The 71,349-nt window shown below is 38.5% G+C and overlaps 3 protein-coding genes across 5 annotated transcripts; 2 read left to right on the top strand and 1 right to left on the bottom strand.

The window, feature by feature from the left end:
- Nucleotides 1–2,003: 2,003 nt before the first annotated feature.
- On the top strand, nucleotides 2,004–15,008 carry LOC122669900 (ABC transporter G family member 42-like). Its single transcript, XM_043866798.1, has 21 exons — nucleotides 2,004–2,362; nucleotides 2,657–2,951; nucleotides 3,029–3,188; nucleotides 3,279–3,355; nucleotides 3,459–3,509; nucleotides 5,137–5,227; nucleotides 7,942–8,243; nucleotides 8,326–8,924; nucleotides 9,023–9,183; nucleotides 10,808–10,917; nucleotides 11,270–11,423; nucleotides 11,640–11,795; nucleotides 11,918–12,093; nucleotides 12,288–12,620; nucleotides 12,710–13,000; nucleotides 13,107–13,190; nucleotides 13,351–13,484; nucleotides 13,597–13,824; nucleotides 13,956–14,127; nucleotides 14,277–14,531; nucleotides 14,705–15,008. The coding sequence occupies exons 1-21, from the start codon at nucleotides 2,004–2,006 to the stop codon at nucleotides 14,894–14,896; spliced, it is 4,380 nt and encodes a 1,459-aa protein (XP_043722733.1). The 3' UTR covers nucleotides 14,897–15,008.
- Nucleotides 15,009–23,486: 8,478 nt separating this feature from the next.
- Nucleotides 23,487–30,993, top strand: LOC122669901 (NADP-dependent malic enzyme). Of its 2 annotated transcripts, XM_043866799.1 has the most exons (20): nucleotides 23,487–23,518; nucleotides 23,802–24,079; nucleotides 26,007–26,127; nucleotides 26,258–26,332; nucleotides 26,443–26,594; nucleotides 26,685–26,790; nucleotides 26,932–26,997; nucleotides 27,272–27,367; nucleotides 27,472–27,543; nucleotides 27,674–27,757; nucleotides 27,849–27,947; nucleotides 29,061–29,108; nucleotides 29,196–29,249; nucleotides 29,355–29,453; nucleotides 29,562–29,651; nucleotides 29,727–29,804; nucleotides 29,935–30,009; nucleotides 30,114–30,204; nucleotides 30,466–30,594; nucleotides 30,693–30,993. In XM_043866799.1, the coding sequence occupies exons 1-20, from the start codon at nucleotides 23,489–23,491 to the stop codon at nucleotides 30,779–30,781; spliced, it is 1,932 nt and encodes a 643-aa protein (XP_043722734.1). In that variant the 5' UTR covers nucleotides 23,487–23,488; the 3' UTR covers nucleotides 30,782–30,993. The 2 variants fall into 2 exon arrangements, with proteins under 2 accessions (XP_043722734.1, XP_043722735.1); XM_043866800.1 differs by lacking the exons at nucleotides 30,466–30,594; nucleotides 30,693–30,993 and adding an exon at nucleotides 30,318–30,429 and having other exon boundaries at nucleotides 30,114–30,276.
- Nucleotides 30,994–36,528: 5,535 nt separating this feature from the next.
- On the bottom strand, nucleotides 36,529–59,905 carry LOC122669902 (2-oxoglutarate-Fe(II) type oxidoreductase hxnY-like). Of its 2 annotated transcripts, none has more exons than XM_043866801.1 (11): nucleotides 59,713–59,905; nucleotides 58,512–58,707; nucleotides 57,771–57,869; nucleotides 57,503–57,554; nucleotides 48,398–48,537; nucleotides 48,214–48,314; nucleotides 48,044–48,102; nucleotides 45,496–45,552; nucleotides 39,445–39,490; nucleotides 38,164–38,243; nucleotides 36,529–36,644 (listed from the first exon to the last, which is right to left on the bottom strand). In XM_043866801.1, the coding sequence occupies exons 1-11, from the start codon at nucleotides 59,842–59,844 to the stop codon at nucleotides 36,554–36,556; spliced, it is 1,053 nt and encodes a 350-aa protein (XP_043722736.1). In that variant the 5' UTR covers nucleotides 59,845–59,905; the 3' UTR covers nucleotides 36,529–36,553. The 2 variants fall into 2 exon arrangements, with proteins under 2 accessions (XP_043722736.1, XP_043722737.1); XM_043866802.1 differs by having other exon boundaries at nucleotides 48,416–48,537.
- Between the last annotated feature and the right edge of the window lie 11,444 nt (nucleotides 59,906–71,349).

Here is a 71,349-nt window from a genome sequence, read left to right as displayed (position 1 = left end):
ACTTTCTTTCCAAAAGTTAAGTGGATCCTGTTTCCTTTCACCCCTGTAGGGGCAGGTCAGGTAGGAGAGAGTGGGAATGGGTATGGAGAGGGTATTTTGGAACATAACAAAATCCTAGGATGGTGGGTGAACCATCCTCTGCGGGTAGAGGAAAACTTTGCCCAAACTTATACAATGAAGTATTCAAAAAAGAGAAAAAAAAAAAAGGAAAAATTTCACGGATTCCCCCGTAAGTATACAATATATCACAGACACCCCAAACTTTATCAAAATATCAAACTTCCCCTTGACGTTAAGCACAGTTAACACATGTGTTCGTAGAAATCCTATTTCTATAATTTTTGTTATGTATCTAGTACCATATTGCTTCAGCTGCCACCAACAAGGGGCTCATCCCAAGGCCTCAACCCTGGCCCGACTCAACCCGGACCTTGACCTTGATCCCGGGTTTGAAAATTTCAATCCTAAGCCGCCCTCAGGGTTGAAAAATCCAATCCATACCCTATTCAGGCTCAGGGCGGGCCATGGTGGGTTCAGGTTGCAAAGGCTAAACTTAAACCCCTACTTAAAATGGTGGTTGTGAGATAAAATCCTCGAGAAGGGGTATTGTCCGTGCAACCCTCCATAGTTGTAGGAATATGCACATGTATATTTTTCATGCAGATTCTTTTGCATGCACTCTCACAAAAATTGACCCCCTCATTCTCTCCCCTCCCATAAAACCCCGATTGTACGATGCATCCGACTCCTCTACTTTCGCCTGCCCAGTACTGCCATGTGCCTCCACACACAAGCGTGGCGGAAAGTATCGTCTTACCCCCGCTCGGGCAGGGGGTAAGGCGGTACATTCCGCCTTGCTTGTGTGTGGGACGGACACGACAGTAGGGGCAGGCGAAAGTAGAGGAGTCGAATTGATTGTACGATTTGTAATCCACCCCTCATTGGCTCCAAATTATACTTTGCAGTTTGCATCGTGTGAAACCCTCCCCCTAAGAAATTTTTTGTTATGTTATGTAATAACCTTTCTGTGCCTCTTATAATACCCAACCCTACATGTTCGGAAGAGGCCAAACATCCTCGCATAGATCCTTCCCCCCCAAAAGGGGAAAAAGCTCCAATCCTGCAGTGGCGGGAGCTGAAGCGTCCAGCCCAGCTAAACGACAGGAAAAACAGGGGTGGGGTGGTCATTTCACAGCTAGGATCCACATGTGAAATGACCACCCCACCCCTGTTTTTCCTGTCACTTAGCTGGGCTAGACGCTCCAGCTCCCGCCACTACAGGACCGGAGCCGAATCCCCCAAAAGGCCCAATTTTCTTTGTGCACAAAATGAGAAATGTCAATATCCCCAGTTCCCCACTATAGTCCTATACGGAAAAATTTTTGCTGCTATGCCCAAAGCAGGCTACAAGGCTAGCAGCCAAAGAAATGGAATAATTCACTTCCCCTTTGGGTTCATAAATACCCTCCTAGATATTCGTATTTTCTAAAATACCCCTTAAGATCCCATTTCTTTGGCTGCCAGACTTGTAGCAGCAAAATGTCGTACGTCCTAGACACCATCTCTTCTCTATACATAGTCCATAATCCATCGACCAAGTAAAAAAAGGCCCAAGAGCTTCGTGGAAAAACTCCTCACCACACTTCTATCCAAAAAAAAAAAAACTCCTCACCACTTAACCTCAATCTTTCCACTGAATCATACGTACGTTTATATAGAAGCTCATCAGCTTCTCTCTACCAAAATGGTCTCGTTCCTTCACGGCTCTTTTGTCTATCATCTCCAAATTCCTTTCTTGTCCTTCAAAAGGAAAGAGTTGTTGAAGAACGAGTTACAGAGATCAACTTTGAACTCTTTATAAAAGTTTGCACCTTTTATTAACTACTCCCATTCCCAAGCCCCTCCAAGTCACAAACAACCAGGAGGAGTTCTTTCTCCACTTCTGTTACATTCCTCTTCTATTCTGCAATTTTTTCTTTTTGGAGCTTAGTTTGTAGAAGAAGATGGATGGACTAGCAAGTCATAACCCGAGTCGGAGCATAAGCAGGAACATGAGCAAGAACAGTTGGGGAGTGGAACATGTGTTTACGGGGTCAAGGAGAAGTGGGCATGTCGATGATGACGAAGAAGCTCTCAGGTGGGCTGCTCTGGAGAAATTGCCCACCTATGATCGCCTCAGAACCACTATAATGAAATCTTTTCTGGAGAATGATCAGGACCAAAGCAACAAGTTGATTCACAAGGAGGTTGATGTAAGGAAACTTGACATGAATGATCGCCAAGATTTCATTGAGAGGATCTTTAAGGTTGCAGAGAAAGATAATGAGAAGTTCTTACACAAGCTTAAGAATCGAATCGACAGGTGATATTTCTTATCCTTCTTATTCTTTTTTCGAGTAAGACAGTTTTTTGCTCTGTTTTTAAACCTTAAATCTGAATTTCACAGAGGCTGCTGGGGAAGAAGTACAATAGAATATAAGAAAGATGAGAACTATTGAATTTATTTATTTATTTTGTACTTATGATCATCTCCGTCTTAGTAACAGTAGAGAAGACTAAATGGGTTGGGTTCTCTCTGTTTCAACATAAACTTATCAACTTTTTGATCTTTAAAAGAGTTTAAATCTTATTTTTTCTTTTATGATTCTAATTTCAGGGTTGGGATCCAGCTTCCAACAGTAGAAGTTAGATTTGAACAATTGACAGTAGATGCAGATTGCTACATTGGCAGCAGAGCTCTTCCTACGCTTCCGAACGCTGCTCGGAACCTTTCAGAATCAGCTTTGGGATTGCTAAGGATCAAACTTGCCAAAACAACAAAACTCACAGTGTTAAAGAATGTTTCAGGCATTACAAAGCCTTCAAGAATGGCACTTCTGTTAGGCCCTCCATCCTCTGGGAAGACATCTCTATTACTGGCACTTGCAGGAAAGCTAGACCCAAGCTTGAAGGTAGTAGAGGGTAAAATAAACTACATTTCTAGAGCATCTGAACTGAGTTGGTGATAATTTCTTATCTGGGTTTTCAGGTGAAAGGGAAAGTCACATATAATGGGTATAGACTTGATGAATTTGTGCCACAAAAGACCTCTGCTTACATTAGCCAGAATGATGTTCACATAGGAGAATTAACGGTGAAAGAAACACTAGATTTCTCAGCAAGATGCCAAGGGGTTGGATCAAGATATGGTAATTAAATCAAAATTTACTTATATTCTCCTATCCATCAAACTTATCTTCTATGGCTAAGAAGGATTAGAATTGATCATTCTATCACAGACCTTCTGACTGAGCTTGCAAGGAGAGAGAAGGATAGAGGCATATACCCTGAGGCTGAAGTGGACCTTTTCATGAAGGTAATTAAACATAAATATAAACACAGATTTCCTTCTCTTCATCATATCATGGTTTTTACACATTCATAATTTATTTTACAATTTTTTAATGTGATTTTCACAGGCAACTGCAATGGAAGGAGTTGACAGCTTGATCACAGACTACACTCTCAGGGTAAGTTAGAAACTCCATTTTTTAGTGAAAACATGGTAAGTTAGCCCTTACATACCTGTGGAATCATTATCCTCTCCTGTCCGCTGCCCGGGCGAGGTTAAGTCGTCATTTCGTGCCCTCCTATGTGGGGACAGTACGGTCCTGTCCGGGCAGCTGACAGGAGAGGAAAAAATTCCATACCTGTGTGTGTCTGTTCGTTTGTTCGTTAGAGAGAGAGAGAGAGAGGGCTTTTTTCGTTACTTGTTTTGTTACAAATGTTTGGTGTTTGATAACTTCCCTTGACGAGTGAGCAGTGATAGTTTTGATTCTTTTCCTGATCTAGTACTAGAACTTTCTAGAAGAACATCAAGGATCACAATCTGAACAAAAAAACATCGGCTCCGTTTGAGTGTTTGACTTATAAAAAAGGATAGAAAACTTGTGAGGGTGGGTCTCATATGTTGTGAGTGTGATAACAAAGTTTTCAGCATTTGGACCATCTAAGTTAATTGAGTGATTGGGTTGATGAAACACTTTTCCTGATCTAAGATAGAACTTTCTAAAAGAACAACCAGGACAAAAACCTGAATGAAAAATTATTGGCTCTGTTTTATTGTTTGACCAATTAAAAGAGATGGAAAACTTGAGAGCATGGGTCTCATATGTAGTGGATTGGGTGTGCAAAGAAGGAAAAGAGAAAGAAATAATGGAATATGTATTTTCCAGTGGGATGAGATTTGATGAGAGAAAGCAAATAGAGGTTTGGTGGGATTCAATGGGGGAGAGAGGTAGAGGCGAGATAGACACAAAATGAACTTTTCCATGAATAGAATCAAAGTTTTGAAAATGAGGGATGGAAAAAAGTAAGATGCCACATCACCAGACAAGAATAAATGCTTTTAATGAGATTGTCTGGTAAGTTTTTCACCATACCTAACCAAACACGGAAAATAATCTTATCAAATTCCCTAAAACTGTGCACTGTGGACCGTGTGGTAGTTCGGGATGGAGATGTCGACACGTGGTAGCTCGGACATCTAATGGTGTCAAGCTCAACAAAAAGAAAAAAAGAAAAGAAATGGAAATCAATGAGCTTGGACCGTTGGATGTCTGAGTTGCCACGTGTCAAAATCTCCACCCCGAACTACCGCACTAAACAATTTAGGGAATTAGAGAAGATTAAAATCCAACCAAACACTCATATTTGTGATAGTTTGTGGAAAACAAATACAAGTTTTCCACCATTTTTTTATTTTTTTCCACAATTCTCTATCAAACAAACAAGGATGTTCTATCTTTGTCACATGGAAGACTGATATGGAGATTCTAAATGTTGGGTATCTAAAGAATGATGTGGATCAGTTAAATCTCAAATTTTAAACCTAATTAAATATACCCATTTGTATTAGGCATACATCTCCATGTATGTCCATGAATGTTTATAGTTACTCCAATCACTAGTATTATGTTCTCTTTCATTCACTATAATTTCTAAATCTCTATTTTACCATTTGACAAATTTAGATTAGACGGAAATCTTGCGCGTGAAGTGTGAACATGGGACCATGGGGTCTATTAATCCACAATATACTAAACAAGAATAACTGGATGACCAAAGCACTCCTAATCTATGTTGAACTTGGAACAGATACTGGGGCTTGACATATGTCGAGATACGATCGTTGGGGATCAGATGCAGAGAGGTATATCTGGTGGACAGAAAAAACGAGTGACGACTGGTTAGTTGAGTTTTTTTCTTATCCTCTTACATAGGTTTGGTTGGTTCATATTTCACACTTCACTCATGCTTTCTTTCTCTACTTTTTGAGAACTTTTCCAATCTATTTTGGGCTACAAAGTTCATTTGTTGGTTATAATTTGGAAAGCAGTTGTCACTAACCTCTATTTTGGGCCACAAAGTTCATTTTTTGGTTATAGTTTGAAAAGCACTTGCCACTAATCTTAATAATTATTTCGCAAAAAATATCCATAAGGGAGGTTAGTATTTCTCTCACATGGGGTTCTTTATTATTTTCTCTTTTGTTACTCTAATCCTACTATGACAAGTGTGAGTAGGAGGCTTGAACCCAATACCTCCTCATAGCAATTGGCTTCCATACACCACATGCTTCCAAATGTGCTAGACACTTCTTCACGTGTCCCGTAAGGTTAATTCCAATCTTACCATTGTCATTAGTGTGGCATGCAAATTCCTCACACGCTGGCGTCGTGGGAAAACCTTTCCCTAATAATTTAGTCATATTCCCCACTTCCACCATCTTTTAAATTTTAACCAGTCAAAGGCTTCTTTCAATTTCCAAACATAAAAATACCAAGATTGGACACACACCCATTACATGGTATATTTTTCAGGGTAAAATGATGGGTATGCTTCCGAGATGCCCACCTTGTGTCTCTCTGTCTCCCACCCTCCTGGAAAAGGACCACCCTGCTCCTCCCAATCAAACTACCCATATATCTGGAGTGGGTGGAATGCCCAACGTTTGTCCATATTTCAGACTTTAGGCTTCAATGAATATTTCTTTCCATATAAGGTGCAATTCTTCATTCCACATTGAGAATAGAGAAAAAATGTTGATAGGTGAATCATCTAGGAAGGAATAGAGAAGACCATGAATGGGTCCACTTTCACATTATGAGAAGATACATATTTGGCCATTTCACTGTAAGTCATGTATTTAGTTTTGGAGTGACTTTGAGTCTCATCATGGGCGCCAATCTACCCCCACAAATTTTAGTGGAGTTCTCAATTCGCAATGGGGATGGGAGTTGAAGCATTCAACCAAGGGTTTAACAGTCAATTTCCCAGTTTCAAGTCTCAGTCAGGGTTTTAGTAATAGATATCAATATCAGTATCGGTCTCTGTTGAAATCGATTTGATATCGATCCAGATCAGTGAAGTTCATCCTTATTTTCTTCAAAAAATTAAAATTTTTTTAAAATATTTTTATCCTTGTCCATATTGATCCATCGATATGAGATCAGCCAGTAATCAATATCGATACAAATTTCCCAATCCGGATTATTGGACCGGTCAACTCGTTTGAATTACCAGAACACAAAAAAACCCTTTTGTTTTTTCTGTTGAAAAGTGTATAGTCCAGGGAGTTGGATCATCATTGACCCAATCGTTGGTCCTGAATCCTGATGATCTTATGGCCGGTCTACAACTTTTCTCCGACAGCTCCATTAAATCCAATGAATCGATCAACAATTGCCTACTACAGTTGGTGAGCCGTGATGCACTTCATGCCCATGCTCATCAGGAGGTCTCGAGTTCGAGTCTCCTCATTGGTACCTTATACCTTTCCTATTTCCCACCCCACTAAAAAATATAAAGGAAAAAAAGTCACAACACGATGGATAAACGCACCATTATACGCAACAGTTAAATCACAGCCGTTAACCGTTCAATGTAAAACCGCTTGTTTAGAAAAAAAAAAAAAAAAGAAGTAAAACCACCTGTCTGCAACCGCTTTCCCCACCATCGTCCCTGTTCCCAGACCTCCCCTCTGCAAACCCGTTCCCCACCACCGTCCCTATTCCCGGACCTCGCCTCTTCCACCCCTTTCCCGTTCACTATCTGCAACCCCTTTCCCCACCACCATCCCTGTTCCCAGACCTCCCCTCTTCCACCTCTTTCCTGTTCACTATCTACAACCCTTTTCCCCACCACCGTCCCTGTTCCCAGACCTCCCCTTTGCAACCCCTTTCCCCACAATCGAAACCCTCTTTGCGTCTTCCAGACCAGAGAACCAGAAGAACCAACCCTCTTCATGTTTTGCTATCTTAGGGATATTTCAAGTTTCTGTAAAAATCCATAGCATCTAGTATGTTCTTCTTTATGCGTTACTTTTTAGCTCATCCTTGCGTTTGTTTGATGTTCTCCAAGCCACTTTCTCGCTCTTCTTTTTCTTCACTGTCTTGCTGGAGAAGATGCTCTCAAACGATCCTGTTCTTGTGTATTGTCCGTGGGAAGATGGGTGTTGTAGCTACTGCAACTTGCTTTGGGGCGTTGTAGAGGAATGGTGGGGAAAAGGGTTGCAAAGGGCTCCGGCGCAGGGATGGTGGTGAGGAAAGACCTAGGCAGTTTTAGATTTTTTTTTTTTTTTTTTTGAAAACATGCGGTTTTACATTGAACGATTAGGACTAGACCTAAAAATATTAAACGGTTTAAATTTAAGCGTTGTATATAAAGGTGCGTTTAAGGTTTTGAGCCATAGCACTGCTACCAGTCACTCAAAGTAAAATATATATAAAAACTCCCAATTCCAAAAAAAATAAATTCAACGAATTGGGCCAGTCTAAGCATAGCCGGCTTCGTTTGGGCCCTAGTATGTTGGGCTGAGTTTGAACTCAGACGGTCAGACCCAACCCAATCACATAGTTCGTTATGATATAATGAGATTTGACAAAGTGCTTGTTGATGCAGGAGAGATGCTCGTAGGCCCCACAAAGACGTTGTTCATGGATGAGATATCGACGGGTTTAGACAGCTCCACGACCTATCAGATAACTAAATGTTTACAGCAGATCGTCCACCTCACCCAGGCCACCATCCTCATGTCCCTACTCCAGCCTGCTCCTGAGACGTTCGATATCTTTGATGACATCATCCTCTTATCTGAGGGCCAGATAGTATATCAGGGCCCACGAGAGCACATTCTTGAATTCTTCGAGAGCCGCGGCTTCCAATGTCCTGAAAGAAAGGGAACCGCTGATTTCCTCCAAGAGGTAAAAAGCAGCAACTTAATTTGATAGCTCGCAAGCCATGGAATCATACACTTCTATGCTTAATGCCATGCATTATTTGCAGGTAACCTCAAAGAAGGATCAAGAACAGTATTGGGCCGACAAGAGCAAGCCGTACCGGTACGTTTCGGTGAGCAAATTTGTGAACCGGTTCAAGAGATTCCATGCCGGGTTGCGCTTGGAGAACGAGCTCCAGGTACCGTACGACAAGAGCAGGAACCACAAGGCGGCATTGGTGATGAACAAGTACTCCATCCCTAAAATGGAGCTTCTTAGGGCTTCCTTCAACAAGGAATGGCTCCTTCTCAAGAGAAATTCCTTCGTCTACATCTTCAAGACTGTTCAGATCATCATCGTTGCCGTAATCGCATCGACAGCGTTCTTGAGGACCAAAATGCACACCTCTGACGAAGACGATGGCTCTGTTTACGTGGGTGCACTGGTCTTTGGTGTGGTAGTCAATATGTTTAATGGCTTCGCAGAGCTCACAATCACCATTGCAAGGCTTCCTGTGTTATACAAGCACAGAGATCTCCTATTCTATCCGGCTTGGGTCTTTACCCTCCCGAACTTTCTCATTAGGGTCCCTATTTCCATTCTTGAAACTGTTATTTGGATGATTATTACCTACTATACAGTAGGATTCGCTCCAGAAGCTAGCAGGTAAACTCAATTACACTATTTCACTTGTTATTATACAGAAATGAACCAAATTTCCCTTTATAACTGATGGTTTCTATGATTTCCCTCTACTTTTGTAGGTTTTTCAAGCAATTACTGCTGGTTTTTTTGGTCCAACAAATGGCTGCGGGTCTCTTTAGGTTCGCAGCTGGAGTGTGCAGAACTATGACTATTGCCAACACAGGTGGATCATTGATGCTCCTCGTTGTGTTCTTGCTCGGTGGTTTCATCCTCCCTCGAGGTCAGCTGTAAAATTTTTTCATTTATCGTCTCCGGTTCCCTGCCTGGTACAGTTGTCCGGTTCCTTTCATAGGGGGCCGGAAATGACAAGCTAACCTCCCGCCTGAACACACTGCCCGAGTGAGGTTAAGTCGTCATTTCCACCTCCTTATGAGAGGAATTGACCAACCGTACCAGGCAGGAACCGGACAGGATAAAAATTCGTTAACCAAGTAAATTTTTTAGGATAAATTACACGTCACCCCCTGGTTTTTGAAAAAACTCAAATCACCCCTCTACAGTAACAGTGTTAGTCCGTTGTTAGTTATTAGTGTGAAAGGACTATTTTACCCTTGTACTAAAACATTAAAATTAGACTTACAATACTAAACTTCCTTCATCTTCAACATTTGTCAAGGGTAGTTTAGGGATTTAAATTTATTTAACTGGTTGACATCATCACTTAACAACATAAAACTAACGGTAGGGACTAATTTGTCATATTGGGGTCTAAACCAGGGGGTGTTTGAGTTTTTTCAAAAACCAGGGGGTGATCTGAGTTTCGTTTGAAAACCAGGGGGTGACATGTAATTTACCCATATTTTTGTATTTGTTATTTCATTTACATAAGATATTATTCATAAATAAACAAATACATCCTACTTAAATCCAATAAAAAATAGTTAAAAATTTAAATTTCAAAAGTATAAAAAGTCAACTCTTAGTTCAAAAACAAAAATTGGATTTTCGACGGTAGGTGAAAATTTCAATTTTCTAATAGTGGGGTTTTCTCAAATCTAAAAAATCCATAAATCTTAATATGGTTAAACATTGCTAAAAAACAAAAGAAGAGTATAATATTCATTTGCTTTGATATTTAAAAAAATATTTTCATTTTAGAGTGATTTTGATAGCATTCGTGCCCACCAAAAAAGGTTTTACCAGAACATAACTACTTCAATATAAATCAAATTTAAACAATCTTGGATTTGTTGGACAGCTGGTTTTGTGCTCTACCTAATACAAAAAATCTCATATAAAAATAAAATCATTTGACTAGTCAAACTTCTTAGAGAACAAGAACATTTCTCTAAATCTAGACCAATTTATTTACTTATAGATAAAATCATATTTTCTAAAAACAATACAAACCAAATGTGAGATTAGGTATACTAGGGCAATGACCGATTCCAAGAACAATATAAACCAAATGTATGTTTTGATGGTTTCAAACTTCCTAGCTTGCTTCTTCACTTCTATTGTTTTCTAGTTCTATTTCGATTTTTGATGACTTGATGTGGCTAAATATTGGTTTTTGATGACTTAATGCGTCTTAATGTTGATTTTTGATAAGTTGATGTGGCTTAATGTTGATTTTTTATGATATAAGATATATTATAATATACTAAATAATGTTAGAAAAGGGAAAATAACAAATAACACTTGGGCGCCTGGGTCTCCTAGGTAACACCTAGGCGGGTGCCTTGTGGCCTAAGCGCTTAGGCACCCCTTCACCGCCTTGGGTCACCTTGCCGCCTTGACAACTATAGTCCTAGCATTGTGTTTGCAGTTATGAAATGAAAACCCTGTTCTTTACTACTGTTGTATGTGAATGTTACTAAAAAAGTACTGTTTCTCCGTTACAGGTGAAATTCCCAAGTGGTGGATCTGGGGCTACTGGATTTCACCTCTCTCATATAGTTATAATGCTGTTATTGTGAATGAGATGTTTGCTCCAAGGTGGATGAACAAATTGGTATGTTTATGATTGTTTGCTCTTGTTCCTCCCTCACATAGAACAAGATTTGAATGGTTTTTCTCTCTTGCCCGCCACTAATGAGACAACCTAAATAAGGGTAGAAGATAGCATACACTGCTGACTGTTCATATTAATAGCTTTGGGACTCACTGTGCTTTCTCCTTCGCTCCCTTGGATGGGATGCTACATGGGCAGTATAGAGAAGAGCAGCAAAGGATCTAACGCACAAAACTATGCCTTATTTTCTTGGGTCCTATTGAAGTTTCTTTTTGCATCCAAGCCTTAATATTTTCCGCTGTGGTTGGAAAATGGAATCTCTCTCTCTAACAAGACCTCAATTCTATGACAGGCATCTGACAATGTTACAAGGTTGGGTATTGCTGTAATGGAGAACTATGATGTCTTCCCCGAGAGAAACTGGTTTTGGATTGGGAGTGCTGCCCTTTTAGGGTTCACATTCCTCTTCAATGTTCTTTTCACCCTTGCACTTACGTACCTAAACCGTAAGTGTTGAGTTCCATTCTAACTGGGAAATTATAGTTTTTTTCCTTTTTGTTAATTTTTTTCATATGGAGGTTGTTAGAAAGAGTTTCAAAATAACCTGCAATGAGTTATGAGCTGATTTTCCTACTTAGTCTGTTTTGAGTTGAAGTATTAATCTGAAATTCTTACTTCTCAGTTCTCACCTGTTGTTTTTTTTTTCTAATAACTAATAATAGCTCTTGGAAGATCACAAGCAATTATATCCGAAGAAGCAGCCTGTGAGATGGAGGCCAGCCAAGAAGAATCGATGGAAGAACCTAGAATCATAACAACAAGGTCAAAGCGAGAAACAGCCCCTCAACCTTTGTCTGTAGCAGATGGAAACAACACAAGTAAGAAGTGCCGCAATGGGACCCATATTTGTATCTAGGTCTCTAACAAAATGCAGATCTCCAATACAAAATGACTAATAAAACGATTGTAGAGTTCCTGACATGGACTTGAATTGTTTCAGGAGAAATGGCAATCCGACGAATGAGTAGCAGAACCAATGCTAATGGACTTAGCAGAAATGCTGATTCAGTTCTTGAAGTAGCAAATGGGGTTGCCCCCAGGAGGGGAATGGTTCTTCCATTCATACCTCAAGCCATGTCCTTTGACAATGTGAATTACTATGTCGACATGCCTCAGGTTAGACCTTTTCTTCTATTTTCTTTCTCCATTGACCTCTACTTTGGAACTTGGATCGTTACAGAGATCCTACCAATCAGTATTTTACTCAATGAAAGACAGTTATTAGAGTATCATTATAGAATGAACTCATAAGTGACTATAGAAAATTGAGATGATACCAACAACTCAACTGAATAATTGATTTCTAATAGGAAATGAAGGATCAAGGGGTGTCAGAAGACAGACTCCGTTTACTTAGGGAAGTGAAAGGGGCATTTAGGCCTGGCATCCTGACGGCATTGATGGGAATCAGTGGGGCTGGAAAGACAACATTGATGGATGTTCTTGCAGGCAGAAAGACAGGGGGATACATTGAAGGTGATATCAGAATCTCAGGTTTCCCTAAGAAGCAAGAAACCTTTGCAAGAATATCAGGTTACTGCGAACAGAATGATATCCACTCCCCCCAAGTCACCGTTAGGGAATCCCTGATCTACTCTGCTTTCCTCCGTCTCCCAAAAGAAATCAGCAAAGAGGAAAAGATGGTAATATTACAGTTCTTATTTCTGTCATTGTAACATTTTAATGTAGAGGCGCAGGTGCTAAAATACTTCTGGACTGAAATCTCTTTCAGAAATTTGTGTATGAAGTGATGGAACTAGTAGAACTTGACAATCTCAAGGATGCTATAGTGGGGCTTCCAGGGATTACTGGTCTGTCAACCGAACAACGGAAGAGGTTGACAATTGCTGTGGAGCTTGTTGCTAATCCTTCAATCATCTTTATGGATGAACCAACATCAGGACTTGATGCAAGGGCAGCTGCTATTGTCATGAGAACTGTGAGGAACACGGTTGACACTGGCAGAACAGTTGTCTGCACGATTCATCAACCTAGCATCGATATCTTTGAAGCTTTTGATGAGGTAACAATTACCTACTCTCTCTCTCTCTTACACACTCATGCACGCATGCACACACAAACATACCAATCATAGTGAAGTAATAGCTTGATATGGAGTTATGCACCAGCTGCTACTGATGAAAAGAGGAGGACAACTAATCTATGCTGGATCTTTGGGTCAAAATTCTCAAAAGATTATTGAGTACTTTGAGGTATTCTTCATCGTCAAGTTCTCCCCTATCAGTAACAGTTATTTTAGTAGAGCAGTTGCACCAAAAAAATAAAATTAGTTGAGCAGTAATGGTAGTAATAGCACGTTAAAAGGAGAAAATGTGACATAATCCTCTATAGTATTGATTTAATCGTTTTCAGGCTATTCCTGGGGTCCCAAGAATCAAAGAGAATTACAACCCTGCAGCATGGATGCTGGAAGCAAGCTCTATCTCAACTGAAGTTCGGCTTGGAATTGATTTTTCTGAGTACTACAAATCATCACCTTTGTATCAGTAAGTAGAACCACTGGCCTCTGCTACTAAAGAAGTAAAATTATTATCCATTTTGGGAATTGTTAATTGTGCGGACCTGATATGGTAAATGTCATCTTGCCATCATTACTAGGCGGAACAAGGCGTTAGTTAAGGATTTGACCGCCCCAGCCCCTGCAGCGAAAGATATCTATTTTCCTACTAAATATTCTCAATCAACATGGGAGCAGTTCAAATCTTGCCTTTGGAAGCAGTGGTGGACTTATTGGAGAAGCCCAGATTACAACCTTGTCAGATTTATCTTCACCTTTGCTTGCGCCCTTATGATTGGGACAATCTTCTGGAAGGTTGGCTCTAAAAGGTCTGTTCTATCCTCTTACACAGGGGGCTTGATCTAATCTGCTCCATTAGTCATAGTAGCTCAATGCTAACCTTACGCCTGACTTGAACTTGAACAGACAGCCTAAAATCTTGTTTTTGCCTATGGTTCAGGGAGAGTTCAATAGACTTAACCATGATTATTGGAGCCATGTATGCGTCTATCTTTTTTGCTGGAATCAACAATTGCTCAACTGTACAACCAGTCGTCGCCATTGAAAGAACAGTATTCTACCGAGAAAGAGCTGCTGGGATGTACTCTGCCTTACCATATGCTATTGCACAGGTGAGAAAGGAATTTTATGATGTAATAAGAATTGGTGAAGATTTGTTTTGTCTTTCATAAGTTAAGACTCATGTTTGTCAAACCAAACTACAGCTACAAGTTGGATCCTAGACTTGTTGGAAGTAAATACCATATCCACTGTGATGCAGGTGGTCACTGAAATACCATATGTATTTGTGCAATCCACATATTACATGCTAATTGTGTATGCTATGGTCAGCTTCGAATGGACAGCAGCAAAGTTCTTTTGGTTTTTTTTCATAAGCTTCTTCTCCTTTCTTTACTTTACTTACTATGGAATGATGACAGTGGCAATCACACCAAACCACCAAGTTGCAGCAATTTTTGCAGCTGCTTTCTATGGTCTCTTTAACCTCTTCTCAGGTTTCTTCATCCCCAAATCAGTAAGTCTACCTAGTCAATGTTTCTGGTTACATTAGTTTACAGCTAACTCAAGATTTTTCAGTTTTATTTTATTTAACATGAGACAGCTTACAGAACTCTAGCATGCTTAAACTATTCTTCTGTTATTCTTTTTCCCTTACTTCCTGCCCTGATTGTTTCCACTATTTGCCAGAGAATTCCAAAGTGGTGGATCTGGTATTACTGGTTTTGCCCAGTGGCTTGGACAGTTTATGGGCTCATAGTGTCACAGTATGGAGACATGGAGCAAGACATCACATTGCCTGGAGGGAACAGACAGAGCATTAAGACCTATGTGGAAGAACACTTTGGGTACGATACTGGTTTTATGGGTCCAATTGCATGAGTTCTTGTCAGTTTCGCAGTCTTCTTCGCATTTATATTTGCATTTGCCATTAAGGCATTGAACTTCCAACAAAGGTAGAATTATAGGGAACAATATGCCATACGTAGAGCATCCTAAATGTTTCTTAATCCTTCAGATTGGTTCTCTATCAAAGTTATTGTAAATGCATATGAAGCTGCATTGAAAGAATGGCAGCAATTGCTCAGGATTCTCATTCATCTATCAGGGAACATGACATATTTCTCAGTCAAAAGGTTAGTTCTTACCATATGGAGATGAGCTGAGGTCGGAAATTATAGATGTATACGTAAGAGAGGCTGAATGCCAATGCACCTCCACTGTGGGCTGAATCAATAAACAAGTTCTATCAGAGAAATTCCAACCATGCACCAATTGTAAATCTGTTTTGGTATATACTGGATAAAGGAGAATTAGTTTAGAGCGATTATGCATCCCAGTCTATTGAAGTAATGAAATAAGACTGAGTTATTATGGAACAAAATTTGTGTGGGGAGCTATGGATAAAGCTTGTTGAGTTCAGTTAGAATTGTTTTTACCTTTGTGTATGACCAAATACTATTGTTGGCGTGATTCTTGTGGTACTGTTCTAGTCTGGGTTGGCTGGGATTATAGAACCAGTTGGGACTGGGACTAAAAAAATCTGAGGCTTCTTTGTATACTGATGTTAAATAAAGCAAGAGATGTTTATAGTTCATATAAATACATGTCTGATGATTGCTGATCCGTTGACCAAAACATTGGCGTCTAAACTCTTTATAGATCTTGTATCGGATATGGGTCTTGTAAGAGTCTGATGTATTGGTCACATATTATAATAGACAATTGGTCACATATTATAATAGACACTCTCATTTGATTGATCATATTATTGATGTTTCTAAATGTTTCTCATCTCTACCGTTATGTGCACATTTATCTTGATATGAGTGAGATGTTATTGTTTTGGACCATTATATATGCATTTATCCCTTTTATGCACCGGTTTGAATGGAATTATTGATGTAGTATTTATAGAAGGAAGTGTGTCAATATAAATGACATATAACCGCCATGATTCACATTAATAAGACTGTTCATTCAAGGTATTTCTGTTGTGTGACCTATGAATGAGACATTATGTTAAAATCCAAGTGTTATTGTTTGGAATATACAGTTTTGTCAAATGGTCCAAGTGGGAGATTGTAAGATATTTTCTTATTGGTTGGCCCAATTGACCAAGTCTATGTCAACGTCTATGTTAATTACACTTTGGATACTTAGTTTCCAATTTGTTAGGCATTAGTACGTTATGGGACAAGCCACTCTCTTAGTAATCGTTAATTTCTAGCCGTTATGAGAGGCTAGATATTAACTATTTAATAGGGAGACTCAGCTTCTCTCTCTACCTGGATACGCATACTTATCCTCATTGACGAGTGTGCATATGGCTAAGGTAAAGAGGAAGAAACCAAGCTCCATTAAAGACTGAAAGGAAAGGAACACTAAGGATCACTATAGTTTCGACAAGCACCAATATCGATGGTTTCATCCAGCTTCGCCAAAATTAATGGCTCATTGGTGAACGATACTTAGTTTCTTACTTGTTTATGTTTGTGATTCATCAATGCATATGGCAAGATCCTTACAGATTGTTATGTAAAGAATTCCACCTTTCACTGAAAACAAATCGAGTTTGATGGACATACTCCAACATCCACCTTGATATATATGCCCTTGCCCCCACCGTTGACGAGAAAGCCCTCTACCCTACTCCCACCTCCATCTCTGCCCTCTACAAAAATCACATCCATAGGTAGATTGTAATTGCAAATTGGCACCCCACAAACCTTGTCGGAGCAGGCAACAAACCTAGGTGGCCATGGCTTCCCTCAGTACCACCAGTCCACCACCATGACCATCCGAGCTTGATGTAGAGTGATATGTGCTACTTGAAAGCGAACTGTGCAGCTTATCTTCCCTAGGCACAACCAATGATAAGGAGGATTAGAGACCCAACAACGGACCCTCCTATGAGCTGCTCAGACTGACTAGTGAAGGAGATGGTGAAAGCATCAGTAGAGGAGGGGATTGAAGATGAAGACAGTGGAAGCAAAGTAGCATAGATGGAGAGAATATCAAAGAGGCCATGGAAGGTAATGGTGGCAATGGTGCCAAAATTGGTGAGACACAAGGGCTGATCTTCCTGTAATGGACAAAGCATGCAAGGCATAGAGGACACAAGGGTGCATATCTTGTCTCTTTCGTTAAGATTCAGACATCAACTACCACTTGTTAGGGGTGGTGGCGGGGGCAAAGGTCAAGGTTGGGGAGTCGCATGGATGGGTTCGGGGACAGGGTAAGGGGTAGCGATTGTGAGTTGCTGAGGGACGAGGAGGGAGCGCTGATAGAATTTCCTCACACTCACACAGAACAGTGACCAAGAAAGTTGAGTCTAGCTTGGAATGTTGAACAAACACCGAAGGTATAGAGAAATAAAGCAGGGGGAGAGAGAGAGAGAGAAACACTGAGTGGGAAGAGAAGGAGACCATGGTGACAATGGTGCTAGTAGAGGTGGTACTGGTTTGGAAGTTTAGAGCAGGTAGAGGGGAGCTTGGTTCACTTGAACCAGGTTAATAGGTTGAACCACAATCAATATAGGGGCATTTCAGAAAATTTTAAAATATCAATAGAGAAAGAGATGTGAAATTTGCTTTTTTTGAGAGAATCTGGAAAGAAGTTTAGCGCAGGAGAGTTGGCCCTTTTTTTTCTGGTGAAGAGGAAATTTACGAATTTTTATCCTCTCAATTTGCCTGCCCCGTACTTGACGTCAAGTACATCTAATAGAAGGAGGTGGACCTTGTTGGTCAAACAACGGTCCAGGGATAAAAAAAAACATGGTTCCCTAGGGAAACCAATTAACTGAAAATTAGGGTATTACACACCTTGGGTTATCCCATGGTGTCCCCATGGGTGCCCCATTTTAATTTTAGGGTTTCCCATGGTCTCCCATGGGAACCCTGGTGCATCCCTAATAGGGTTTCTCCTTCCCTCATATGTCCCACGCAATTATAGAACACATTAGGGACAGAGAAAATACATCTCTAGTCATCACATGGCAAGAGGGATCCATCCCATATTCGAATGCGCAGCAACAATAAAGCGATTTGAGTTTCTTTCACATCCCATAAATATTAATAATCAATGAACAGAAGAAATTAATAAAGAACTGCTAACCTGGTGAGCCTCAAGTGTTGCTCCTCCAATAGACAGTGGTTCTTCCTCCAGCGAGCGCTCCAAGCAAACAGATCTGAACCTCCAATGGTGCTACCAAGGCTCTACACGCCAGTCCCAGATGCCCTCAAACTCCTCAGCACAGATCTAGGGTTTCACAAACCCTAACTCTCAAACACAGGTGAGAGAAGCAAGAAGAAGAAGAGAGATCACAAGAGGGAGAGAGAGAGAAACCAAAAATGTAGGAGAGAGAGTGTCTGCTCCAAAAATGTGGAGAGCTCCCCTCTTCTGCGTTTTATGGTCTCCTATTTATAATAATAGAGTTTAATTAAATCCTAGATAGATTTAGTAGAGCCCTAGTGAGAGTCTGACTCTCTTTCTCTCTCAGTCTGGCAGCTCTGTTTAAACTCAAAGTGCTACACAGATGAAGAAGCAGAATCTAATAGGGAGAGTATTAATTAGATTCTTTATTTAATTATTAATAGATAATTATAATTAGCACCAAATCCATTAATTAAATAAAGAGCCAATTAAATTAGCAAATTCTAAATAACTCCCTATATGATAACAATTTATCATATACAACCCCCCCACTAATCAACACCATCATTATGGAATCTATGGCATGTACACATGTACTGCCAAACCCCAATCCATAGTACATGTCCATATAAGAGCGTTTGTGCATCCGATCGGGTCCCGCAAAACTTGATAAAACACTTTATTTGAAATAACTATAAATAATGTATTATTTTATGTAAAATAAATTTTGCAAAATCATTTCCAAAACGCTACTGGATCCAGATTCTGATCCAACCATGCACAGACAGTCTCTATCTTGGTGTTCCCCAATCGGGTAGTGGTGGCCGTGTTGGATAACTCCTTCACTCACAAAGTGTTCATGCATTCCCAGAACACCGACTTTGACTTGCTTGAGTCTCAGTCATTGATGAACCAAAGAATGCGATCACACTTTGCAAAGTGACAGGGTTCCCTCAGTGCAGGGTGTCGATGACATATGTCTATCCCTTCCTACATCTGGCAGTAATACATGAGGGAATCGACAAAGTAGATTCTTCGCCAATGCACACATCAAACATATGAGCACTCACATTCGTACCCTGACATCACATATCTAAGCATACCCAATGCGACGACCATATGATAAGGGTGCCCAGCCCAAACCCTAGTCGTGACTACCATTTTAAGTATAACTTACGGACACATAATGCTCAAAAAGTTTATATCGCATGTGACAATATTAAACTAAAATGTATAAATGTTCAATACAAAGGTGAACCGGGTTGAATCGGACCGAACCGGGTTTGATGGACACACACTTGTCCAACAGACCTCACCTTGGGCAATGTGTTCAGGCAGAGGGTAGGATAGTCATTTTTGCCCCCTCTGTTAGATGTACTTGACGTCAAGTACGGACAGACAAATTGAGAGGATAAAGATCTGAAAATTTACTGATTAAAAATATGGTATGCTTTTTCTGCAACTAAAATATCCTCAAGCACTCTCCAGTCTTTTGTTTTGAAAACCATATCATTCCTAGCCCTCCACAAGTACCCAGCAAAGGAAGGATGCATGGGAGAGGGTTTGACGAGTTATCTTGCTAATCCAATCACATAGTTTTGGTTGAGTTGGTCACCACCATAGTTAGCAAAAAAGGGAACGGTAATAAAACGGAGTTTTATGGTATGGGTTTTAAATGGTAAAAAATTGCAAACAGACGGTCAAATAAAACGGTAAAAAAAATAGAGAACGGTAAAAAATAGAAAACGGATGGTACGGGTTTTAAACGTTTATACTTCAAAAAAATGGAACAAAAAAAACGCCACTATTCTCATATAAATTGAGGAATTTTTATTTGAAATACATGCTTCTATTTTCGGTATCCATGCATTGACTTTGAATTGAAGGTGATATCATGAAAAATGTAGCCCTTCGAGTCATCTTTACGTCGGTGAAAGAATTAAGCCGATCAGAGTTCGGGAGACAGAGATATGATCAGTTAAGTCCAAGGTCTTAAAAAACGCCAAAAAAATGGAAACGTGTTTTAAACGCATTTCAAACGGAAATGCTTGCCGTTTGCCCTTTTTTACCGTATGTTTGGAAAACATACGGCAAAACGTGTTTAAAATGGTAAAATATGGGAACGTGTTTAAAACGTGTTTTTGCTAACAGTGGTCACCACAACGCAAGTAGTATAAGAAGCTTATAGGAATTTTCCCAACAACGGTTTCTTTTTTTTTTACCTCTAAAGCTTGATGAGATGAGAAACAGTAGGGATTGTCTTTTGCATTTATTCTTTACTTATTATGAACAGAGAATAAAAGAGAGTTACAGAAGAAACAGCAAGGAGCCGTAGAATCGTTATCCTCTCCTGTTACAGCATGGTGTTGTAATGCATCGTGCGGCACTGCAGAGGCCATGTGGCATAGCGAGCCCCACATGGTACACATAGCCTCTGTAGCCGCCTTACGATGCGTTGTAGCACCGTGCTGTAACAGGAGAGGATAAAAATTCAGGAGCCCTAAGGGTGTCAAAACCAAATTGAAACGAATTGAACAATTTAAATCGAAATCGTGAAATCGTTTAATAAATGGTTGGTTTTGATTTCAATTTTGAGAGAATTGTTTAAACTTAACCAATGGTAAATCTTTTAAGATCAATTAATATTTATATAGTAAGTGAAGTCATTCATGGTTAGAATAAACAACAATAATTTTACAATTATTAAAAAAATTATATATAATAATAAACAATGCAATTCAATGTTAAATTTACATCTATTTCAATACAAAATTTAAAGAAAAAAAAGTTGTTTGAATAAAAAATTACAAAAATTGTAATAAAACCATTTAAACTAAATCCATTTAATAAACGATTCAGATTTTGTTATTAAAACCGTTTGGTTAAACGATTTGATTTCAATTTCTATCCCTAAGCATGTTGAACCAAACCGAACTAAACTAAATCAGATCTTTTTTGTTTTCCGGTAATACTAAACCAGACTTTTTAACACTTTAGGAAGGGGGTTTCTTTTCTCTTCCCGAACGAGGACATGTTCCCAAGGGGGGTTTTTTGTATGAAGCATGGTTTTAGTGCATGATATTGGAACAGGTACAGGTCATTCGGAAACTGATATGATATCAGATCGGTATCGGCACAAGTCTGTATTGGACAAATTCACCCCTGATTCTCTTTTAAAAATGGATTTTTAATCATTTTACCCCCTTGTCTGTATGGTGTCACTAATACAGTATCCGATAATTTGCAAAACCGATACGATTCCGTAAACCAAGGAACTGTAGAGAGTTCGCTTGGTGATGATCAATCGATCATCGACACCATCAGCAAATGGCAATTAATTAGATAGGCCAAACGTGTCTCTGTGTCCGCGTGTGTTTGAGTAAGAGAGAGAGACAGAGAGTCCGAGTTTGACCAAATGAGGAGTGCGTCCATCGCTTGCTGGCGACATCACCTGCGTATACAGAGAGAGACCCTCGTATTTGATAGAAATCCAAATAAGGTTTTGGGCGGATTTCTGGAACAAGAGAAAGAAAAGCCTTCCTTGGGTGTTGTTGAACTGTCCATTTGTTTGTTAATAGCAAACAAAACGCAGAGCAATCCCAAACTTTGTGTGGGTTTTTTTATGTATATTTTCTCCTCTCCCAGATCCCAACATTATTTTTCCTTTTAAAGAATCGCCCATATAAAGAAGGGCCAGAGACTCAGGACTTACCTTGTCAAGCCTGGAGGACTGAAACTAACGTAAAAAGGATCTTTGTTTGTTACTAGTTAGGTTTATCCATAATTAGGTGTGTAAATGAATAATCGAAGTCTGTTTTTATATGCGTTTAGCATTATTCGAATCCGTCCGAAAATTAAACGATTGGGGATACAGATAGGTTATAACTATCCGAAAAACTATATTTACATGTAAACAGATAAAATATCTGATCTATATCCGTGTCCGTATCCGTTTAGCATTATCCGAATCCTTTCGAAAGCTAATTGGATGCGGATATAGCACTATCCAAATCAAATCCGATCCATTTACTATCCATAACCAATGCGACCATGTCTCTCATGGGAGAAAGAAACAAAAAGAACAAGAAAACAGGGACGATCTCTTACCAAAAGCCGTCAAAGCACAAACCATATATATATATATATATATATATATATATATATATATATGTTATGAATAGAAAAATTGATTTGTAACAGTGTTTCCATATACAAAATTAGTTAGACAATTAAATAAATGATTTTCTAGTAGGGTTCATTTTGTGATACCAATATTAGTTTTCACGGATTAGATATCTATTGATTTCAATATTAGTTATCTTCTCCTTACAATGATATACAATGATAAGTTTATAATACTATTTATCCATTGATTTCTATATCAGTTATCTCTCTCTTTACAATTTCTTTCTTTTTGTTTCGATTACAACATCAATATATCAAATCAATTTCCCTATACCTAACTATTTTTATTTATTTACTTCACCTAAGAAGATGATTTAAAATGTTTTTTTCTTGAATTTGTCTTCATTACAAGTTAATAATATAAGTTTTCATCGCAATTTCAAACCTGAAAACAAACCGATCTGAACCAGTATTAATCAATACTAAAAAGCCAAAATAAATCGAAGCTAATCGAAAATTAAAATTCCCTAACGGTTTGATTTTGATCTCACACATTCTCATATCAAAACCAATTCAATCCGATCAAAATTGGGCCGAACCGATGATTTGACACCTATTTATATGTCAAAAATTGGGTCCGACATGAGTTTGCTGAAGACTGTAGTTTGGTCATTAAATATGAAACACCTAATAAAACGGCTCGCGCCGACCCGTCCATCAAGGAATTGTGAAAATGTGTAATACGAATGAGTCAGGAGTTCAGCTCAGCTCAGCTGGGAATTGCAACTCTCAGGCCATTAACGAATAACGAAAGGATATCCAAAGACCAAAGCCAAAGCAATTTCTACTTTAAAAACCTGAAAACGAAATGACATGATATGACTAGTTGAGATTGATATCTTGTCGTTAATTATATTTCCACAAAGCCGAAAAATCTCTGAATTCTGAAGCTTGAAGCTTCCCTTTTCATTCTTTATTATTTGTTTCAATTTTGATTCCCTTTAAAACCAGTCTCATTCTAAACCCACAAGACTACAAGAGTTGAGAAGTAAAGAAAGAAAGAGAGAGAGAGGGGTTCCCCAGAAGAACCTCTCTCCTCACGTTCTTTCATTCTTAGCTAAAGTTTTCCGTCGAACAGAGACAAAAGCGGTTGGATTGGACTCCATTTCCTTTTCATTTCTTACACCTGTGGCCATGATTTCATTAGAGATAAGCAGTTTCCCGGTAATATAAATTAAACCCAATTCCAAAAATTTGATTTTTAATAAGCCCACTAAGAGTGGAAAGAAGAAAATTATTTCTTCTTTTTTATTGGTTGCCATTTGGTAAACGGTGGCTGTCCTCGTCATTCAATGGCTTTGTTGACATTTAGACAGGAAGATTTTTTATTTTTTTATTTCTGGTCTTCTGTTTTTGGATTTTCAAAATGAAAACAAAGTTTGGAATTTTGGATGTGTTTGAAAATTGGGTATAAAAGTGGTTGCTGGGTTGTCTTCTTGATTGTAAGCAGAAATCCTCCACTAGTTTATGTGGTATTTCTAGATTCTCTCATACTCAGAGAAAAGCGTCAGCTGCAGTGGTGGTGGCTCTTAGCTCAAAAGGACGAACAGGGGAGAGGAAAGTTAAGGCAGTGATGGAGAGTACTTTGAAGGAGATGAGAGACGGTGCTTCGGTGCTGGATATGGACCCTAAATCCACTGTTGGTGGTGGCGTTGAGGATACTTATGGTGAGGATTCTGCCACTGTGGACCAGCTCGTCACACCTTGGACCTATTCCGTTGCTAGGTGAAACAATCATTCCTTCTCCTTTCTTAAATCTGTACTAATTCTCTTCTTTTCTTCTTTTTGCTGAGAGGGAGGGTTGGTGATCGATGATTTCTATTTCTTGTTTTGGTTATATCTGTTGGGTAGATCTTTTAATATTCTGTGTGTTTGATTGTCCCTACCACTCGTTTATAAGGGATTCTATGTTGTTTTTTTTCTCTCTAATTGTTCATTCATTTCTTTGTGGATGAGTTGTATAGATCTATATGATGCGACCCAGAAGCAAACCTGTTTCTGTAGTTATTTTAGTGGACATCTTATTTTGTCTTTCTCTTTGTTAGGTTTATATATTTCTTTTGGATCTAGTATTGGCGAACGAAATGGCAAACCACAAGCCTTTTCTTTTCTGTTTTGAGTTTATTCAATCTTGTGGAGGCTCAGTTGAAAATTTTATAAAATTCTTTTGGATCTGGTTTCTTTTTTCTTTTTTTTTTTAATTTTTAGTTCGTTCTTCTTTTTTTTTTTTGTGGGTTTTGTTAAATTATTTTGTGGTTGTACAGTTTAATTTCTGACCTAGGAATGTTGGTTTCCACTATTTTTAGCTTTTCTCTGTTATTATTTTTGCCTCTTCCCTGCAGTGAATTCATTTAATTCAGTAATAATTGCACCTCTTTGTGTCATTCATATCAATTTGGGAATGAGGACTATATGCTCCCAGCTAGTCTCTCTCTAAAGCACACACTGCAGTTATGGCTATCAGCATGCCTGTGAGTTATCCCAACGGCATCCCACTCTGCTAGTGGCTTATTTTCCTACTTCTTTGTAGTTTATCTCATAGAAAACTCGAAGTTTACTACCACGAGGTGCTCTATTCTGAACTCCTTTTCCTGTTAACACGGTAGCAAAAGGACTCATACAATTTGTGCATCTAAGATGGTTCATCTTATTCAACTGTACATGCAATGTAAACAACTTTTTTGTGTATAAAAAAAAAAAAAAAAAAAGGAAATGAATTTTTGTGTAATTATTGAGAAAAAAAAAATGAAAATCCTTTTTTGTGTATATATAATGGTACCTAAGTTGGAAACAGCCTCTCCTGTGAATCAGGGGGTAAGGCTGCGCACATTTGCCCCGCCCAGACGCTGCAGTAGCAGGAGCCTTGTGCACTGGGATGCTCATAATGGTACCTAAGTCTTTCTTGGTACTTTGGAAAATGGCCACAATCTGGTGCAATTCCTGTTTAACAGGGTCAGTTGGGTGGGGGCTGGGTAACTGGAGTCGGTTCTAACCTTTGGCATTCTACGGGGTAGTTACATATAGTGCATTTTAGCCTCATGTATTTCAGTATGGTAGTCAGAGAGTTTTCAACTGATCTGTGGCGTTATTTGTTAGAGAAATTTGTTTTAATCCCCCTTTAACCATACATGAGAGATTGCAATTTGACACCACCTCAGTTACAGTTGTGAAGCCAGCATGAGCGCCTGTGGAATTTAATCTAAACGCTATCATCACCTCTTTCGTTCTGATTCTAACATCTAGTTAACTCATTGAGGATGGCCTCCAAATACTGCTCGTAAAACAACTCCTGAAGAGTTGTCTACATTTTTCAGTGGGTAATTTATTTTCAATAGTTTACTGATCCGCGTGGGAAAAAAAGTTCAATCAGAAGGTTACTTTAGATTCATCAGGCTTGCTGCTCTTTGTTAGATTTGGTGTTGGGAATGTTGTTTTGTTCAATAAGTCAGTCTTTGGGACATTAGATTCATTGTGCCTTTGTTTGATTGTGGTGTTGGTGATATTGTTTTGTCGCAGTTTCCATCTACTACTTTTTGGATGTATCCATCTCTGTTATGCATCACCTCCTTAGGCTGTACATTTGTATATGGGATCTGTATTTTGTTTCTTCAGCTGAATCTTCTGAATTGTCTTTTTTTTCCTCGTCATGTAGTGGGTATACTTTGTTGAGGGATCCACACCACAACAAAGGGCTTGCCTTCACCGAGAAAGAGAGGGATTCTCACTACTTGTGTGGCCTTCTCCCCCCAATAGTTATATCACAAGAACTTCAGGTTACATTAACAAAGCTGTGGTGCAGTTCAGACTTTAATTATTGCTTCCTTTTTTTAAAAGAAAAAATTAAACCAAGTCCACACATTCTTGATTAATAACCCTCTCTCTTTGCACGATTCTAAACATCAGGTGAGGAAAACAATGAAAAATCTCCGTAATTATCAAGTCCCATTGCAGAGATACATGGCTATGATGGATCTTCAGGTAGACACTCACCAACCATCCTGGTCAATTGTTGTATTCTGTGTTTCAATTGATGGCGTCTCTGGGTTTTTGAATGTTGTTTTATTTGTGTATTCCATCTTGGTTTACAGGAAAGGAATGAAAGGCTATTCTATAAGCTTCTCATTGATCATGTTGAGGAATTGCTTCCTGTTGTCTATACACCAACTGTTGGTGAGGCTTGCCAGAAATATGGAAGCATCTTCAGGCGTCCACAGGGTCTATACATCAGCTTGAAAGAGAAGTATGGCTGTTTAATAAACCCCTTTTCCATTGTAGCTCAAATGTATAATGTGTATCTTCTTCTTCATCACAAAGTAGTCAATTCTTGCAGGGGAAAGATTCTTGAGGTGTTGAAGAACTGGCCCGAGAAAAGTATCCAAGTTATTGTTGTGACTGATGGTGAGCGGATTTTGGGGCTAGGGGATCTTGGTTGCCAGGTAATAATTTTAGGCTGATCTTTTTAAATTCATGACTATCACTATCCGAAATAGTGGTTTCAGTTGGGTAAGCATTTCTGTCTCTGGTATCTTTGATTGGTCCTGGGGAGTCATTGATGACCATGTCTAAAATGTTCTCAGGGGATGGGAATTCCTGTTGGCAAACTTGCGCTGTATACAGCACTTGGGGGTGTTCGTCCTTCTTCGGTAAGCATTTCCATAATTAAGATTGCCTACTTTGATTGATCAGCTGTTGAAACTAGAATGAATCTTTATTGGTGAATGCAATCTCAATTGTGGTCTGCGACAGTAGTTCTTGATTCAACTGCATTTATTTGATTGGACTTTGGCAAGTCAGTTGCATAAGCTAGCCCTCACATGGAGATGACAATTGACTCTAATCCAACCTTTTTAACTTCTGATCATGATCCCTTATCTTCTTTTTCAGTTATAGAAAATGAAATATTTGTTGCATTTGCAGTGCTTACCTATAACCATTGATGTGGGTACAAACAATGAGGAGTTGTTGAATGATGAGTTCTACATTGGGCTCAGGCAGAAGAGAGCAACTGGCCAGGTCTTATAACTTGCAGGCTCAATTAATATGAGAAACTTATGGAGTTTTTTATGGTTGTATATTTCCTATTGTACTAAATGTGGTTTTGTACCTTCTGATTGCAGGAATATGCCAATCTTCTACATGAATTCATGTGTGCAGTTAAGCAGCAGTATGGGGAGAAAGTCCTCATACAGGTACCATATGTTCAGTGTGTCAATGAGATTTATAATGAACTAAGTAATTGCAAAACTTTCTGAAGGTCGACTCAAAGCTTATTTGTGCTACTATAGCATCCTCTGATTTTTTTTCTCCTGCATTCCACAGTTCGAAGATTTTGCAAACCACAATGCCTTTGACCTGCTTGCAAAATATGGAACAACCCATCTCATGTTCAATGATGATATACAGGTAAAACTGAAGAAGGTTCCAAATGTTGTTGTATTTGTTTCTCTGGGAAGCATGAGTTTAACTTCAATCTATGGTTTTTGTTCCTTTGTAGGGAACAGCAGCAGTGGTCCTTGCAGGGCTTGTTGCAGCACTGAAGCTAGTTGGGGGAACTTTGGCTGAGCATACGTTCTTATTTCTTGGTGCTGGAGAGGTGCATCTCCACTTCTTTTTTCCTCCGATTTTCCATTATAATCACTATTTTGCCCTCCACCGGGGGGGGGGGGTTGATGTATTTGTGCACACTGAAGCCTCCCACTTCGATAAATGGTCATTGTTTCATCTTTGAGCATAGGTGCAACAAACGCTGAAATCAATCCGGAGAGGCTGTAGTGCTTTTCAGACCAAGTTTGTGATACAAATAAGGCTCTGACTGTAATGACTGTTAAATAAGTTTGGGTTAATTATTGTCCAAGTGAGGTTGGGATTTCGGGATACATGTTCAGTATAGGGTTTTTAGGTCTGAAAGAAGAAATTGATATGTAATGGTAGTCTTATCAATTTCAGCAGAGACAATTAGAGATATTGACAGACTACAGAGAAGAGGGGGGGGGGGGGGCATCCCCTTTTTTTTTTTTTTTTTTAAAGTGAAGCTATTAGCTATGTAAATATAGTACAAAACAAAACATGAAAGCCTGGAGACCAGGACAAACTAAAACCCTACATTACTAGACTATATTGGGGAAGGTCCAAGTACAAGGAGACCCTATCTACTGCTGCTTTAGGAAATTTTGAAGTAGTCTCACCTTCAAGCAATGCCCCTTTGAGTCTTACTGATAAACTCAAAATGGAGTAGCCAGAGTTATTTTTCGTCCTTGTTTTTGGGGAGTTTGTAAGGAATTGAAAAGATGCTTCTTTGGTGAGCTACCAATATTACCTAATCCGATGCTAGAACTGTTCTTTAAACTAAAAAAAGCAAATCTAGAAGCTTAAACGATCTTGCAGATCTTATGGAGGTTCTCCAGTTATAAAATCCTATGGAACCTATATGAGCTAGATGGTCAGCTTGAAGGTTTTTCAAATTGAGTTTGTGGAATGGACTTCACTTGCAGGCTTAATCTGCAGTTGTTCTGAATTTCTAGTTCTGGCTTGCAAGAATCCAAGTTGAGGCATTGCATCAATATGCCTATATTTTATTACCCGGTGTTTTTAATTTCTTGTCTCTATGGTTCTTCAGTGAACTGTGTTGACACAATATTGAAGATACTTCTGTACATGTTAAGATTCTATATATAAAGCCTCAGTGATGTCCTTACTGTGATTGCAGGCTGGTACCGGTATAGCTGAACTCATAGCTCTTGAGATGTCGAAACAGGTTTTTAACTTTCTGCTGACACTTAAAAACATTTTTATGTAGAATAACTCTTGATGCAATGAGATTTATATTTTATCTTCTTTGCAGACAAAAGCTCCATTGGAAGAGAATCGCAAGAAAATTTGGCTTGTGGACTCAAAGGTAATGAAAGACTGAGCACTTTAACTTCTTGCTTAAAATGCAGATTACCTTTATTTATTTCCAATTCTCTTTTCTACTTCTATAGTAATTTTGTTCCTAGTGCAGGGATTGATTGTTAGCTCTCGAAAGGAGTCCCTTCAATTTTTCAAAAAACCTTGGGCTCATGAGCATGAACCTGCTAAGACACTTCTGGATGCTGTCAAGGTCGCTACTCCTCTCTCTTTCCTCCTCTCCCTCCGTGTGTGTGTGTGTGTGTGTGTTGCTGGACAGTTTTGAAATTTTTAACTTTATTGTCTGTTGTTACTTTCTTAGGCAATCAAGCCAACTGTGTTGATTGGTACCTCTGGGGTAGGAAAAACATTTACGAAGGAGGTGGTTGAAGCTATGTCATCCATTAATGAGGTTCTTTGTACATCTCTCTCTCACCACTATACTTCAGGTGCTAGAAGCTGACATTGATATACAAATGGCATGCAGAAACCTATCATTCTTGCTCTTTCAAACCCAACCTCACAGTCTGAGTGCACAGCTGAAGAAGCCTACTCATGGAGTAAGGTAAAATGAATTAAATTTTCTCTCTGCTGCTCATTGAGTAAGACATGATGCATCCGATCAGATAAACATATGAAGATTTGAACATTGTAAACAAAAATTTGAAAACTGAATTCTCTCTCCCAATTTGCAGGGCCGTGCAATTTTTGCTAGTGGGAGTCCATTTGATTCTGTTGAATATGATGGGAAAGTTTTTGTACCTGGCCAGGTCCTAACATTATTCATTTCATCCTTTGTGTTTCCCCATAGATGGAAAATGTCTCCCTAATATGGCTGACTCGTACTTTTTTTACCTTGTGTTGTTTGGTTCAGTCAAACAATGCTTACATTTTCCCTGGACTTGGATTGGGTTTGCTAATTTCTGGTGCAATCCGTGTGCATGATGAGATGCTTTTGGCAGCATGTAAGTGCACCAAGAAATTGTTTTAAATTTGAATGATTGCTAATGGCTGGACTGTACAGTTTCTCTTTACAAGTTCTGTAACTATATGAACGAAATATACAAAGACCTATAAGGGTTGTGCAAGTTACAGTTCCATTGAGTAGGATTAAATGTTGAATATTAGGAACATTTGGGTGCCAAACCTTGTTTTCCATTGTAATATACTTTAGATGAATGGTCACTTACTAGCATTTTTGTTGTGTCTTTTCCGCCTTGGAACAGCGGAAGGATTGGCTGCACAGGTGACACAGGAGCATTGCGATAAAGGCCTACTCTATCCTCCATTTTCTAATATCAGAAAGATATCTGCACATATTGCTGCAAATGTAGCTGCTAAAGCATATGAACTAGGTGAGTTCTTTACTCTAATTGGATTCAGGTAATGCAAACTCTGCGTTTCCTCATTTCTAAAATTTAACTAATCATATCCAATATGTTTGCTTGTGTAGGTTTAGCAACCCGTCTCCCTCGACCGGAAAACCTGGTTAAGTATGCAGAGAGTTGCATGTACAGTCCTACCTACAGAAACTACCGGTGAATTGGTGGAGATGTCCCGGCAGTTCTTGAAGTCTTGTTTGGTTTTTAAACCTCTGTACTTTTTTTTCTTCTTCTGCAGTACCTTCTCTATTTTGCCCTTTGTGTCTTCCCTGTTAGTAATGTAACTTTTGTTTCTGTTTGGTTCAAGTTTGGAACTTGAAAATGTCTCATTTAAATTTATATGAAATAAATAATAGTCTTTTAAAGATCCAAGTGTGATATGATGAAATGGAATGATATTACTCTCGAGTACTCAAAGGTTCTAGTTGGCAAAAGGGAGAGGGTTTTCTAAGCAAGAGTGTGCATAAGGGAATGCACCAATGAAGTGTGGAAGAACGGTTTCGTACTTAGGAGGGTAATGAGGTCATTTCATATGAGGAGAAAAAAAGAGACTTCCTCTCCTGATGTCTTGGAGAACCTTTTCCTTGACAAAAATATATTATCTATGCAAGTCTCTCAACTAATAGAAAATGTACAGCACAGTTTATGTTCAGTCTTTATGATACCTCTACTATAAAAGTTTTTTTTTTTTCCGAGCATTCTTATTCTACTTTGGGACTCGGTGTTCCTCCACGATGGGTGATGAGATTCCATTAACCGTAGGGTGGGAGAGGGTGGAAAAGGTATCGAAAGCATTTTGGAAACATACTAAAACACTCGGGGAAAGTGTAGGTGAACCAATCCTCTATGGGTGTAGGAAAACTTTTTCCAATACTTTTACTTTAGGGGAAAGTTTTCATACATGGTCGTGTAAACCGTGTATGTGAGAGGGTGGGAGTTTCAAGGCATTAATTAATGGGTGGAGATTTATGACTTTTTTTACTCTTTGTGAGCCACCCTCTCACATTCACGGTTGTGTATGAAAACTTTTCCCTTTACTTCATACCCATCAAACTAGAGTTTTCATTTTTTGGGAAAATTTCAACGACACCCCCTGTAAATGAATCGTATATCACTGATACCCTAAAAAATCCTTAAATATCAATATTCTCCTTGACGTTAAGCACAGTTAGCACCCAAAGTTGAAATGTCCATTTTAACCCCATTAGTTATTTAAAAAACAAAATAAAATGTCCATTTTAACCCCAAAGTTAAAATGTCCATTTTAACCTTAAAATATCAACCGTACCAAAATCTAACAATTTCATGAACGATTAGAAATTTTACGATTTCAGCATCAACACCATCGCTCAAAACACCAAAATGAGTATTGCTTTAGGGGAGGGTCTTCACTCTCGTCGAGTTCTAATCGATCCGTTATGTCTTCGTTGTGGGGCGGATAAGGAAACAGCAGATCATATTCTATTGGGCTGTTCATTTGCTCGCATGGTCTGGTTTGGCAGTAGTTTGTCATATTCTCCTCCTTCCAACCATAACCCATTGCTACATTAATGGATAGGAAGTTGGGATGCCCTTTATCGGAGTGATAAGAAGCTTGCTCAAGAGTCGTTAGTGCAAGCATCCTTTCTTTGCTGGTATCTTTGGCGTGCAAGAAATGATTTAACTTTCAACGTCAAAGCATGGAGTCCTCAAGAAGTGATTTTGTTAGTTGAAAAAGCCTATATTGAGTTCTCGACAGCATCTACAAAGGGTCATCGACGAGATGCACCATCGATTGGTCCTATGAATATGGTGAATGTGACATGGATGCCCCCCACTCTAGGTTTCATCAAAGTAAATTGAGATGCAGCACTTCCTCAAGGAACCTTGACTGGGGGTTTGGGTTTCATCTTTAGAGATCACTTGGGAAGCCAAATTAAGGCTATCTCTGCTCCTTATCTTCTCAGCTGAGCTATCCAAGGGGAGGCAGTGGCAATCAGAACTGCATTGTCACAGGCTACTGCTCTTGGATTCACACATCTTCTAGTTGAGTCTAACTGTAAGAAGATCATTGATTTGCTTCACACCGGTAGTCGGTTCCTGCCCTTGGAGGTGGCAGCTGTAATCAATGACATTAGGCATCAATGTGCTTCTTTTGCATCAATTTCTTTCTCTTGTATTCCACGAGCTCTGAACAGTATTGCAGATGCCTTGGCAAGGAACGCCCTGTCTATCATGTGTACGATAGATTGACCAAATTCCATTCCTTAGCTTCATAGACTTTGTGTTTCTGAAACTAATGGCTTTACACATGGTTCTCAATTTCAGTAAATCTATTTTGGGAAAATTACTTGGACACCCCCTGTACTATGACCATTTTGCTTATGATTATCAACATTTAAAAGAATTACTTGACGCCCCCGAAACCTTACGGTGGTAGTCTGCTGTTAGTGTTTAAATAAAAATGTCTATTGTATCCTGATCACCTTTTGAATAGAAAACAGAAAAATTAAAATTACCAAAGTACCCTTCTTCTTCTTAACCCCTCATACGAACCCAATCAACAGGGGATTTCAGAACTCGATGCCCAACTCTAGCGCCTCTGAAGTCCAGGTATTAACTCACCTAAATCGCAAGTCCAGAGTACCTACATCTGAATCTGTACCTGGCGGTAACAATGGAGTTGCAAATTTGATGCACAACAGTGGGAGCTTTAGCAACAGCGGCTTCTTCGACTTCAGTTCACAGTGAGCAAAGAAAACAGATAAAATCGGATCTGTTTTAAACGGGTAATTTTCAGTTGCAAGCCCTAGATAAGAGAGAGAAGAAATTAGGGTTTCTGCGAATGCCCAATCCCTTCTTTTAGTTTCAGTGGCTGGGGTTCGAGGAGCTGCTGCCATAACGAGAATGGATCTTTAAAGCTTTATTGGCTCATCGCCTCATCCAGACAATCCTGCAAGAGTGCTAACACACACCTATATATATATATATATATATTCTTTTGAAATAAATTATATTAAATCGATGGGTTGTCCGGTAGAGGTTGAAGGAGCAGGATGGGAGTGATTCTCGGTTTCTCGCCCTCTCTGCTCTTCTTCTTCTTCTTCTCTTTTTTGTTTTTTTTTTTTCAATTGGTGGAACCCTAGAGGGAGTAGGGGTGGAGTTGCAGAGCGATAAGTCCCCAAGCTAAATAGAAAACCAAAAAAAAAATTAAAGGACTGCTTTTTAGCAGATTAACATGAAACTGAAGTAAGGAAAAAAACTGAGATTATGGAGTTGAATTAGGGAGCAATTCAGCCGAAAGCAAAAGGTTTCCATATCTGAAACTAGGGAGAAACAATATGATGGAATTCTGGGCAGATTATAGTGGTCAGAAACAGAGAAGAGTAACAAAAAATATTAGTTATAGGAACCAGAGGGAGAAATGACAAAATAGATGCAAATTTTGAGATTCAAAAGGAGAGAATCGAGGTTTTTACCTCCATGAACAGAGGAATCCCAAGTCGTTCCATTTAAGCAAGTAAGCCTTGATTCCATGAAAAACCAGCAAAAATTAATCTTTTTGATCTATTTTATTCCATCAATAGCAGATCGAACGGAAATAACATGAAGGAGAAATCTTTCAAATTCACCTCAGTCTAAACTTGAATCCCTCGAGCGAACACCGTTATATTTCAAAGTCCAAAATTGATTTCTTCAAACCCAGAAAGGAAGCATGTGTATCTTCTCCTGCCCTAGAAGTGTAGAACAGCGAGAAGGAAAAGGAGGGTTCAAACTTCGTAAATCATCTTCATTCTCTCCCAATCATCACAATTGCAATTCTACGGTGTAAAGCTTTCTACTACTAATTCTTGTTCTGTTTCAATCCCAGGTATTCCCTCCCTGAGGCAAAAACCACGGTAGATAATATTTTTCTGTTAGAAGATTCTGGAGAGATTTATTAGGGTTTGAATCTGAAATCGATTAAAGGTTTGGGTTATTTTGATTAGAAATTTGTTTAAGAATAGAGAATTTTTTCTGAAATCGATTAGGGTTTGAATCTGAAATCGTTGAGTTGCAGGAAGAAGGAGAAGAAGAATGAGGAAGAGGGTAAAAGGGTCACTTCACTATCTTTAAGGGTAGTTTAGGCATTACAAAAAATTTAACCGATGACATCATCACTTAACTAACTGACATGACCTACTTGAAAAAAATGATAAAATACAGGGGGTGTTCAAGTAGGGTTTGAATCTGAAATCGTTGAGTTGCAGGAAGAAGGAGAAGAAGAATGAGGAAGAGGGTAAAAGGGTCACTTCACTATCTTTAAGGGTAGTTTAGGCATTACAAAAAATTTAACCGATGACATCATCACTTAACTAACTGACATGACCTACTTGAAAAAAATGATAAAATACAGGGGGTGTTCAAGTAATTGTTTTAAAAATTGGGGAGTCTAAGCAAAATGGCCATAGTTTAACGGGTGTCCAAGTAATTTTCCCATCTATTTTTCACCCAAAAAAAAATAAATCAAGATTGATATTGCTATTTTTTTGGGCATTTTTTCCCATATAATTGGGACTAATTAGGAAAATGGCAAAACAATTATACAGCGAAATTAGGGGACTGTGTGAAAAAAAACCCATCCGTATCCGTTTAGGGACATTTGTATTCGTCTAGAGATATCAAGAAAAAATTCATATACTCCGATAAAATCCGTTTGGAAAAAAATCTGAATACTTAATAATAAAAAAGTTAAGTAAATAATGATCTTGAGGGTTTTAGAAGATTCAACAGGTTTTAGAATATAAGTAAAAAAGAATCATGATCTAAAAGATATGGATTGAAAATGAATTGTATCCCCTTGGGGAAGGAAGGTCTAGGTTACACAAGGTAGAGATGTAAACGGATGATCAAAAAGTTGAATTCGATCCACATCCGAATTCATCCAAATCTGTTTAGAGGGATCCGCCCAGAAAATATCCGGATTCGATCACATCCAATCCGAGCCATTTACATGCCTAATTCAAACACAGTTTAACTTACTATACTATATATAGTTTGCTTTTACTCACAACCCATGTTAAAATAACAACAATCCCATCACCCAGACCAAAATGCTCTCTAAGAATGTTAAATAATATGGCCCAAGTAGACTAATAGTGCTGCTAATGCACCTTGGTATGCAGTCTATCGGTATATCCCTCATTGGAGATCATCACCCACCTAATTGCATCCTTAAAGCCTTCTCTTATGATGTTCCAGTTTCTCTGTTGAACCTGTTCGACGTTTTTAACTGAAACTCTATTTTTTTCCCCTTCTGAGAGACACTACATTACAGTGTTCAGGCGCAAGACAATACATCTGGCCAGCACTTGCACTTCCCTTCCCCTGCTCCCTTACTTTCTATTTTGGATCCTAAAATGTACTCTCCGCATAAGAATCTCTGCTACATTGATCTCAGCTTCAAATGAAACAAAACATATAAGATGAATTGTGCTTCAAAACGAACTACGCCTTCAAGAATCAAGCCGTGAATCATGTGCATAGCAAGTTGGTCCAACAGAACCTACCGTCGCAGCTACTAGTATGCACTATGCATTACACTCATCTTCCCAGCCACCATTTCTGCTTTCAACTCTTTCCATGACTGATCATGAGATTCTCTAACTAAACAATCAATCAATAACGCTCACTGACAAGTTAATCACACAAGAACACATCTTTGTAACAGTCCTCAATAACTCATGAGCTCAAGGAATTCATCCTTCAGCCTTTGCAAAGCATTAAGTCCATCTCAGCGCCTCCCACCAATAATATAAGCCTGTCTGAAAAAAAAGGCCTCTCTTTATTCAAATATATATATCGTTCTTACAAATTTATTTATGACACATTTGAAATGTATACTCAGTGATGTGCCTCTGGATGAATTCCCAGGGCGTGCTCTTTTCTTCTATAACTGTCGTGCAATCACCAACTAATCTTGATGGTTCCGGTACAAGCTTAGGTCGGCATGAGTATCCTTATATCGCTGACTCAAATATGTTTGACATCTCACAGGAGGAAACCTGGTATAACACAGCAGTAAATAAAGATTCTGATATTTAGATGCACAAACTATTCGATTAATTGATCTTTGCATCCATTTTAATGGACCCTTTAAATAATTCATAGATTAGTAAAGTTTAAGCTTCTGAAGGCCTGATCAATGTGACATGAGGGCCTTGGCCATTGCAGGAAGCAATCATTGGACAGCTCCTGAAAAGAGGCAACAAAAGAGCTCTGCAGCCCCCCCTGGTACCCACGTTTAGGAAACCCATCATACTGTTATCACTCCAATTGTAGAGTCAGTTCAGGAACAAAAACTAGTGGTAGAATTTCCAGACCGGAAAAAGGAGGCATCGGGTTTGTATGGATAGAGAATTAATGCACAAAAAGGATAAGGAGGACCCAAATCCAGATACATCTTCAGTAGTAGATCTAAGATCAGAACAGGATCAATATCCAATCTAAAACCTAAACTGATCCTGGATACAGATCGTATTCATGCTGGATATTGATATCCATGCTTCATTATTCGAACTGTATATGTAACACAAAGAAAAGGATCGAGAGGATCCAGATCCAGGCCTGTTGGACTTAGAAGGTTTCGTTTATATATTATGAGTTTTGGATATGAAAACCATTGTGTGATGTGTTTGGGTGTACTAATGTGTGTGCTAAATGTGTATAAGGGGTTATGTGCGTATGACAAAAAAGAGAGAGAAACCCTATTCAAGGGAAAGGAAGAGAGTCTCTAAAGATGAGATTCTTGAAGCCACTCATTGATCAACATATTGTGTAAGGGATTTTTATGTTATGCAAAGAGACCATCAAGGGTTGAGAATGAAAAAAGAGAAGAGGTGGAGAACCAATCAAGAGTTTTGTGAGAGGACTCAAGAAGCATCCAAGCCTTCCATGGACAATTGAAGCTCTGCCATTGATGAAGAGAACAGATTGAGTAGAAGAAATGGAGGAAGTAGCCTGTTTTGTAGGTAACCTATCTATTGTGCTTTATTTCATATTATTGTAAGCCAGACTGTAGGTAAGGTGTTTGATAAAATACTTCAGCCGGTTTTGTGCTTTAATCGGGGCCACCTTGTAAGCTATCATGTGGGTGCTAGATACGAAGGTTTGTTGCTCCTTTGTAGTGGGTGCTACATAAATCTAAGGGTGGGTGCTCCTTGTAGTCAGTGCTACTAAATTGGGAGTTGGTGCTCCTAATAGTGGTGCTGTGCATTATACCTAGGCTAGATTTGGGGTGTAGTCCAAGTATCCATTTGCACCATGAAAGTAGCCACAGTAGTGAGCAACCCTATATCTTGTCTTGTGGATGCTTTTTGTAAGTGGGCCTTGGCTTTTTCCACCCGTTTAATGGCCCCTTCACATATTGTTCTGTTTTCAAAATAATTTCTAGTCTCAAAGAATTGCATCCTGGGCCCAAATCAGCATTGTCCAGAATCCAGATCCGCCTGGATATAAACTAATCATAGAATTCATTTTCTCTGTATTCTAGTCAGGCTTCCATGTGTTCATACAGTAACTTACTTGGGTGGGTTTGTTTCTGATTTGCAAGAAGGTAAGCACTCCACAAGACATTCATGGCTAGGCTCCACAAAGAATGCCATCTGCCCCAAGAAGAAAGAGATAAGATTGGTTATCATGACAAAATTGTCATTTAATAGGAGGTACAAAATATAAATAACTTTATATCATAAAAAAAATAGTTAGAAAATATAGTGAAGAAACAAATGCTTCCATAGAAATACAATAATATAATGAATAAACAAATGCTTTCATAAAAAATACAATCATATTTTTTCCTACGACCCCACTTAGCATGGGTTTCTACCATGATAGAGTGGAGGGGGATCATTTGCTTTCCCGCCCATCAGGATGGTTGAATTAATTGAAAAGCATCAAACAGAAATACATCTACTTCTCTATTTCACCCAATTTGTGCTTACAAAAGGTAACCTGATAAAGAAATGCTCAAAACTTAGACCAACTAAGAGCATCAGTCTTTGAATTCCAAGCTTGATTTGGCCAAGCCATTGAAGAATTAATTTATAAAAAAATTGGGAAGTTGTTGTCCATCACCATGTGAACACATCTCCAGTACAGTATCTTTTTCTTTTATCTTTCTTTTTTTGTTTTTTTGGTTTTTTTGGTTTTTTTTTTTTTTTGAGGGGGGGGGGGTGGGGTGAGGGGGCACTCCACTCTGCCTTCCATTTTCTATCATGCTTATAATTTCATGTATGATATAGTTCTATGGCTACCATCAGGTTGTGGGTTCAAAACTTGAAAACAGCCTCTCCGCAAAGTGGGGGTAAGGCTGCGTATATTTGCCCCTGCCAGACCCTGCAATAGCAGGAACCTCGTGCACTGGGATGCTCTTTTTTTATAGTTCTATGGCTAGCAATTAACAAAAGAAAAAGACCAGAAGTGTTAAAAAAAAAGAAAGAAAGAGGTCAGGACCCACAAATGAAAGGGTCTCATCTAAGAGATTTTATGCTAATTGAATCAAATTCCCTGTCCCAACAAGTAAGCACCAAAGGTTGTACCATCCAATAATATTGAACCTCACAGTCAAATAATAGGACTACAAATGGTCACTAGACTGTGTAGCCAGCAGCAAGTCAGTAATGGCCTGCTTGCAAATTTCAGAGATCTCAGAGAGTTGTAAAAACCTCACTAGCATCCCTGGCAAATGCAATTCATATTCTCAACAAGGTGAAAAAATGCATCTAATGCAGAGAATAAAAATAACAGAATCAAGGCAAAGATCTTGATAGGGTAGAACATTCAAAAGGACATGAAACGCCTTACGGAATATCTCTCTTGACCATTCCCTAGTACTCGATGCAATGTGGACCTGGAATAAAGCAGAACCATGGATTACAGAATTCTCAATTAAGTGATCCAAAAGTACCAGAACTAGATTGCATACTTCATTATCCCTTCTTTTATGAAATTTACCAAAGTATTAAAATACTAATACCTTTCATCTGAAAGAAATAAATAGCTTCCCAGGACCAAGAAATGAAAAAGTTCTACTATTTGGTAGATTTTAACATGTAACTATATGAAACCATGATGCAATAGATAACTGCCACTGATTAATGTGACACAATTGAGTCATCCCAAAGATCTGTTGTGGAAAATGTTTCACCCTAAACTTAAAGGGAGGCACTTTAAATTGACAAGGTGGGCCAATCTACAAGGAAAAAGTCCTTAAATAAGAAGCAAATATTAGATAAAAAAGTTGAAATGGGTACATATTCTGGAAGCACTTCTGCTGTTTTTGGATTAACACACAATTTAGTAGAACATACAAGAATAACCTGGGGGAAGCTAGTGGACATGTTATAAGTAGAAGGGTAAATTACATCTTGAGGTACCCAATGTCTGATACAAGTATGTTTGGGGTATCTCATGTTTGAAAAGTGACATTTGGGCTTCCTTGTGAGCTTAGTCCTACCCCAAACTAAGTATATTCGGCTCTCTGCTCCCACCCCCATCCCACTCCCACGGCTCCACCTCTGTCACCCTGTGCAATCTCCAGTCCCATACGCCACCACCATCGTCATGGTGGTGGACCGTCACTCCAGCCTTGCAGACCTCTCCACTTGGTTCTCTCGCAGCATCCTTCACGGATGCTCTTTCACCCTCAAGTACCAACTCCCCAACGAGAACCTTGATTCCCTCATCTCCGTCACCATGGATGAAGATCTTGAGAACATGATTGAAGAGTACTATCATACCACTTCCTCATTGAATCCCTCTCGCCTCCGCCTTTTTTCCCTAACAGACCCAAAACGGTTGTGCTTCGGTTGGCTCTCCTCAAAGATTCCAAGTTGGAAAACTGGTTCTTGGTTCTTAGATGGCCTCAACGGTGCTGGAATCCTACCCAGGAGGATTTCTTCTGACGCACTTCCATCAATTGCTTTCTGGGTCTGAACCATGTCATCCATGTACCCTTCTGCCGATGGGAAGACTCGGCTTGATTCCTTGGGTGGCAATAACAAGCAGGTTAATAAACATGGACAAGATGTTCAATCAGTGTCGGATTTTCCGATGATGGAAACCACTTCGTCTTTTGGCTCAACACCTTGATGCAGGGCGATCGGCAGCCCCTGCCAAGCCCAGCCCAGGCCCAGGCCTCCTTGGCCCCCTGGCTAAGCCTGCAGCCCAGGAGAACCAGATCAAGCCCAGACCTTGTGTGGTTTGGCCAGGCCTAGCCTGTATGGGATATTTTTGTAAAGGCCAATGTGGGCCCAACTTTATTTAGTCCTGGTCTTTTTAAATTCCTAGGCAGCATTAAGTGTTTTTAGTTAGTTGTCTTTTAGTTAGGTGTCTTTTCATGTTCCTAGGCAGTTTTACTGTTTTCTTTAATTATTCTTGTTTGTAGTCCCTATGTCTTGGGAACATTTTTCTATTTCTTGGTTTTAGTTTCTAAGTCTAGGTTTTATTTTCTATGCATTTGTTTTTGTTTTCTAGGTGTGGGAATTCCATCTAGCCTTGGAATTCCAACAGTCTCTTTATGTCAAATACATGTATCTCAAGAGGATGCTGTATCCTCTTCCCCTATGAATACCAAATCATGGAGGCTGTTTCAGCAGCCAGAATTTTAACAAAAAAAAAACTTTCTTTGAAAGAGACTACAACCTGTGGATCTCAGGTGGCTGTGGACTCAGTAAATTACATCCAAGGTGGATCTCCTTGGTGATGGCATTGGTGGACTCTAGCAACCAAAACTATCTATCTCCATCAATTATCATCATCATCAACCACCACATCCATCTCCATCTTCATCATCAAACTATAAGGCCCTCATCTGATGGTTTATAACTTGCCGGTTCTCAACCAGTTCATCGATCCTTCTTATTTTACATCATTTTGGTATCAGAGCTATGTCTGGTCAGGAGAATAACCCCCAATCACTTGAAGAAATTTCTGCTACCATGAAGCAAGTTCTTGAATCCATGCAAACCATGTCAACTCGACTACCAGACATAAAACAACGGAAACTCCAGAAGCAGCTGAACAATGTGCTTGAATCGGTGAGCCATTTGGAAACTAGATTGGTTTGCTTGGAGCAAAACCCAGGCATACCACTCAATGTGATGCCACTGTCATTTGCACCACCACAACAGGACACTACTAGTCCTCATGTACCAACCGAAGAAATAACTGAAGAAGAGTCATCCAAAGGAGAGCATGTCGAGACAATGGTTGAGGAAATCAGACAAATTTGTGAGGCCCAAGTTCAACAAATAGTACCCAAATCTGCCCCAGTGATTGGTCTTACCCTACATCTTCCACAGGTAGAACCCGAGAGTGACAACATAGTTCCAATGAAAGTATGTGACACTTGTGGAAGAGCGGCATGGGATGAGTTGAATTTTCCTTGTAGCAAGTGCAACCAGGGAACAAAACTCATTTACTGCATGCACCAGAATTCTGTCTACATTCTGTGGGAAGATTGGATGTGTGAAAGATGCAAGCCCCAGTTAAGAAAGAACCACATGTTTGTCCTTCCTGAACTTACTGAAACTCGTGGATGAGTTTCTTTTAAGAAGCTGAGAGTTGATGCGGGGGCATCGGCAGCCCCTGTCAAGCCCAGCCCAGGTCCAGGGCAGGCCTCCTTGGCCCCCTGACTAAGCCTGCTGCCTAGGAGAACCAGACCAAGCCCAAACCTTGCATGGTTTGGCCAGGCTTAATCTGCATGGGATATCTTTGTAAGGGCCAATGTGGGCCCAACTTTTTAGTCCATGTCTTTTTAAATTCCTAGGGAGCAATAAGTGTTTTTAGTTAGGTGTCTTTTCATGTTCCTAGGCAGTTTAATGTTTTCTTTAATTATTATTGTTTGTAGTTCCTATGTCTTGGGAACATTTTTCTATTTCTTGGTTTTAGTTTCTATACGTTTTATTTTCTATGCATTGGTTTTGGTTTTCTAGGTGTGGGAATTCCATCTAGCCTTTGAATTCCAATAGTCTCTTTATGTCAAATACATGTATCTCAAGAGGATGCTTAGTCTCCTCTTCCCCTATAAATACCAAATCATGGAGGCTGTTTCAGAAGCCAGAATTTTAACAAAAAAAAAAAAAAAAAGAAAGAAATCTTTCTTTGAAAGACTATAACCTGTGGATCTCAGGTGGGCTGTGGACTCAGCAAATTACATCCTAGGTGGATCTCCTTGGCGATGGCATTGATGGACTCTAGCAACCAAAACTATCTCGACTATGTTAAATTTATTAAATCTGAAGATGGTAGAGTACTAATTAGGGATGAGGACATTACGGAGAGATGGAGAAGGTATGTCTACAGCTTACTAAATGGAAATTTCTTGAGTAATAGTTCCCTTGAGGGAAGCATTACTCACCTAGACACCACACGTCGCAGATATATACACAAAATTAGGGTGTCTGGAGTAAAAGAAACTTTAAGAAAGATGAAAGTAGGCAAGACAACAGACCCAAATGGATTCCCAATAAAAGAATGGAAGAGCTTAGGGTTATGTGGTTTGACTGGCTAACCAAGCCGTTTAACAAGATACTGACCACAAAAAAAATGCCAGACGGAGGAGAAGCATTGTGGTTCCGATTTACAAAGAAATGAGATACTCAGGACTGCATAACTATAGAGGCATAAAATTTATGAGTCATATGATGAAGGTATGGGAGAAGGTTATTGAAGCTCACTTGAGAAAGGAAACTACCATATCGAAGAACCAATTTGGCTTTATGCCAGGAAGATCCACGATGGAAGCTATATACTTAGGAAACTTATGGAAAGGCTTAAAATAGCAAGAAGGATCTCTAAAACTTCTTTATTGAGCTAGAAAAAGCCTACGATAGAGTCCCAAGAAAGCTAATATGGCATTTACAGGAGAGGAGAGGGGTGCCATGTAAATTTGTGGACATGAATAAAGATATGTATGCTGGTGTGGTGACTAGCATAAGAACTATAGGGGGACAAGGTAGTAAGTTCTCCATTATTATTGGGTTACATCAAGGTTCAGCCTTAGACCCTTATCTGTTTGTGCTAATCATGGATGATTTAACAAGAGACATACAAGATGAGGTTCCTTGGTGCATGCTTTTCACTGACAATATTGTGTTGGCAGATTAGAGAAAAGTATGGATTAACACCAAGTTGGAGTTATGGAGATCAACCTTGGAATCAAAAGGTCTTAGGTTAAGTAGAACAAAGATTGAGTATATGATGTGCAACTTTAGTCACAGGATGATGGTTAGGGAGGTGGTCTATATTGATGAAAGGGAGATTTCTCAAAGTGACTATTTTAGATATTTGGGCTCTATCGTAAATGAAGGCGGAGATATAGAAGATGATGATGCTCAGAGAATTAAAATAGGATGGATGAAGTAGAGAGGTGCGTCTGGAGTGTTGTGTGATCGGTGTATTCCTCCAAAGCTTAAAGGAAATTCTATAGGAATGTCATACATCGGACTATGATGTATGGGCCAGGATGTTGGGTAGTTAAGAAACGTCATATAGATAAACTAAGTGTAGCAGAGATGAGGATGTTGAGATGGATGTGCGGAAAAAATAGGAAGGATAAAGTAAGGAATGATCATATTACAGTGGATTTGGGAGTTTTCTCAATATAAGATAAGCTCAGTGAAAGTCGCTTGAGATGGCATGACCATGTTCAACGGATCTAAAAGAGCTAGGGGCAGACCTAAAATGACCATAGGAGAAGTTCTGAGGAAAGACATGCATAGTTTAAGCCTTGTTTCATGTATGACATCAAATAGAGCTGATTAGAGGGCTAGGATCCATATAGCCGACCCCATTTAGGTGGGTTATCGCTGAGCTGTTGTTGATGTCATTGTGCTCTTCCTGTTTTACTTCTTTTTTTGTGTCTTTGCAAGGATCCATGTAGCCGAACCCATTTAGTTGGCATAAGGCTCAGTTGTTGTTATAATAGAGGTTAGTGCCACTTTTTGTAATTTGTTAGAAGTTTGGTCAAAGTTTTGACTCACACTGCGTTGCTCATTTTGGGTTAACGTTTGACCAGTGAAACAGCTGTTGGGTCCTCTATCACATGGAACCATGCATGTCTGCTGATGCGGAATTCATGACAATGACAGCATATCACTTAAAGTCATAATGCTTGCAGCCCCCTTCGGGTTGTCAGTGGGTGGATGCATTACATAATCTTCTCCTCTTTTTTTTTTTTTTTTTTGGGGGGGGGGGGGGAAGGGAGCTTTTGAGTAGCATAATATTTTTTTAGATCTTTAAGTGATTTACATTACAATCTCAACAGTTACAGTGCTCTGTTATCGATAGCTCTATAAATCTGAGTGTTGGACGGTCCAATCCATCCCAATAACAAGGACCTTACACACACATGCAAATAGAGAAAGATAAATGGATGGAGAGAAAGAGAGACAGTAGTCTATGACAAAGCAGAAATGAAACTTACACCCAAGAGATGACAGGGAGTTATTGCTTATTTGTCAGAAGAATCTACTGGACCAACAAATTGCTCATTTCTTGGTAAGCTAAGTCCTCTAATTTATTTTTATTTTTATTTTTTTGGGGGGGGGGGGGGTGGAGTTAAAAAAATGTAATTTTGTCCTTTCTTCCTCAAGAAATTGAATTTTTTGTCCAGTCATTTTTAATACTATAAAATTCATCCCATTCCATAGCCTTTTTTTCCCTTTCTCTACGGGTGTTTTTATTTTAAAGACGGTGCTTTTTTACTTCTGAAATTTCCAATTCAATTCCGATAGTTTTTGTCCCAACAAGCCCAACCTGCAGCCCTAAGGAACAGCATGTTCATATTCTAACTGAATTGGCCAAAGCTCTAATTCATTATGTATTTATGTAGTAATCACTAAGTAGGCATACCTGAAAATACAATTGCTCCAACGCTCCAACATGTCACCAAGATTTACAATAAATGCTCTGAAGTAAAAAAGAAAAAAGCAAAAGTGAGAGAGGTTATAAGAGTGATGGGGTTACCGGGGGTAAGTTTAAAAAAAGGAATGCAATGGAAATATCAACTTATTACTCAACATTTTTCGGGAGAATATATTCATATATTTCAATATATAAAAAGAGGAAATACAGAATCACAACTAAAATGACCATGAAAAACAAAATACGCAATAGCATGTTTACCCAATAAACACAAGGAAGCCTTTCTATCAAAGATCATAACCACAGGCAGATGATCCATAGCAGCAACATTAGCAGAAGCATACAACTGAAGTTCACGTACATTATCAATCAATGGTTGAGATACAAATAAGCTTACATCATCAACAAATGGTCCACCAATATATTGTACAGCTGACCATAGTTGTCACGGCGTCTAGGTGACCCAAGGTGTTGGAGGGGCCAGGGATGCAAGGCGACACCACCTAAGCACCAAGGCGCCTGCCTCGGAGACTAAGGTACCTGGATGCCTAGGTGACACCTTGACAACTGTGTGCCTGACACAGAAACGACAAGGTAGACATTTTCTGCCAAAGATCCTAATCTTGGATACAGGGGCCTGCTAGGCCCAAGGAAGACTTTCTAGTTTTATTGTTTCTACATTTCCATCTTCATATTATAATGAATGAAGTTGGTTTTGGAACTCTAGTACTCATGCCTGTGCTGAAAACCTAGGAAGTAGGAAAAATAATAAATAAACAAAATAAGTAGATACCTTGAAATCAAATTGTAAAACAGATTTTAAAAATAGGAAAGAATAATTTGGATGAAAATAAGGGTCTGCATGATAACACTTCTGTTTCTCTATTTCTCTGCATTTTTGTCCCTGGGAACAAAAAAATAAGAGAAATCTGTGTGTTAACACTGGTTAATTTTTTTGTTCCTGGGAATGAACCGGGACAAAAAAGTTGCTGAGAAATAGAAAAAAAGAAGTTCCAATTTGAAGCTTCTTTGTCCCAGAAATAAAATAAGAAATAAGTGGGGAGTTGCTCTTTAATGAGCACATGCTTAATTTGATGGGCAAAGCAATAATTTCATGTTCAAAATAAAACACCACCTCTAATGCAACTTCAACCACCACCACCACCACCTGCACCGCTGCACCTCCATCTCCGCCACTACCACCACAACCTCCATCGCCACCACTACCACCACCACCACCACCACCTCCACCTCCGCCACCGCCACCACCACCACCTCCACCACCGTCATCACCACCATCATCATCACCTCCACCTCCACCTCCACCTCCTCCAAATTTTTGAGTATTTAATGATATTTTTGAGATTCTATAGAAGTTCTAGAAACAGAAATGATTGTGCATAACAAACGCATTTCTGTTTCTATTCTGGCCAAGAAATAGAAATTGTTATGCGTTACCAAACGTGTATTTTTTGCCCAGAAATTTGGCCAAGTAACAAAACTACAAAAAGTTATTTCTGGATAGAATCATGGCCCAGAAACAGAAGTGTTATCATGCAGGCCCTAATAATCCAGGAGAAGAAACAGGTTGGATCTTCAGCACTCATATATTTGTGGAAAAGAAAATAAAAATGAAAAGAATGGATCAGATTTTGATTTGTGCTCAAGCAATCAGGACATAATTATGGTGGTTATCAGAAGGAGAATAGGACAATGATATCGTTGGAACAGTAGTTTCATCATCTTAGGTAGAAATGGGTAAAAAGCAAAGAGAGAAGGGGACATTTCTACATCAGTCTTCATTGACTTCATTGCTTAAGGAGTGTTGGGAGAGAAGATATGCCGTAACAGAGAAGGTGAAAGAAATAATAATAATATATTTGGGGGAAAAGTGATAAGAGTAAGATTATTATCAGCTAGGAAAAATAAAAGAGTTATTAAATATAATACATCTCAACTCAACTAAGACTTGTCAAAACTAAATGCGTTCAGTTACATGGATCCTGTTTTGCTACTTCAACTCTGTTCATTTCTTAAAGTTAGTAATAAATTTAAGAAATGAAATAGTGAGAAACAAATTCAGTTCTCATTCAACTGGGTTATGAATAGAGGCATGCAGGGATGTAAAGCCAGGCTGTCTTATGTGCAGCACATTTGTTTGAGCTGGCACATAAGTCACAGCAGAGTTCAGTACTATACACACATCACTTGGGTATGTTGAACACACCACCTGAGTACGCTGGACAATGAAGAAAAGTTTAAAATTAAATAAACATGTCAGTTAATATTACATGTAGTTAACACATTGGTATACATTGGTTCACTCAGGTGTGGTCTAACTATAGAATTAAGCAACCAACTTTGATTCAAGTTCAAACAGGAGAAAAAGCATGGAAATATGACCATACATGAAATGACTAACCTTTAAAGCATATGAAAGAAAAAAATTAAGTAGAAAGACATCTTAACACATAAAGAAGATAGGGATTCAACAGTTTTCAGGGTAATAACAATTAGTTCCTAAGAAAGCACTTACCCTTTTAGTGGTGGCACATATTCCCATATCGGTGGGTTGGCATGCCTATCCTTGCATATCTGTAAAGTATTTCAGAAATGGCAAAATCTGTTCCAGTTATTCAAAATATAAAGGTAGATATCAAGATAATTAATATAAAGAGGTAGTTCTTATTTTAGCTTTGATCATACTTGAAGACCTACGACTTCATCTGTTGCCAAGAGAGTGATCAAACCATAATCAGTGTGCGCACCAGCTCCATATATTCCCTCCAATGGATTGGAAACTCTACCTACAGGATTAGAAAAATATCCATCACAAAAGATATGTTACATCAACCATAAAAGTAAACGGTTCCTTATGGAATGGAAAAACCTGTAACTCGTCCTAAACCTTCATAGTGTAGCAAGCGTAATGTTGCAATAGGTTTGCCAAGCATTTCTGGCTTATGAAAAAAATCAGCATCCAGATCAAGTGCAAGAGCTATAATCCTGGCTACTTTCTTTGCCACCTCACTGAATGAGAATAAAAGTAAGATAAGAAACACCAAATAGAAATCAAATGATTCTGTATGTGATAGTAAGACTTGAAATCCTTCAAACCTGAAACCTCCGTACTCACTTACTAGGTAACAAAATCTAAGGATCAACAAAACCTGTACTAGTTCTCCCTCCCTCCCCCTTAAAAAAAGGAAAAAGATAGTGAAATACTGCATGACATTTCCTTTTCAATTAATAGCAGAAATTTATTAGGAAGAAAGTTGAAAAGGCAAAAAGGAGAAAAAAGAGAATTTTAAACGAAAAACAAAAAGAAAGTTGGAAATGAATGCTAAACCAGAGGACAAACTCATCCTTAGAACACCTCATTGGGACAAGAGTGTTCATGGGGAGCACAATATGTTCAATCTCCAGGCCAGGCCCCAAAATTTGTTGATGCAATGTGATAACCCATGGTATCTCAGAGAATCAGTTAAGAACTTTTGGGAAAAGTAAACAGCACTATTTACTCTCCCCCCCCCCCCCCCAAAAGAAAAAAAAGAACAATAAGGTTCCCAAATAATTATTCAGCTTCAGAATGAATAGTTTCATGGCGTGCTATCATTTTTCAGGATTTCCATTATTTATGAAATATAAGGTTTGGAAATTATCCTGTGAATCAGGGTTAAAAGTTTTGGATTTTGGTGGGTTTTTTATCTCCCACTGAAACCGAAATATTTTGTCTTTTTGGAGCAAATTTTGAAATGGCCATTTAGGTGGCCAAAACCTGGAATTTTTCCCTGAAACTTCAGGGACTGCCTATTTAAGTTTGTTTACACATGTTTAAATAATTAGATTGGAAAAAGAAAAAGAACACCTAAAGTTTTAGTTTGGTTTCAGACCTTATGACATATAACGGGCATGTCATCCTCTGACTGAAAAATCTCTCAAAGTCTATACAACAGCTTATAGGTGGAAAATTTATGTTAAAGGAGTATTTCTTTGTTTTGTTTATTTTTGGTTTAGATCTCTCACGGTTTGGGGGGATGTCCCCACCGTGTGTGTTAGTAGTTCTAGTGGTTTGTTATAATGACTCTGCTTTGGCCTTTGTTTTTGATGCAGATAAGTCACATAATGGGCTTATTTTATTGAAAATAAGCCTTGGGTGGGGTTATGTATACATTGGGCCGTTGATTCCATGTGTTTTCTTTGTAATGGGCCACTTTAATGGGCTTAAAATGTGGGTACAAGGAAGGCATACGGGATTAGGCTTAGTGGTAGCTTATTTTCATATATCTAGGCAGTTAAGTGTCTTTTCATAGTCTTAGGCAGATTTATTGTTTTCTTGTTTATTGTTCCTAGATGCATGGGGGGATGTTCTCTCTATAATGAGTACTCCACTAAGTTGGGAATACCAACAGTCCATTAATTACTACATGTATCTAAGGGGTTTTTGGAACCTCTTCCTCCCGTATAAATTCAAATCGTGGAAGGCTGCTTTGGCATTCCAGAATTCTTAAAAAAATTGACTTAGTCTTCTTCTCTTTGAGAACATGCATGTGAGTTTATCAAGTAGCCTAGGTGGGATTCCTATAGTGGGACACTAGTGAGACTCTAGTCGTCTGAATTATTTATCCTTCTACTATTTCAGCCTTGGACTATCAATTACAACAGACAATCTTCAAGTAAGTCCTTCAAGCTATCCTTTATACAGTCCCTGCACCCTTCTTCCATTTGCAACCTTTTCTGCCCTTACAACCCCATCCATAACCCTCTTTCTATACCCTCTAGTTCTGGCCTTTTTCTTTATCTTCCATTAGAACCAGCAGTCAACCACCCTAATCAACCCTAGCCTAATCAAACCAAGTTCAGATCAAAACCCTATTCTCTACCAGTTTTCGATCTTGGCTTGTAGTCGTTTTAGGTCCCAGTTTTGGCCTTATAAATAAACTCATGTGCCAGAGATAGATTTATACTGAATCTATAGCTGTGTTGGCTCTTCTTTCGTTCTATTGTCTTCCTCATCTCTTCTCTTTTTGGCTTTTTCTCTTATCTTGGTGTTTGGTTGTCAAATCTATGCACTGTTACATGGTATCAGAACGGGTCATAACAGCGATACCCTTTCTGGGTACAAGAATACCCAAGAAAGATACATTGGACAGCCCAAAGAGACAACTTATCGACATGAGGATGTAGAACATGAGTAAAACAGACAGCCAAAAATACGCAGTAGGAGAGAAAATAAGGGTAGGTGGGGAAACACGATTGATTAGTGTGAGAACAGCATCACACCAAAAGTGCTTTGGAACATACTGCTGCTGAATTGATGTGGTTGCGATCCGTTCTTCAAGAGTTAGGATTTCTAGTTGATAAACCCATGAAGATGTTGTGTGATAATCAAGCTGTGATCTACATCGCCAGCAATCCTGTGTTTCATGCACGAAACATATTGAAGTTGATTGTCATTTTGTGCGAGATGTAGTTTTAAAGAAGCTCATTGTTATTCCATTTGTGTCTTCTGCTGATCAGTTGGCTGATCTTTATACTAGGCTCTTTTTAGCCTTGCTTTCCGGAGTTGTTGTTCCAAGCTGGGCATGGGTGACTTATATGCTCCAGCTTGAAGGCGAGTGTTAAAGTATTTCTTGTTGAGATGCGTTACCCAATATTATAAGGGTACTTTTGGTATTTTATTTATATACTTTTGAACAAGGGTAGAGTTGTAATTTGGGCTGTGATACTGTTCACGTGAACAGTGCCGTGAACAGTGTTTCCTTTTTGTAATCTCTTTTATTATTATTATTATAAATAGAGAGCTTGACTGATCTCATTGATCATTCAAGCATTCTCAGAATTCAGGTTTTGATAACATGGTATCAAAGCAGCTTCTCTGATCTAGGGTTTTCAAAACTCTCCCCTCTCCATCGATTCCTTCTCTTCCCTTCTTTTCATTGACTTCCTCTCTCTCTCTCCTTTCTCTTTGCTTGGTTCTCTCAACCCTTCAAAGGCAGCACTAATGAGGTGATCCAATTATGGTTCGAGTGCTGCCCTCCAATCCACCTCAATTTTAATGCCCTAAAAGTTGATCAATAGCTGCTGCAATTATCTCTCTGCGATTTGGACTGCTTCAACCTTTTTTTGGAAATCGATCTCACAACTCTTGGAAGATCGATTACTTCTTTTGGAGCATCATTGGCAGGGCTTCAGACAGCATCTATCATACTTGGATTATTATCAATTGAAGACCTCAAAGCTTCAGCCCCTTTTTTCCCCTTCTTATCGATCTCAATTGTCAGGGTTTTGTAAAACCCTGACACATTATCGATTTGGAATTTTTGGGCTGCTGTTTGGGGAGTTTTTTTGTGGGTTAATTCCCTACTCATACTGCTGCAATCGACCACTGTTTCACACCAATTAGTGCAGTTTTTTCCTGCAGATCAGAATTTTAGAATTCATAATCGATTTCAGCCTAGCAAGGTTATTTTGAAGATCAGTTTTTTTTTGTTCACCTCAAGGTTCGACATCTGTCTAGCTGTCCTATGGGTGACTCAGAGATAACCTCGGCTACTTCTGGAGGAGATCAGACTAGGAATGACTTCCTTCCTTATGCTGCAGCCATCAAGCTTGATGGTACCAACTACCTAATTTGGGCCAGATCATTATCCCTGACTGTGGCTGGTAGGGGACTCACTGGCCATCTTACTGGTACCACCAAACAGCCCACTGAAGAAGGTGCTGCCCGTACTAAATGGGCTGCCAATGATGCAATGGTGATGTCCTTTGTTCTGAACTCCATGACAACTGACCTCTCTAGTCAGTATCTTCTCCTTGACACTGCTACTCAGATATGGACTGCTGTCAAGGGTACTTATGGTCGTTCAGGAAGTGGTGCTCAGGTTTATGAGATCAGGAAAACTCTTCACAATACTACTCAGAAGGAGATGACAGTCACTAAGTATTATGCTGCCCTCAAGTGCTTATGGCAACAGCTGGATCACTATGCTAGGTTTCAGCCTACTACTACTGCGGATATTACTGCCTACCACACATATGTAGATCAGTTTCGGGTCTATGACTTTCTGGCTGGACTCAATGATGAGTATGATCCTATTCGGGTGCAGGTTCTTGGACGGGTTCCTTTCCCCACTTTGGAGGAAACTTTTTCCTATGTCCACAATGAAGAGACAAGGAGGGCTGCTATGATGATTACTCCTAAGGTTGAAAGATCAGCCTTACAGACTGCTGGTTCCACTATTGATACTTCTGCTGATACTGTTGCTGCTAATGCTACTACTAAAGAGCCTGTGAAGTGTGACCATTGCCACAAACCCTATCACACTAAGGCTCAGTGTTGGAAGCTTCATGGGAAGCCTGCTGATTTTGAGAGCAAAAGAGGTCGTGCTAAGTCTAAAAACAAAGCCAATCACACTGAAAGTGTAGCTCCAGCTCCCACTACTGACATCGGTTTCTCCCATTCAAGCTCTCCGGCATCTGTTGACTTCATCTGCTGCCTCTACTACATCTGCTGCCAATTTAGGTTCCTTCTTTGCCCGTGCAGGTATTTCCTTTGCTGGTCACTGTGCATCAGTAGTTTCCACTCCTTGGATTATAGACTCCGGAGCTACTGATCACATGACAGGTTCCTCCAGTATTTTTAACACTTACTTTCCTGCTTCTGGTAAGGACAAAGTTAAGATTGCTGATGGGTCCCTCTCCTCCATATCCGGGAAAGGATCCATTAGCTATTCCCCTTCTTTGACATTATCTTTTGTGTTGCATATTCCCAAGTTTACCACTAACCTTCTCTCCATTAGTAGTATCACCAAATCTTTGAACTGTAAAGTGATCTTCTTTCCTACTCATTGTGTTTTTCAGGAATTGGACTCGGGGAAGACGATTGGATCGGGTAAAGTACATGGCGGATTGTACCTGCTTGATGGAGATCCTACATCTACGCAGGCATTACCTTCTAGGCTTTGTTCCCCAGCATCGTTCTCTTCTGAATTACACATATGGCACTCTAGACTAGGACATCCCCCTTTAGGTAGCCCATCTACTTTATTTCCAGCATTAAGTACTTCATGTAATAAAGAAGATTTTTTTTGTGAGCCTTGTGTCTTGGCCAAACAGACACGTTCAAATTATCCAACTTCTAATAAAAGATCATCTTCTTTATTTCATGTTGTTCATTCTGATGTGTGGGGTCCTAGTCGAAAAGTTTCACTTTCGGGTCATCGGTGGTATGTCACCTTTATTGATTGCTATTCCAGGTTCACTTGGGTCTATCTTATGCACAATAAAAGTGAGGTTTTTTCTTATTTTCAGCACTTTCACAAGCTGGTTCAAACTCAATTTAATGCCACTGTTCAGACTTTAAGGAGTGATAATGGGAGAGAGTATATGGAAGGTCAATTCCAAAAATACTTGGCTGCCCATGGCATCCTCCATCAGACCAGTTGTGTGGATACTCCGGCCCAAAATGGTGTGGCTGAGAGGAAAAATCGCCACCTCTTGGAGGTAGCTCGTGCTCTTATGTTTGCCCGTAATGTCCCTTCCGTTTATTGGGGGGATGCTGTTCTTACTGCAACCTATTTAATTAATAGGCTGCCCAGTCGGGTCCTTAACTCTAGACCCCCTGTTGAGCTATTACTTGGCTCTTCCTCCTTTGTTGTTCCCCCTAAGGTTTTTGGCTGCATTTGCTATGCCAGGGATACAAGGTCCCCGGGCAAACTTGACCCACGTAGTCTTCGGTGTATTTTCTTAGGGTACTCTGCCACACAGAAGGGGTACAAGTGCTATCACCCTCCATCCCGCCGGACTTTTGTCAGCATGGATGTCGTGTTTCATGAGAGTATCTCCTACTATGTGTCCCCACATCTTCAAGGGGTGAGTATTAGCGAAGATGTGTTGACTTTAGACTCTCCACCTCCACTCCAGTTGGTTCATGATGAGGCTAAATCTATTCAGCCTACTATTCAGCCTACTTCGCTCGTTCAGCCTCCTTCTAGTCCTCCTCCTCCTCCCCCTGAGTCAGGGGGAGAGGTTCCTGTACAAGGGGAGCAAACCACACCAGCCCAGACTCCTGTCCAGAGGGCCATTAGTGAATTTCAGGGAATGATTGATGCTAGCAAAATGAAGACCTATGCAAGGAAACATAAGCAGGTTCAATCAACTGTTGCTCCCATACCCATCTAGTTGCCGAACCTGGATCCAGAACCTGCCTCTCCACCAGGTAATATTCCTTCTCCTGAGTTGCCTATTGCCCTTCGCAAAGGTGTCAGAACTTGCACTCAGCATCCCATATCTCATGTTGTGTCTTATGACTCCCTTTCCCCATCATTTCGTGCTTTTATTTCTTCTCTTTCTTCTGTTCATGTTCCTAACAATTGGCAGGAAGCTCTATCAGATGGAAAGTGGAAGGCAGCCATGATGGAAGAAATGGAAGCTTTGAAAAAAAATAACACATGGGAGCTTGTGGTTCTTCCACCTGGGAAGAAAACCGTTGGATGTAGGTGGGTGTTTGTGGTGAAACAGAAGGTGGATGGCACTGTGGATAGGTATAAGGCACAACTCGTGGCCAAGGGTTTCACTCAGACATACGGCATTGATTACCAGGAGACCTTTGCACCTGTTGCAAAGCTGAATACAGTTCGTGTGTTGTTATCATGTGCTGTCAACCTTGGTTGGGATTTGCAGCAGCTAGATGTTAAAAATGTCTTCCTAAATGGAGCACTGGAGGAGGAGGTATATATGGACATTCCACCCGGGTTCTCTTGTGACAGAAATAAAGGAAAAGTATGCCGACTAAAGCGTGCACTGTATGGGCTGAAACAGTCACCCCGAGCTTGGTTTGGTCGATTCCACAAGGCCATGATTTCTGTGGGCTATAAACAGAGTAATGCTGATCACACACTCTTTATTAAGAGGGCTGGTGAAAAACTCACTGTTCTTATAGTCTACGTGGATGACATAGTGGTTACTGGCAATGATGGTGATGAGATCAGACAGTTGAAGACCTTCCTCGGCCAGGAGTTTGAGATCAAGGATCTAGGGAAGTTAAGATACTTTCTTGGGATTGAACTAGCCAGATCTTCAAAAGGCATATTTCTCTCCCAAAGAAAGTATGTCCTAGACTTGTTGGCTGAAATAGGTTTGCTAGGCTGCCACCCTTTGGATACTCCTATGGATCCCACTGTTCGTCTCAAGGAAAATGAGGGTGAGCCTGTAGATAAAGGCCGTTACTAAAGGCTTGTAGGGAAGCTGATTTACCTTTCACACACTCGTCCAGACATTGCTGTTGTTGTGAGTGCTGTGAGTCAATTTATGCATAATCCCTACACTTCACATATGGAGACTGTTCTTCGCATTCTACACTATTTGAAGTCAGCTCCTGGAAAAGGCATTCTTTTGTCTTCACATGGTCACCTACGGATAGAAGCATACACCGATGCTGATTGGGCTAGTTCTGCAGATCGAAAATCTATTTCTGGGTATTGCTCATTTGTAGGTGGAAATCTTGTCACTTGGCGTAGCAAGAAGCAAAATGTAGTTGCTCGTTCTAGTGCCGAAGCTGAATTTAGAGCTATGGCACAAGGGATTTGTGAGTTACTTTGGCTTAAAGGTCTGCTACAAGATCTGAGTATTCCTATTCGCCTTCCTATGATGCTATATTGTGATAACAAGGCTGCAATTAGCATAGCACACAACCCGGTACAGCATGACCGTACCAAGCATGTTGAAGTGGATAGGCATTTCATCAAGGAGAAATTAGAAGATGGACAGATTTGTATTCCCTTTGTGACTTCTTCTGATCAGCTTGCTGATGTCTTCACCAAGGGACTGCTTGGAAAGTTGTTTTATCCTAGCCTAGTCAAGTTAGGTATGTGTGATATCTATGCCCCAACTTGAGGGGGAGTGTTGAGATGTGTTACCCAATATTATAAGGGTACTTTTGGTATTTTATTTATGTACTTTTGAACAAGGGTAGAGTTGTAATTTGGGCTGTGATACTATTCACGTGAACAGTGTTTCCTTTTTGTAATCTCTTTTATTATTATTATTATAAATAGAGACCTTGACTGATCTCATTGATCATTCAAGCATTCTCAGAATTCAGGTTTTGATAACATTTCTTTATTTTGTTTATTTTTAGATTACATAGCTCTCACAGTTTTTTTTTTTTTTTTTTTTTGGGGGGGGGAAGATGTCCCTACCATGTGTATTAGTAGTTCTACTGTTTTGGTGTTTCTTTTTGAAAGTTTCCTATTGTTATTATGACTCTGCTTTGGCCTTTGTTTTGGCCTTATAAATAAACTCATGTGCTAGCGATAGATTTCACACTGAATCTATCGCTGGGTTGGTTCTTCTCTCTTATTTTGGTGTTTGGTTGTTAAAGCTATGCACTATTACAATTCAAAATATGGGGAAACTTGGCCATATGATGCTTCAAATCCACCCAAATGTTGAAGTGGATACTACAATTGATCACCAAGCTTTGATTCAGTAGCAAAATGAATAATTTTAACAAGAAATTGAGGTTTGCCATTAGTTTTGGAGCTTTCAAATGAAAGCTTGAAATTTCGACGAAATTTTATCGAAATCTTGCTTTTATATATGGGCCCATGTTCTAAACTTCACTGAAATCTGGACTTCCCTATATTTCACATAGGATTCATTTTGAATCATGCCAAAACAGAATTATTTTCTCCGAAAATTCAAAATTCCGAACCTATGCTGTGAATATGCTCATTCTGTGAACAGCAGATCACCAAATGTTGAGAGCTGAGCAGCTATCACAATGAGCACGGCAACAGCATGAACACGTCAGATGTAAGGATTTAATGCAACTGCTACTTGCAAGCGAGAATAGGTCCCCCACACATAAAAGTGGGAACAACTTATACTTGCATAGTGGGGAAAACACATCATAAACAACTACATGCATGTAAGAAATTAGATATACTAGTTTTGAAATAAAATCTGCTAGTTAACTCAATGACAAACTTACAGTGCCTCTTGGTGATATTTCTCCATAGTCTGCCTCCATCCAGGTAACAGATCTTCAAGGCATCAAATAATTAGAAGTGGTCAATAAAAATTTAGGTTCATCAAAATCCGTCATTCAACTTGCTTAACCAGTTAAGGATGGGAAATCAAAGAAATATGCATGTCAGAGAATCTAATCTCGTAAATAAATGAAATTTCCCAAAAGAATTATCTTTGCATATAATGGTGTCAGAAACAAGGGTTCAGAATGGGACCAACACACTGTGTACCTGTAGCTGGCCAGATGTTTGGCCCATAAAATGGTTTTTCTGCTTCTGGATCATCTTCAGGCACTTCTATGCCAATATAATATCCTTCTTTGTAATCTCCTAACAAATGGCAAAGAAAATGACAATCAGTACCCAGGTTCAGTATAACATACAAAGAAGATGATGATAGAAGAAATCAAAGACAAAAAGTGGATGAAAAAGTAATCAATTTCCAGTACTGTATGGTAAGAAAACCAAGAATAACATCATCCATAACTGAACCCCAGAAGAATGAGGTCACAGACTTACATGTTCATGGCAGCTCACCCACAGAGAAAGGGGAGGCAAAGGAAGTCTATCTATTATTTGTTAAACAACAGAAAAGATGCAAAATATAAAAATAAGTTGCACCCAGCGATTAAATGGCCATATTGCTTTCTTTATTCTCTCTGTATTTTTCACTAGAAAGCATTACTTTTTTCATGCACCTATACTTCCAAATACCCTTTTCCAGACATTATTCTAAATTAAATTTCTCAGAGCAGGACCAAATTCCAGACATTATTCTAAATTAATTTTCTCAGAGCAGGACCAAATTAACAGAAAAGATGCAAAATATAAAAATAAGTTGCACCCAGCGATTAAATGGCCATGTTGCTTTCTTTATTCTCTCTGTATTACTTCCAAATACCCTTTTCCAGACATTATTCTAAATTAAATTTCTCAGAGCAGGACCAAATTAACAGGAATTTGTAGACTAACCATTTACTTGATTGACAGGATCCAGAAGTTCATCTAGAATTGGGGTATAGCCTCGATGCTTCTCATTCCTCAGAAGCTTCATTTTCGAATCTTTTGGCAGATCAAAAAACCTTTTGCTTTGGGAGAAGACCTCATCCATAAAATCTTGGCTGATTCCATGATTGACCACATAGAAAAATCCAGAATCTAGGCTTGCCTGATTCATAAGAAAGAAACAGAAGAATAAACCAGCATAAAATAAAAGAAATCTCAAAAGATGATTGCTGTGACTAGTTAGCAAACTACAGAGAATGCTGAAATGACATTGAGTTTTCAAATTTGCTGAAATGACAAGGAAAAAAAATTTGCAATCATCTTTTGTTAACATTGAGTTTTCAAATTTGCTGAAATGACAAGGAAAAAAATTTGTTGGTTTATTCTTCTGTTTACCAAATTGTAACATTGAGTTTTCAAATTTTCTGTCTACCAAATTGTTAACATTGAGTTTTCAAATTTGCTGAAATGACAAGGGAAAAAAACGCAAAGTACCATACAGGAAAATCTGAAACTACAAGAATTATGATTTTTTGTGTTGGTTACTTGTTGAATTTTAAATTTATCAGCCTTGTAAGAAAAATGCAAATCCTCCACCTCCATTCATGACAGAAGAGACTTCAATAAATCTTGAGGAGGGAACTCTAAAAGAAAGTTCAAGCAAACAATCCTTGAAGCCCACATAAAAATACAGTCCAAAAAAAAATCCCAGAAATGCAAAAGTAAACAGAATCATAAGGGCAAGGAACGAAATAGAACAAACCATAATTGACCATTAGAAAGACTCTTTGGAGGAGGTAAAGTTGCGAACTCAAATGTTAATACTAGAAATTGTAGAGTTTCGAAAAGTGAGGGATCGCGCAGAACGATACGGAAGCCCAGGAAACCAAAATCATCTCGGAACCATAGGAAACAGAGTAGAAGATAAACAAACAGTTGGTCTTTCATCATGACTCAAGGGAGCAAAAATATGCATAAATATATCGAAGAGAACAGCATGCCCGAACTGATAACCAAACCGGATAGCTGGAGAAAGAGAATAGCGAATAAGTTGAAGGGGAAAAAGGAAAACGAAATTAAGAGAGAAAGAAGAAAGAGGCTGAAGGGGAAAAAGAAAAGGAAATTAAGCGAGAAAGAAGAAGAAGAAGAAGAATGGTTTGCATGTTACCTGTTTGACTAAAGAAACAGATTTTTGAATGTCGGGGCTCGATAGATCTATACGGTTAAGAACGGAAACATTTGAAAACGCGGGAAAATCTTCATCCGTAGTAGCTCTGCTTGGATTGTGGTTACTCTCCATTTAGCCGGAACTTTGGCAAATAATTGAGATGGAAAGCTGTAATTAAAAACAGTCGTTGCTGTTGCCGGAGTCGGAGTCAGTAGAGAGATTTAAGTATTGATTTGTGAGGTTCTTTCACGTACTTATGCTTTATGCTATCGGAGAAGAAGGCTCACGTTTTATAAGCGTTGCGATGTCATCCTTTATAATGGTCTGCGGGATCGGGATCGGGATCAGAATCGGATCAGGTGAATTGGCGGACTCAAATCGGATTCGGCCAGATTCCGATCTCAATTCTAGCCGATTCCTGCAACTTTCTTTTAGGAAGATTACTATAAATTCTGGGAAAATTTTGTTTATTCTTCGTAATTTAATTTCTCTGGAATCGAAATGGGAAAAAGAACGTTACCCGGTCACAGACTCACAGGCTTTGCATTTAGAATTTTAGATACAAGAGTATACAAAAGTACAACCTTATCCCTATGAAATAAAAACTCGAATCTATGTTGATGCCCCTATATGTACTCTCTTTGAATTCTTTTGGTAGAACAGTCATTAAGGTTTCGGGATATCGGTACAGTACACTACACATGTACTCCATTATCGGTATCAGACCAAATATCAATTTGGTTCAGGTATCCCCTACCGATACTGTACCAAATTGATTCAATATTATTTGATACGATATAATATATTTTCAGTATTATGTCCATACAGATATCATACTGAATACTAACTCAATATAGGTATCTCATATCGGTATTATATCAGATTTATTAGGTACGATTTGATATAGATAATTCAATATAGAAATAGTATTGGTATACGATGTTGGGTATACATTGACACCCTTACTTTGATCCTAAGCTGGTGCAAGGGTTACATGACCAGAAATCGATCTCTTGCCGATACAATATATACATATGTCGATGATACACCAATACATTACCTGATACTGAACTTTTATAACCTTTGATTATGAGTTATGACTCTAACCAAAAAAAAAAGATTATGAGTTACGACCGATTCCAACTAGTTATACTGATTCGGTGGAGGCCGATCCGAAAACTTCCCCGTATACTTGAGTACCTGATTGAAACTTGTTTTATCGGGGCAATGTGTTAGATGTTGGGTATATGTGGCACTGACAAGTTGGGACCACTTATTTATATAAAGGAAATTTCGAAGCCATTGGTCAGCCCGTCAAGCCAAACCCCTTTTTTTAGTGTCGTCATATCCACCACGTGGTAGATTTGTTGGCTTTAGAATTTTGGAGGGTGTCTACCTCACTTTTTTGGGACAGGCATGTAGACCTGTGGTAAAGGTCACGTGGACCTTGGACGGTGGACCTGGCTTTGTAAACTATTAAACAAAAAAGGACAAAGTTTCCTCCACTCATAAAGGAAGGTTCACCGTTCACCCACCATCCTAGATTGTTAGGGTTTACAAACCCCTCCTAAGATTTTAGTACGGTCCAAAATATACGTCTGATACCTTGTACTACCCTCTCCCATCCCGTGGTGAATAGAATCCCATTCACCATGGGTAGAGGTAAGGGTGTCAAAACAAAACTGAAATTGAATCAAACCGTTTGAACCGAAATTGATAGATCATTTAGTTAAATGGTCTGGTTATGGTTTTAGAAATGACATCATTTATTTAATTGGATCGATTTGGTTTAGACTGAGTAATCCAACAATTTCAAATCGTGTAATCCAATTAAAACCGATTATAACCAAATCGTCTAACTGTTTAAAACCTAATTTTATTTTTTTTTAAAACAAAAAGTCAAAACCTAGCAAATAGCAACTACTAAGTAGTCACGTTTCTTCATTAATAATTTTCTTTTTTCAAAAAAAAAAAAAAAACTAATCACTAGTATTAATAAATAGAGTAGTAAATATGTATAGAACCGTCTAATCGAAATCGTGTAAAACCGTATAGAACCATGTAACCGAAACTCGGTCCACTAACAAAAAACCAATTGCCAAAAAAAAAAAAAAAAAATTAGTAAAATTATGATACAACAAAATTTTGGAAGCGGGGGTTTTTGGTCTAGTTTGCGTAAGTTTGTCCATACCATGTGGTGAGGAGCTGAATTTTGTCCACATTTAGACTTAAGGGTTAGGGTTTTAATTTGGGTCCGGAGTCGGAATCGTCTCGAAATCGGACCTTTATACCCTGAGGTTCGTTGACCGGTACAGTTCTGCAGTTCCTCTCATAGGGGGTTGAAATGACCATTCCACCCCCTGACCGAACACACTGCCCGGGTGGGGTCCACCCCCCTTTTATTAGAGGCACTAGGGAACCGTACCGGGCAGGGGAACCGCTGGTGATAAAAATTCCTCGGAATCCACCTATTAAAGTCTAGAAACGAACTGTGTTCTATTATTAACTGGATAATTTTAAGAGTTGGTTTCAAAATCGTTTATTAACAGGACAATTCAGGAAAGGGTTTCCAATGACTCTAGAACCAAAAGCTCAATCATGCCTAAATTAGTAATTTAGGATTAATTAAGATAATAATTATAATTTATATAAGAATTATATTATAATTACAAAGAAAAACTAAGGATTATCAATTATTTTAATTGTTATTATTATTTCCCATTATGTTAACATGGATATGGAAGTTGTTTACTTGAATAATTTGAACTTCGAATTTGATTTTTACCCAAAAAAAAAAAAAAAAACTTTGAATTTGATTTGCTGTCGCTGATTTGCAAGTGTAATTAAATTTTGGGTTTAGTTGAGTCACGTATGCTTAAGAGTTGATGTTTGATTATTTTATGCTGAAATATATACATACCACGTGCATTGGAGATTCTCCCATCGAGCCTATCTTTATAAGGAGGTAGGGGTTTTGGTCATTTTGATGCCCATCCAACTATACTCTATGCAATATGGGCAAGAGATCTGTTTACCCATAAAAAAAAAAAAGGCAAGAGATCTTTATTTGGTAGCATGATCTCTACACAAACGTCTGGGTCAATGGAAGAGCACATCTGGGTATCTACTCAGGGGGCAAAGATATCATTTTGCTTCTATCTTAGTATTTCACCAAAAAAACAAAACAAAATAAAATATGGAAAGAGTTATCTTTTAGGTAACATGGCCTTGCAACAGAATGGGAGCGGCAGGCAAAGAAACATTAACAAAAGTGGGATTTCCATCTTTTCCTAAAAAAATTATGATGCTTAAATTATTCATCATTAATTTATGAAAGGTTGATTGTTCTAAAGAATCTTAAAAAAAGAAAAAGAAAGAAAACAAAAACTACCTTTGTTGTTGTTGTATAGGTGAAAATTTTACTTCTAGTTTATCGAAAAAAAAAAAAAAAGAGGAAATTTTATTTCTACCTAAAAAAGAGTTGAATATTTTATCTTTTAATACAAATAAAGATGACAACGTAGGTCACAAATAAATAATAAATAACGAAACGAATCTATAACTAATAAAAAATAAAAAAGAATAAAAGACAATGATTAAAAAGAATGTGGCTAATTGTAATGACTCCTTAATGGGTAGATTTGATCACCCGGTCATTTATGTGAATTGGATAGATTCTTAAAAAAAAAAAAGGATAGAGAAATAATTTATTTAATTAATATGGGACGTTGTTCTTTGTGCTGTAGCGCAGTCTACGCCCAAATACATGGGATGGGTGTAATGACCACTCTACCCCCTGCACAGGCTACTCATGTGTTTGGGCGCACGCTACATTGCGGCACGGAGAACATTCTCCCAATTAATATAAATACTCTTGTGATCACAAATCAATATCCATGTGATGGGTAATAGAAGCTCTCTACATTCTTCTTAGATCAAATTTTAAAATAAATAATAGAACTGAAATATTATTATCATAAGAATCTATTATTTTTTTTTAAATTAATAAGGCATATATTTTGCTACATGAACAGATAATGTATTCATTCTAACCATTGATAGAGAAACCATGGTCAATATTAACCACACAACAAATTAAAAGTCTAATTCAATCAAATAAAAACAAACGATTTAAATACAAAAAAAAACACATGAGAATATAGATAGCACAGATCTGTCTGGAAATTTCACAAATAGCTGTGACACACATACCCGAATGATTATAATAAGGCAAAAAGGAATCTGAATACCTAGTTTTTAATTATTTTCATCCACTTGATGTGACACATGAAAAGGTTTAGTTGGGGACCCAACATATATATTATATACATAGGTTTTAATTTATCTTATTCTATGAGGGGAGGAGAGGTCTGAACCAAAAGGTTTGAACCAATGGGTTTTCACACACCACATGCTATCAAGTGCGCTAAGCGATTGTTCACCAATATTTTTAGGTGGACACAATATTGATTATTAGTAGGGGTGGATTGACCCCACCTCGCACTCAAATTTGAGTCTAATGAACCTACTACTTGGTAGAAAATCTACTTGCTGCCCTATGATAGTAACGGAAAGTATCCCTTATATAGCTTCATTAGAGATGAACTCATCTAAATAGTCCACCATTTCAATCCATGTCTAGAGTCACCATTGTAGGTATGGTATACCCTTTACACTAGCCACGTGTCAAATTGTAGGCCCTATGTATGTGGTTTAAATGTGTAGATTGAGTTTTATTTTAGTATTAATGTTGAATTGGACTATAGGGCATATAAATTTATTACTGTTAAAACCCAGTCCATCGAACATGTGTGTACAAAGATTTTGTATCGTCAGTGATTGGATAAAAACATGTTTGTACCAAGATTAGTCGAAATAGCGTTCATTCCCGATACCTAAAACCATGATCTTAATGGGGTTCCAGTATTGTAATTAATCTTGGTTCAATTTGTCTGGTTCATTGCATTTGTCTTGAATAGATACCCTCACTTGCTGCAGTTGAGAAGGGCCAAGGCACTTGAATGACATATTTAGTGATGTCCTCCCAATGCAGAGAATGTTAACCAAGAAGTAACAAGTCATATTCTTAAAAGTAAAAGAAGGGGTATATATATATATATATATATGGCGACAAGACCACATGCACTGGAGATTCTCCCATCAAGCTTATCTTTATAGGGAGACAGAGGTTTTGGTCATTTTGATGCCCATCCAACTTTACTCTATGCAGACCGGGCATGAAAACTATTGCTTATATATATGGGCAAGAGATCTTTATTTGGTTGTATGATCTCTACACAAGCGTTTGGGCCAATGGGGGAGCACGCCTGGGTATCTACCTAGGGGGTAAAGGAATCATTTCACGGTGCCCTGTGAGGGTGTAGGAAACACCACCAAGTAGGGATCTTTTTCTAATATATGTTGGAATTTTAATTGTTTTTAAAATTAAAGATTTAAAATACGTTTTTGTTAGATATGTTAGAGGGTTGAGTCTTTTCTGAATAGACACCTAAATAGTCAATGAGTGCCTCTTGAAAGACTTGTTTGAGTGACTAACAAACTAGCATTATGAGAAAGGACATGATTTTAAGGCATATCTTTTGGAAACACCCCTTGTGTGTCTCTTCCTCTCCTATATAAAGAGAGGAAAGAAAGGAGGTCTAGCTTATTCTCTAACATTGGTTTTGAAAACATAGGCAATTTTAATTTATGTTTTCTTCTTCATCGTAGTCGATCAGTGTCGATGAATTGGTGAATATAGCCTTTGAAGTCTCTTTATAATCACATTTGAAAGGTTGATTCCACTGACCTAAAGAATCTTAAAAAAAGAAAAGAAAACAAAAACTAACTTTGTTGTGGTTGTATAGTTGAATATTTTATTTTATTTTTTTAAAAAGTTGAATATTTTATCTTTTAATACAAATAAAGATGACAATGTAGGTCACAAATAAATAATAAATAACGAAACGAATCTATAACTAATAAAAAATAAAAAAGAATAAGGGACAATGATTAAAAAGAATGTGGCTAGTAGCTAATGACTCCTGTCATTTATGTCAATTGGATAGATTCTAAAAAAAAAAAAAAGAAGCTAGAGAAATAATTTATATAAATACTCTTGTGATCCCAAATCAATATCCATGAGATGGGTAATGGAAGTTCCCTATATTCTTCTTAGATCTAATTTAAAAATAAATAATAAAGTTACAACATTATTATCATAAAGGTCTATTATTAAATTTTTTTTAAAAAACATTTATAAGGCATATATTTACATTATTCGCCCATGATCAATATTAACCACACATTAAATTAAAAGTCTAATTCAATCAAATAAAAACAAACGATTTAAATAAAACAAAAAAAAAAAAAACCCCCGAGAATATAGATAGCTCAGATCTGTCTGGAAATGTCACAAATTGCTGTGACACACATTCCCGAATGATTATAATAAGGCAAAAAGGAATCTGAATACCTTGTTTTTAATTAATTTCATCTACTATTTTAATCTACTTGATGTGACACATGAAAAGGTTTAGTTAGACCCAATACATATATTATATACATAGGTCTTAATTTATCCTATTCTAGGAGGGAAGAGGAGGTGTGAACCAAAAGGCTTGAATCAATGGGTTTTCACACACCACATGCTATCAAGTGCGCTAGGAGTTTGTTCACCAATATTTTTAGGTGGACCCAATATCGATTATTAGTAGGAGTGGATGAACTCCACGTCGCACTAAAATTTGGGTCTAATGAACCTACTACTTGGTAGAAAATCTACTTGCCCTATGATAGTAACAGAAAGTATCCCTTACATAGCTTCATTCAAGATGAACTCATCTAAATTAGTCCACCATTTCAATCCATGTCCAGAGTCACCATTGTAGGTATGGTATACCCTTTGCAGTAGCCACGTGTTGAATTGTAGGCTTTATTTATGTGGCTTAAATGTGTAGATTGAGTTTTATTCTAGTATTAATGTTGAATTGGACTATAGGGCATACAAATTTATTACTGTTAAATTCCAATCTGTCGAATATGTTTGTACAAAGATTTTGTATTGTCAATGATTCGATAAAAATATTTTCCAAAATCGTTTAATAAAATAACAGTATTAGTAAATAATATTATTTTTCAGAAAACAATTTGCAAAGACTTTATAAAAACATAACCGGATTTGGATTTCTGTTCAATAACACATAGACGTTCTCTATCCTCGATATTACCTAGTAGGGTAGTAGAAAATCTATGCTTAGCATCTCTCTTCTTCACGATCAAGCACCATTGGTGCGCTAAAATCCATGATGTGTATTCGCAATGTCAAGGTCGCAATGTCAAAGACCTCTCAGGTCAAGTGACCAGTTGAATTCTACTAACGAGAATCTTGTTCCTCATTAACTGGTAGTAACATATGCAAGACTCACGTGTGATCCAATTCAATACACACACTGTATGCACACTCACACTTGTGTCTCACAATTATCATTTCTAGGAATACATAGTGTGACAACCATATGAAAAAGAAGTCCAATTCTATCCCTACCCAAGAACGAATTCTCACATATGATAAATAAATTTAGATGGACACACTTCCAACAACATATCTCCTCTCCATTTTGTTTTATAGACCTTGGATTTCTTGAAGGCAAGAGATTTACTCATTTCCTACTGATGAGCACATTTATGTGTGAAATTTTAGGGCATAAATTATACATTTTACCACATTGGACGAGTTACTCGGTGCTTTCTTGTGCTTTTCGGGGTTTAGGTGAATTCTTGTGAAAATGAAGGAGATGATGCTAAGGAGATGTTTTTAAGCTTTTAGAAGTGTAAATGGATGCATAGCCCATCGAGTCAGCCTCGCAATGGTTCAAACGGGCTTAATTCCGAGTTGAAACGAAGAAGTTATGGCCGTTTAAGTAACGATGCGTGAAAATGGTCTCAGGGGTTTATTTATAATTATTGACAGTCGGATGGGAACAAAGTGAAACGGAAGTTCGGATTTTAGGGGCCTTAATGAAATTATCAGAAGTTACTTTACTGTACCCGAAAGATTCCATTTGGAAGGCTCTGGCAGTCCAACTTCAACTTGAGATATCTTGGGCTCCCCAACTCCGAATTGGATGAAATTTGGGTCTATTTTGTGTGATTTTTCGCAAGAACACAATGGTGAGACCTATATAAGCACCCCATGCTCCACGTTTTCTGAAGGACAGAATGGGTATTTTATTTATTCTTGAAGGAATCCTAGTCATCACCCTTACTCTCTCTCTCCTCCAACTTCTCAAGGGCACTTAAATTCTACTTGGGATAGATTTATATTTTCTCATCTATGGAAGGTTGAAAAATCAAAGATGCTTTGATTTTATTGCTTTGGAGAAGATATCTAGAAAGGAAATGACATTGTTAAAATTGGAAGTTTATTTTCTAGAAATAGAAGCTCATGTAAACAATCTTCTCTTCTTCTTCTTTCTATTTTTTTTTTTTCTTAGGATTCAGGCGTTGTAAAAGAGGAAAGAGAAGAGAATATTCTCTTTCTTGGGAATATTTCTCCTACACTTCCATCTTCTCTCTTCTCTCTCTTCCACCTATAAATACCCCCTACCTCTCTTGTAAAAATTGGCTCATTCACTTAGTGAAATTTCTTCTCTTCTTCTCCTTCTAATTTGTGATTTTTGGCTTTTCTAAGTTCTAGTTTGCTTTTATAATTTTTAGTTAATGCTTATAATAGGTTTAGTTTATGCTTTAATTTCAATTTAAGTCTTCAATTGGGTTGTAATTTCTTAATTCTAGTTTAGGTTTTAAGCCTTCTAGTCTAAGTTCTTAAGTTGATGACAAGACTTGAAGATTTAGAAGAGGAGGCCATAGTAAGTTTATGCAAGTATTCAAGCTTTTCATTTACATTCATGCAAGCACATCCAGGGTTTTACTATCTAAACTCTCAATCTCATTCTCCATCTCCTCTATCTCTCTCTATCTTCTTCTTCTTCTTCCCCCTCTATTTCTTTTATTTTAATTTTATATGGTTGTGATTTATGGATGCATTTTTATTCCTTTATTTCTTTTTATGTGGTTAGTATGTGTGGTGTATTTTTATTCCTTTCAATTCGCTTTAGTTTGATAGGTTAGATGCTCATGTGTTAGGACGCCTTGATTTAATCCCTTAATTTTGTTAGATGCTTATGAGTTAGGATGCATTGATTTTCGTTAGTTTAATTAGTTTAATTTAACACTTTAATTTGGTTCATTTTGCATTACTTTTAAGTTAGTTAAATAGAGTGGCGTATATCTCCTCGTGTTCGACCCGTAGCTACGATTGACCCGTACGCTTGCGGTTTTATTTTAACTCAAACACCTACCATGTTACCCCCTTAAGTGCAAATCTTACCCTTGGTATGGTAACCCTACCTTTAACCCTATTAATAATAAGACAAATGTGTTTGTAATCGAACTGGCTACAAGAGATTTTGCAAGCTCGTTTTGTTTAACCCCTTGCTTCTCTCTTTTGTTTAAGCTCAACAAAGATGTTGCCTCGACTGATAAGAAGCAGGGCATTGGCTCTGTTGCTCGTAATGCTCAATAGAACATTCTCCTGGCAGTTTTTTTTCTTTTTTTTTGATGAGAAAGAGATTAAAGTAGCTTAGATTAGTAAAAAACTTTGTACATCATACAAGAAAGGATTTGAGAAAGTGTTCGTCCTAAGACTAGCCAAAATGTGGGATCGTAGGGCTGCTGTCCATTGGTTATGATGGGCATAGATAGGTACAGAAGTAAAGTTAGAGGTGAGTTTTGCGACGTCAACAAAAAGAGGGACTAGTGTCCAAGGTACATAAGATTGGTTCCCAGGTTGCAAAAAGTTACTAAGACTATAGCTAGTTATCCAAATTTCTCTTAGATGGATCCCTTCTTTGAGAGCTTGTTTCCACCCCTGCAAGATTCCTATCAACTCAGCCTCCTTTGGGTTAGATGAACTCGAAATTCCTACAGATGTTAAAACACTCTGGCCATCTAACAAAAAGCAATACCCCCATCCGGTTAGTCCCAATGATGATTCAGATAGGCCTGCGCAGCTGAGAACAGGGAATCTTACGTTTGTATTAGACAAAAGGCTGAAAACTTGTGTGCATTGTGTGTCTAGGGTGTGACTAACTATGGGTGCATTCATAGAAGGGGGGTTGAGTTCTAGAAAGTTCATCCAGCAGTTAACATTTAACATCACCAAATGTGGCAGTTCCAGACCCAGTCTCCTTCTCTTCTGTGCTTCAGGGCGAGGCGCTATCAATTCGAGAAGGCCTTCTGTTCTACATTGCAAAATGCATTGAGAACGTCTTGTTGAATCCGATTGTAAAGCGATCATCTCCCTCCTCAATGACGATCATCCAAGCCCAAATCTGGAGGTGATCAATATTAACCAGGATATCAGTGTACTGAAGTCCTACTTTGTAAGTTATTCTTTTCAGCATATCTCAAGAGAGATTAACAGTGTGATTGACTCTCTTGCTAGGAAGGCCTTGTCCCTCACATGCAGGACAAATTGGCCATCTTCCACTCCTTGGATTTTTGAATTATGTAACTCAGATTCCTTGCGTTGGGCGCTCGTGAATAAATAAGCCTATCTTCTACCAAAAAAAAAAAAAAAGCTTCTCTCTTTTGAGAAATTTATAAATGATGGGTAATTTAACTAAAGCCACAAAATATTGGTGGCTTAAACCTCCAAGTCTTCTTCTAACTTTCAAACTATAAAACAAAAGAAACCAAAAAAATTTATAGACAACTCCATCCCTCCACCACCATCTGTAGATACTACATTTTTTCTCCCTAGAGAACCCTTGAGATAATGATGAATTAAGTCTGATACTTGCTCACAGAGATAGCACAGTTAAAAAGATCATTTTACCCCTTGGAGTGACTTGGATGCCTAAACCTTATCAGAATTGGCCAAAAACTTTTTGTGTAGCACTTTTTTGTCATTTCAAGCCTGGATCTAGCATTTGATGAGAAGACAACACCGTTTGGCCATTATTTCATGTAAAGTACTGTTCTGCAAGCCCCCCCACTTTGAGTACAGTTTTCATGTATGTACCCTGATAGAATTTGTGTCTGATCTCCATATTATTAGATAGTACTTGGAAAAAAACTTTCAAAAAATATATAATTCATCAAAATCTGATAGTCGGATCTCCAGATATTGCAAGCCATCTTAAAAATAGGCCAATAAAGCAACAAATTAGGGTTTTCTAGGTCTACCAGGGCTGCCTTGTGGCTAGACCTTAGTGGCACCATCAGAAGAGACCTGATGTAGACACTGCATTTTGACACCTTGGGTGATCATCCCGATGATGATAATCTAGGTCCAGCTTGCTCCCGTGGTGACTGAATGACAAAAATTGCCACTTTTCTCTTATCCTACTTTTTATACCCAGGTTGTCCCAAAAAGACCCCTAGGATAGCCTTATTTAACTATTTTAAGCCACTGCGTGAAATGTCACCCAAATCCAAAACCTTTCATGAAATTGACCATTTTGCCATTTTTATTTTCTCGATATCCAAATCACCTCGGTTTGAGCCAAAAATTTTCATTTAACCTCATATGGCTATTTTAAATATACACATAAAAGTTTGTTCAAAGACGAT

Source organism: Telopea speciosissima, chromosome 7 (genome assembly GCF_018873765.1).
Source record: "Telopea speciosissima isolate NSW1024214 ecotype Mountain lineage chromosome 7, Tspe_v1, whole genome shotgun sequence".
NCBI classification, from domain to species: Eukaryota; Viridiplantae; Streptophyta; class Magnoliopsida; order Proteales; family Proteaceae; genus Telopea; species Telopea speciosissima.
Note: the sequence above shows the minus strand (reverse complement) of the source record. Positions and strands in the feature narration are given on the sequence as shown.

What these genes read in the sequence shown, in the direction of transcription:
- LOC122669901 (XM_043866799.1), top strand. Translation starts at nt 23,489, where the DNA reads ATGATTTCATTAGAGATAAGCAGTTTCCCG. An exon ending in TATTTCTTGGTGCTGGAGAG is followed by an intron (nt 27,948 to 29,060) that starts GTGCATCTCCAC and finishes CTGTGATTGCAG; the next exon opens with GCTGGTACCGGTATAGCTGA. An exon ending in TGAGATGCTTTTGGCAGCAT is followed by an intron (nt 30,205 to 30,465) that starts GTAAGTGCACCA and finishes GCCTTGGAACAG; the next exon opens with CGGAAGGATTGGCTGCACAG.
- LOC122669902 (XM_043866801.1), bottom strand. Translation starts at nt 59,844, where the DNA reads ATGGAGAGTAACCACAATCCAAGCAGAGCTACTACGGATGAAGATTTT. An exon ending in AAACATCTGGCCAGCTACAG is followed by an intron (nt 57,555 to 57,770) that starts GTACACAGTGTG and finishes GATGCCTTGAAG; the next exon opens with ATCTGTTACCTGGATGGAGG. An exon ending in AGGTTTAGGACGAGTTACAG is followed by an intron (nt 48,315 to 48,397) that starts GTTTTTCCATTC and finishes CTAATCCTGTAG; the next exon opens with GTAGAGTTTCCAATCCATTG.
- LOC122669900 (XM_043866798.1), top strand. Translation starts at nt 2,004, where the DNA reads ATGGATGGACTAGCAAGTCATAACCCGAGTCGGAGCATAAGCAGGAAC. An exon ending in AGGGGTTGGATCAAGATATG is followed by an intron (nt 3,189 to 3,278) that starts GTAATTAAATCA and finishes ATTCTATCACAG; the next exon opens with ACCTTCTGACTGAGCTTGCA. An exon ending in AGATTATTGAGTACTTTGAG is followed by an intron (nt 13,191 to 13,350) that starts GTATTCTTCATC and finishes AATCGTTTTCAG; the next exon opens with GCTATTCCTGGGGTCCCAAG.